This window comes from Triturus cristatus, chromosome 10 (genome assembly GCF_964204655.1).
Source record: "Triturus cristatus chromosome 10, aTriCri1.1, whole genome shotgun sequence".
Classification (NCBI taxonomy): Eukaryota; Metazoa; Chordata; class Amphibia; order Caudata; family Salamandridae; genus Triturus; species Triturus cristatus.
The window spans coordinates 1,175,812,096-1,175,884,184 of record NC_140593.1 but is presented as its reverse complement, the minus strand read 5'-3'; the positions used below and the strand labels follow the sequence as shown (position 1 = coordinate 1,175,884,184).

General features: G+C 42.7%; 2 protein-coding genes across 2 annotated transcripts; one reads left to right on the top strand and one right to left on the bottom strand.

Moving 5' to 3' along the window:
• Nucleotides 1-23,992: 23,992 nt before the first annotated feature.
• On the top strand, nt 23,993-24,916 carry LOC146796924 (olfactory receptor 1C1-like). The gene has a single exon (XM_085630264.1). It carries the CDS (start codon nt 23,993-23,995, stop codon nt 24,914-24,916), a length of 924 nt encoding a protein of 307 aa, XP_085486390.1.
• Nucleotides 24,917-33,854: 8,938 nt separating this feature from the next.
• On the bottom strand, nt 33,855-48,124 carry LOC146796923 (uncharacterized). Its single transcript, XM_085631451.1, has 3 exons — nt 47,428-48,124; nt 42,158-46,963; nt 33,855-33,882 (listed from the first exon to the last, which is right to left on the bottom strand). The coding sequence occupies exons 2-3, from the start codon at nt 46,204-46,206 to the stop codon at nt 33,855-33,857; spliced, it is 4,077 nt and encodes a 1,358-aa protein (XP_085487577.1). The 5' UTR covers nt 46,207-46,963; nt 47,428-48,124.
• Between the last annotated feature and the right edge of the window lie 23,965 nt (nt 48,125-72,089).

Here is a 72,089-nt window from a genome sequence, read left to right as displayed (position 1 = left end):
CAGGGAAGTGCCTATAGTGGCCCCCTATTGATCCCTGCTCCTTATGGCAGACACCACAGGTTGCAGGGATGAACTGCACCTCCCCTTCCTCAGTGAGAGCTTGTGTTACAGCCGGTTTACGGTCGTAACACGAGCTCCTATTTCGGAAAGGGACATCTCATTGTAATCTGTCGGTCGGGTCTTCGTTATAACCCTCAAAGTGTCTGTTTAGGTTTTTCTATGTACATTTTTATGGAACAGTTCTGCTTTATTGAGGTCCACAGCGTATAATACACAGCTTCTCTGCCTACAACCATCGGCTGGTGGCGTAACCACTGAGGGCCAGCAGTACACAGCTATATACCTGCAACCCTGAGGCCGGCAGTGATGCAGGGATCATTTTATCAGGAATTAAATAAGGAAAGTAAAACAAGTAATCAAATAAGCGCAAACCACAGAATAAAAATAATAAGACAAAGAAACCGCGCCACCCCACCCTAACTCCTCTGCACCTAAATCCCATACCAGTTGCATGCCAGATTACGCTATATCCCTTGGGAGCCCCTGCAGAGTATCCAATGCTATGAGGAGGGTTTCTGCTACCTCAGCATCTGGAGGAGGAAGCAAGAGCAAAAACTGCAGGTATTTGGGGCAGGTCACTTCCCTAAATTCTGAGGAAAGGATACAGACAAAATGTTCCATAAATCAGGGTAGGCGGCTACTCTGTTCTCAACAGTGAGGGACATGCATTCCATTGCTAAGGAAACCATAGCTTATGTAACCAGGAGACATGGTTTAGAATGCTATCAGTTCCCCAGCGCACGTGGATCACATTCATGCAGCATTTAGTGCAAAGGCGATCTGTTGCCCTGAAGCATTAGCTAAGACTTGGTCCCAGAATCTATTCAGTTTCTGGCAATGCCATAGGAGATGTAAAAGAGAACCCGTCTGCCCACAACCCCGCCAGAGTTTCTCAGAATGCCCCTTGTCCCATCTAGTAATACGTGCAAGTGTGAGGTACCAGTAAGAGGCTACTTTGTAAGCTGCCTTTGTACCAGCCATGTTTATTGCAGAGTGATGTGCTCTATAGTAGATGTCATTCCATTCTTTTAAGGAGAGAGTGCCCTAATTCCTTCTCCCAGCGTAACTGGCCTTCGGATCTAAGCGTGGAGCTGCTGACAGAAAGCAATGCATAGATTTCAGATATCGCCCTCCTTCCTAACCAGCCATTTCTCAAAAATGGTAAGTGGGCTGACGGACGCCAGCTTGTAACCTGTGGAAGACACCCAGTGCTGCAACTGCAGATAATGGAACATGTCAGACCTGGGGAGAGAGTATCCCGTTGGAGATACTTGAAGGGGATAATCCCCAAAAGGTCAAAGAGGGAGCTTACCCGCTTGCACTCCTGCTCTCGCCAGCAACTGAATTCCTCTGAGCCTCATCCAGGAGGGAAGTCGGGGTTATCGAAAATCAGCTAAATCGGGGAGGGGAACGTCCCAGCCTGAGGACAACACCATCCCAGACTTTCATGGTCGTGGCCATCACTAGTGAAGAGTACAACCCCCAGGCTCTATACTTGTGAGGCAGCCATGCCTCCCGCCATATATCCATACAAGATACTGTCAGATCCATAAAGGCACAGTGCTTTTTGGAAAGTTGGCCTATTTCGCTCAACGATATATTAAAGTTGTGAGGCTTGGAAATAATGAGCAATCAGGGGAGGCCTAGGCCTCCTTCACTTTAGACTGTGAGTGCTTCTTGTAATGGAGACATCGCAGTTTACCAAAGCAGACAAATTTGTTGATGGCAAGTTGCAGAGAGTGCAGCAGCAAGGATGAGGGCGTCAGCGGCAAGGTCTGAAAGATTGCAGAATATGCAGGAGTACAGACATTTTGACTACCGCAATGCGGCCTGACCAGGCCAACCGCAGGAGACATCATGAGGCCAACAACTTACTCGTCTGGCAGAGGAGGGGCTCATGGTTTACCACCACCAGCATCTTCAATATAGTGGTAGCAAGCTGGATGCCCAAGAATGGAATAGTTTCCATTGTCCAAACCAAAGGCAACTGTGTGCGGAGTACAGCTTTGTGTGAGGGAGAGACCAACATGTTTAGGATCTGGGACTTCTTGAGGTTGACTTTGAACTCAGAGACCTCTCCAAACTGCTGAAGCTCATCAAGCAGAAACGGCAGAGAAGTCAGGGGTCCATTACCGAGAGGACAATCTCATCCGCATACAGGCTGATGGAATGAGTATCAGTGCCGAAGCAAATGCCAGAGATCTGCCCATTATCCCAAACTCTCTGTGCCATCAGCTCCATGTAGACTGCAAACAGGACCAGCAAGAGAGGACACCGCTGACGGGTGCCACGTGCAGTGGGGACTATGGCAGAAGACGAGCCATTGATCCGATGGGGGAACTATAAATATAGCAGACCCATTTGATAAATGTGTCCCCAAAGCCAAATTGGCGGAGAGTTTCTAACAAGTATGCTCAATGGACACGGTCAAACGCTTTCTCTGCGTAAAAAAAGGAAAAGCGCCTCCCTACATGACCTCTGAATAATGTCAAGGAGGTGAATGAGCCTTTTAGTATTGTCCCCACATTGTCTTGTGGGGATAAAGCCGCCTTGGTCAGGGTCGACCAACCCAGGCATGATTTGATTCAGCCAGGTGGCCTGAATCCCCGCAAAGAGTTTGGCATTGACGTTGAGGAGGGGAATGGATCTGTTTAACCCACAGTCCCCAAGAACCTCCAATGGCTTAAGTAACACGGATATGGATGCCTTCATCATCGAATCCATCAGTGTACCCGAGTTATGGAATAAGTTAAAGAGTCAAGTCAGAAAGGGCAGAAACATCTGACAAAAGGAGTTGTAAAATGTGTCTGTGTTCCCATCCAGCCCTGATGCTTTAGTGAGTTTAAGCTGCTCAATTGCTGAGACCACCTCCTCCCTCCTTATAGGCTGATCTAGCTGAGACGGGAGTACAGTCAGCAACCAAGTCAACGGAATCCCCCCCCGCCATCAGAGGCAGCATACAGACACTGTAGAACTCTTTAAAATGTTTGAACAATTTCCTTATACATATGTACCTCCTCCCCCTGCACCGTCTGGATTGAGTTCACCAAACCAGACAGGTACTTGCTGTGGAGCTATTAGCTAGCATGCGTCTGCAGCAGTCGCTGCTCAAACAGAATTTGTGTCGGAGCTTGAGGAGGTGGTACTCTGCCCAGTCTAGGTCTAGCTTCTTCAGCAGCATCCTGTTACGCTCCAGGTCTCCCCAGACCCTGGGGCTCCAGTACACTTGTGGATCAATTCTAGCTCGGAGACCGCCTGCTACAAATGCTGGCGTTTTTCCCAACGGACCCAATTCTCCGCAGCCGATATGGCGATAAATTTGCCCCTCACTACAAGGTTCAATGCATGCCAAACTGACTCTAAGGTCGCGCCCTTGAAATCATTGATATGTAGAAAGTCCACTAGCGCTTTACACACTTTGGCAAGCGTAGTGGGGGAATGTATCAGCGAATCCCGGAGTTGCCACCAGGAAGCGCAGGGGTGGGAGTCTCCCAACTGTAAGGTCAAGGAAATCATTGCGTGGTCCAATAAGGATCAAGGCTCTATGTTTGCTTCTCTGCCCATGACTGTGGGGGACGTAAGGAAGTTGTCAATGCGAGCATAAGATTTACGTGCAGTGGAGTAGAAAGTGTAGTCCACAGCAGCAGGTTGGAGGCGGTGCCAGACATCACAGAGCCCCCCCATTCACCAGCCAGTGAAGGCCGTCAGCCTCAAAGGAGTGCTGGTTGGAGCAGTCCATAGTGGGATCCATGACCAAGCTGAAATGACTCCCTATCAGAACTGCTGGGTCCGGGGTCACAAGGACTGCTACTAATGTATTAAAAATGAAAGGTTCCTGTCGCTCATTCGGGGCATAGATATTGACCAGGGTGAAATGCAGGGAGCCCTATTGCAAGCGTACTACTAAAAGGTGTCCATTTGTTTCTGCAATTGTGGATATAAGCTTACCGGGAAATTTCTCAAAAAAGAGGATAGCAATCCTGTTCTTTTTAGAGGGGCTGAGGACCAAAGATGGTGTGAAACCTGGCGGGAGGCGTCTTTGGAGAGCAGGTAGGTCTCCTGAAGTAAGCATATATCCCCTCCCACCCTCTCCAGAAGGGACAGCACTGTTGCACACTTCACAGGGTTATTCAGACTCTTTACATTAAGGTTAATTATCTTCATTTCCCTAGGCATGGGTCACTGGGCAAGGGGTTCACATGGTGCACCTCTCCGCTGAGGTAGAAGAGGATGTACAAGCCTCATGCGCAGCTGGGGGCTACTAAAGCACGTTCGCGGGAGAACGTTGCAGGCACCTGGTGCGGAGGAGTAACAGAAATTAAAAAAAAAAAAAAAATACAAAACAATAAGAGTCAGTTAAACAAATGGTGACATCTGTCCGTCACTATGAGAGGACTGATACGGGACGTAGGCCAGTTAGGGCATAGGCAGCTGATCTAGACTCTTCCTCTTTGGGTCGCACCACGCGAATCAGAAGAAAGAAAAGGGAATGTCTGTTTGGCAGATGTGTTCACCCGACTCTGGAGCCCGGAGCCTCCTGCCCGGAAACACCACTGCAATTTCAGAGAGCCAACCGGCAACTCCGGTGAGTCAGCCAAGCTGGAGGGAACTCCTTGCTTTTCTTTAGCTATGGTGGCTACATCCGATTTGTGCTTCCCGGGGCTCCTTCCTTCCTAAGCCACCTAAGCTGCTTGTGGCCTTTGCTACTCCTCTATGCAGCCACCTCCTCCTTGAGACCAACAGCAGCGAGAGCCTCCATGAGGGGTGTTATTTGGTGCAGTTTTCCCTCGTAGTGGAAGATGAAGCAAAAGAGGTGTCCCCAGGAGTACGTTCTTCCTTTCTCTCTGAGATGCACCGTGATAGGACGAAATTCTCTGTGCTTTTGAAGGTTGATAACGGACAAGTACTGGTACAACACTGGGGTGTGGCCCTCAAACTGGACCCGGTGTGCCTCCCTGGTCTGACGAAGAATCGACTTCTTGAGTTGAAAACTGTGCACATACGTGAGGATATTCACAGGAGGAGTGCTTCCAGATCTGTGAACCTGGTCTATCTGAATGTCCGTTCTTTCGGGGGACCCCAGGATGTGGTGGAACAGGGCCCTCGATTTGAACGGCAGGACTTGTTTTCTAAGTCCTCTGCGTGGGCCTGATGCTTGAAATACTGTTCCTCCAAAATGAGGATCTCCTGCTGCATTATCTCCAGCTCCTTATCCCTCCTGGATTCACGCTCTTCTATCGCGGTCACTTTGTCTCCCACCTCCTCGAGTCTCTGACACACCACCTTCAGATCCACAGAGAGCTGGGTCTTCATAGCTTGTAGGTGCTAATGGAGGGACGAGAAGAGCGACGCCATGAAAGTATTCATGGCTGGTTGATCCATTTCCTCAGTCTCCACTTGAAGGTCTGCTTTGGGCGAAGGGGATTCAGAGGGGGCCCCAGTGGTTGCAGGAAAGGTCCACATGTCTCTTAGTGATCGGTCTTTCTTAGCTCGGATGGAAGACATGATGAGGGTCCCCCAGTCTGTGCTCCGGACCCAGGAATGCTAGCAGCCATGGATACCGGATACTGGTACCTCCAAACAATATAGGAACCTCATGCACATAGAGCTCCCCTCCAGGGCCATATCTGTAGGCAAGCAGGAGAACCAACAAGGAAGGTGCAGACACCCTGGCGGCTGCCCACTATCCAGGCAAAAGCACCAGCAGTGCGTGGATTCTACCCTGCAAGTTCAACTTCCGTGTGGCCTGCATGTTTTTTTGGTGGCGTCGCTGTCAGTCCACCTCCACTGGCTCCCACTGCCAAGGGGGCAACGCTGGCTGCTGCTTCTTCATGTGTTACTTCTACGGTGTGCTGGCCCGATAAGGAGCTTTAGCAGTTGCCCCAATCGCTGTGGGCCACAAAGGCACCAATGAAGCTGATGTGAGGGAAAAATACCCTGGGTAGGATGCCATTGGAAGGGCGATGCTGTGTGCAGAGTCTCAGTGGAGAACTGATCTACCTCACGCCAGGCAACCCTGCCCCCATGCCATTCCACATAGACGCAGAGCAAGGGCAAGCTTCTTCGGTTCAATTATGCTTAGTGGAGGCCCAGGCAGGGCCCTTTGCCACGGTGAGGGAAGCACAGAACAATTTTGTGGGGCACCTTATGCCATGTGTCTTCCAACCTTGCAATGGGCACATCACAGTTCCTTCCCAAAATGTGCGAACTCTCTAGAGCTGTGCCATGATCACCTGCAGTGTGCTGCTGTATTAACTGCCGCAGGTCGGCCTGCTCCTGCAGGAACCCATGGAGCTGGTGCAAGGACGATAAGGGTCTGCCGGTGCCATCACCGCAGATGCAGCAGCACACCACCCAAGCCAGATGTGGCCTGGGCCCCAGCGTTGGGGACTGCAGGCCCTCTCACCCTGTCGGCCCATGCCAATGCAGTGTATGCCTCACCTACGGTGGCGGGCTGTGCATCTAGCTCTGATGCTCAGTCGGGAGGGGGTTCTACCACATGTTCAATGCAGCATGCCCCTGACCAGCTGCACTAGAATGTTTTTAGGTACCCCCTGTTGTAGTAGATTTAGCCATAAAAGGTCTCTGGGAATTGAATCAAATGCAGCCTTTAAATTAATAAAGGCCACATATATGTGTATTTCCAGGCTATAGTTACCAGTCTAAACACCTGATCTATGGTGCTTGTCCGTCTTCTAAAGCCTGCTTGGCATGGAGAGAGTATATCATTTGTAGTCATCCAATCATTCAGCCTATCCAAAATCTGTTTAGCATAGACCTTTTGCAATATATCTAATAAACTGATGGGTCTATAGTTAGCGGGATCGTCCCTACTACCCTTTTTGTATATAGGGACAATCTCCGCTCCCTTCCAATATTCAGGTATGGTCTGTCCTCTTGCAATTGCATTACATAGCAAATTGATATATGGTGCCCACACCTCCGGTGCATGGTTAAAGAGATCGCCCGGAATCTTGTCATGGACAGGTGCTTTTGATGGCTTGATAGCAGCCAAGGCTAATCTGGTATCTTCTATGCTAAAGAATAGCTTAACAATCACATCTGATGACATAAGATTTTCAATACTGCAATGGTGGTCTCTCATCATAGAAGCCAGAGGAGCATATAGATTATCAAAGTGCCTATGCCATGTACCAGGATCCAAGTTGTAATCTTGGGCTAGATTTCTTGATTTACTGCCATTTGCAATAATCCGCCAGAATAAAAATTGATCACCCGATTTTGATGCTAATATCAATTCTTCCCAGCTTGCATCTTCCCAATTTCTACGAGCTGCATTCAAAACTTTATTGTATGTTTTCCTTGCTTCCCTGATACCTAATTAAGTCCTTAGCATGCAAAGCCTTCATTAGGTATTGTTTCATTGCAGCACATTCTTTGTTAAACCAGGGGTTAGTTGACCTTTTCTTATTAATGTGTTTGGGCTTTGCAGTCCCTGATTTAGTTAAATGTGGTTTTATTTTGTCTACCAGCATTAGGTGGGTCTGTGTTATGGATATAATCCCAGGTCGTGCATTTAAATAGGACGTTACCAGGTCACTAAAAATATTGTAGATACAAGTTAGTGGTTCTATCTTCCCCAATGTGGATGGCCATTTTACTGCCCTCTTATTATTGCTCACTGAAGGTTGTATAACTTCCATCCCTGATCCAGAGTGAGTCAATGGATGTATGTGGAAATATTCCTCTGTGAGATCTAAACATAAGGGGAAGTGGTCACTTTCTCTTCTGTCATCAACTTTAAAATCTTTCACATAGGCCCAGTATGCAGCACTTATCATAATATAGTCGATCCGGGATGAGGAAAGGCCTCTCGAAAAGGTGTTAGAACAACCGAGGTCAGACGAGGTTCTACCATTACATGACCTTAAACCTTTCGCTGCAGTGAGATTGAGTAGTTGTAGTGCAGAGACAGAGCATCTGGGAGCTTTTTCCGTCCTTAAAGATGGGATACCCAAGGCTATGTCGTCTTCCTCAAAAATTTCATTTAAACCTGTCAACGGTTCATAACAACAATTAAAATCACCTCCAATTATGGTAGGCCCATTTAGCGATATAGAATCTAGGGCTTCTTCCAAATACTGTAGTGTTATTGATTCTTTTGAGCTTTCTCTTGGCCTTATGTACACATTAAATAGATATAACCATGATTTGTTTGTGAATTTAAAATTTAAGCCCAGGATGTCCTCTATATCAATAGGTATAATTCCTATGGAGGCATTTATGTTGTTCATGACCCAGATTAGAAGTCCTCCGGATGGTCTTCCTCTAGTTGGTTGTTGAGCCTCTACACTAAATGTTCTATAAGCCATTTTGTGTAGAGGCTCCCTAGCCCATGTTTCTTGAAAGAGGCAAATGTCAAATGTGTCAATATACTCCTGCCAATCTGGTTCCTGGAATTTTTTTGTAAGACCAGTTATATTCCAAGACACCATCTTTACATGATTTGGGGTTGGACAAATGGGTTTGATAGTGGGACCATTGCAGCCTATTATTATATGTGTTAATTGATTAGTATGATGACTGTCACCATTAGTGCATTCAGAACCTCCATACTCCACAGTATTAATACTTTGTCTTTCCTCAGGGCATAATATCTCATGAGGTATATCCACATTGAATTGGGAAACAGTTATACTTTGGGCTTCAGATGCTGCAAAAAATGTCCCTTCCCCAGGGGGATGCTGGTTCCACACTTGACCCAGTCAATCTATGGCTTCGAGATTCCTTTGCCCCCCACAAATGTATGTGGAGCAACAGTCTGGCCGTTCCCCTCACGGCGTCTGGAGGCAACTAATGCCGATTCTAGAATTGAAAAGAGAATGAGATCTTAAGTTCATAGTTATTAAATTATCAGCAATAATTTTGGAATAGAATGTTAACCTTATATCATCTAGATCTCTCTCATTTTGCTGAATCCGTTCCACATTTTTTATATCTGATCTAATTATGGAAAGGCACTGCCGTTCCTTTCTAATCCAATGTATGACTTTGTTTGCAGAGGAATCCTTATCCTCCATGCTACCCAACTTTAATCTTGGGACATTTGTGAGGAAAACACCAACAAAAGTCCGAATCCTCCCTAATTGAGGGATGAGGAGCCTGATCGAGACCATATTTCCACTCTAGTCCCCCGGACCCCCTCCAGGAGTCCTGGGCAATTTGTGGTAATCCATTTGTGCGTGGGGTTCCTGAGCTTACATAGGTGCGTTGTACCTGATGTTGTAAAATAGGCTTATTAAGATGGTCATATCTATTAACCAAATTTCTTCCAGGAATGGATGGAGAGTGTAACTTTGGAGCTGTATTTCTACTCAAAATTGGGCTCTGATTCGTGGGATGATTTGGGGTTACTCCAGGTAATGATTTGGTCAAGTGACCCTCGATATTACTACAATGAGGTTTCTTCTCTATTTGAATATTCTCCTCCAATGCAGAAGTTAGGCCTCCCGAGTATCTTGGCAAATAGGAAGTTAAAACCTCTAGCATTTTTCTAATTGTCCTAACCTCTTATTGAACTACGTTGAGTTTTTTATGAAGATCTACCACGAGTATATGAGTATCATACGAATGTGCCTGGTTGTAATCCCCAGTCATGGCAGAATTTGTTGGACCAATTTCATCCTTCCTGCTCGTATTGTCCATATGAAGAGGCCCTGGGTTATCATCTAAAAGTGAATATCTATTCGAGCACTCTACATTAATCACCTCTCTATGGGTGATGTTGCCTGGATTCCTATCTAGCTTATCAGTGTTGTCTGGCCTAGGGGGACATGTCATATCTGTACCCAGACTTAGCTTCAGGGGTGATGTAATTAACAATTGTGACTGAGCTTTGGTGTGGGTTTGATGGACTATGACAGTTATGACAGTTGGACTAGCAAGCTTTGCTGGTACCACCTTTTCTCTCCTACCATAATAGGATGACATTTTATTTTTTCCCTTGGTACTGGTTTCTTTGCCACATGTCAGCATATTTTCAACTTCTTCTATCAGATCATCAATGGCAGCCAAAGTACAGTTGTTTGCAGAAGATTTAACAAATTTTTGCATCTTTGCTATATTTTTTTTCCCTATCATTGGCTCTGCTGCTTTCCTCTTCCCCATTATTGCCCTAAAGGTATTATACGTGATTTACAAATGTAGCTATTATAGCACCTTAGCTATGGCCAAATGCCAAGAGCCAGAGGGGTGCCGTTCCTATTAGTATGACCAAAATGGTACCCACAGTTAACACAACGGTCAATCTAATTATTTTTTTTTTTTAGTGGCCTGAGTTCAAATGTTTGCGCCTAGATACAGCGAGTACACCTCAATGATAAATCAATATATAACTTTCTTAAAAAGATGCTCAAATAAAACAGCAACAATCACTCAATCAATTATTGAGCCACATTAATGAAATGCAAGGTAAATCATGTCCCGCATGGATATGTAGGTAATCTTACCACTAAATTACCAATCAGTCTTACTTAGATGTCAAGGGGTATGGCCCAGCCCAGTCTTATCCAGTCTTTGACGGGCGCTGATGGGTCCGCCCTTGGCCCAGGCTTTGCCCGGTCGGGGCCCGGGCACGCCCGCGCACGTCCCGCGCTGCAGAGTGCGTGCGCGGTTTAAGTTGCGCGGTAATGTCGCGTCACCGCTGCGGGGCTGCTGGGAACTGTAGTGCAATGTAAAGAGATGGCCGTTCCCCTCACGGCGTGGAGCAACAGTCTAGCCGTTCCCCTCACAGCGTCTGGCGGCAACTAGACACATGTAAGCCGCTCCCCTCACGGCGCTCTCGTGACCTGCGCTGCGGAGTGCGTGCGCGGTTTAAGTTGCGCGGTAATACCGCGTCACCGCTGCAGGCTGCTGGGCTGCTGGGCTGCTGGGAACTGTAGTACAATGTAAAGAGGTGGCCGTTCCCCTCACGGCGTGGAGCAACAGTCTGGCCGTTCCCCTCACGGCGTCTGGCAGCAACTAGACACAGGTAAGCCGTTCCCCTCTCGGCGCTCTCGGGATATCGTGATAACAGAGGCGACAATACAATTGAGATCCCACTCCCACCTAGGTGACCTCCAACTGCAGGATTATTCAGAATGATTACCCATCACAGGCAACTAGATTGAAAGAAAACACTGAGTTAGTGGGTTATTTATTTCATAACTTTTCAAAGACTTAGACCAGACTACCACCATGACACAAAGACCTGTTATTAATACAATGCATTACATCTTATCTACAGGGGCATGAAAAGCAACGCAGTGTGCCTTTCCGTGGCCTCATAGATATGGGTCTGCACTGTGCACTACTGGAACGTCAAAAATAGTGAGGTTCCGGCAGCCCACTGGGATTTTAAATATTCCCCTCTACATCTAAATGTTCTGTTATCTAGGACTGAAATATACAAATTATGGAAGAGGGAACCCACACGTTTCTAATAATTATGATTGTTGAAAGAAATATGATACTGTATACAAATGCCAAATTGGGCAGCACATCTGCATACTAGTCCGGTAAGGTAAGGAGAGTGTTGTGGAGCGTTCGCCTTATGTGCAGGAGAAGAGAAGGCCTGTGGATTGTAAAACAATAATGTTATTTTAGAGTCAAGGAGAAAGACAGAATTGGACCAAGAGGCAGAGCAAATATTCATGATGACTAATGTGTGATTAAGTGAGAGCAAATTTACAATCAATCCCAGACAACTAGCTGCATGAACCTGACTGATCAATCTCCCAACTGTCATAACATTTCGCCGAGTGCATTCATCATGTGATGCTGAGAATATACAATGTTACATCGTGGTCTTCACACCGCGATACCTTTACAGCATAAGCATTACAACGCAAGTCGTTACAATGACTTGCGCTGGAGGGCGCTGGACTTAGGAATAGTATGATTTATAATTCCAACTCCAGCAACGTTACAGTAGGGAAGGTAATGTAATAGTAAATCATACTATTCCTTAGCTTAGAGCGCCATCCTGCGCAAGTCATTGTAATGACTTGCGTTGTAATGCCCGCGTTGTTAAGGTATTGCGGTGTGAAGACTGCGATATAACTGATGTTTCCTGATCCTGATGATATGACATCATCACATGTCTGTCTCCAGTTACACCCCGACCGTAACTACATTTATTCGGCCAGCACAACACTCAACATTTCCCAGGTCAACACACCTCTCTCCAGTCCACAGGGCTAAGAAGACCTCTAAGAGTCATCATCATGTTGGTTAGGTTTCCCTTTGAAGTAGATAATTTCCATCTTCTAGCTATTGTGGTAGTCAAGCCCTAAGTCCTGACTCCGAGTAACAAATCAGTCTGATTCCTGACCCAAATGAGCTTTAGAGACTTAGACCGGTAGTGTGCTGCTAGTGATGAAGAAATTGAGCAAAATAATTTTTGCATTTTGTGTAGATTTGTATTGGTTAACTAAACTGACTGGTCTGGTCTCTGAAGAACCAGAAACAAAATACAGCAAGGCGTGGACCAAATAAGTAAATATTGCTAAGTGTGAAAGTGCCAAGCACCTTCAGGCAAAATACCCCATAAGGCCCCAAACATTGCAAATCATCAACATCAAGTTTTCAAATTGGATGAACACCCTCAATGTCTGTCACCACATGAATCATCATAGTCACACTCACTCAATAATATATCACTCATTGGTGCAATAGTTAGTTACCTGTTCCAATCCAAGCACGGTGGTCCACAATTGTCGTATTGAAATTTGTATCTCCCCTTTTCCCATGAAAGCAACATAATGGCAGTCTTGTTAATTAATCTTTATAGGACAGCCCTGGTAGGGAATGGAAAAGGAAGGATAGGCACAGGACTGATGCAAGCATTGTCTCCAATGTCCTTGAAGGGAATGGGAAGGCTTCTTCACTGCACACTGGTCAAACTCATATCCGGCCATACATGCATATAATTGGTGGGGAAGGATAAGTCAGACACAAAATAATGGTTCTCTAGTTAATCCATTCTTTTTTTTGGGCAAAGCACAATCAACAAATCCCTGCTCCGAAAACTCCAGACCATCCAGAACACCGCTGCCAGACTCATCCTCAGCATCCCACGACATGAACACATCACCCAGCACCTTCGAGACCTCTACTGGCTTCCTGTCAAGAAGAGAGTAACCTTCAAGCTACTCATTTATGCCTTCAAATCCCTCCACAACATCAGTCCCAATACCTCAACGAAAGAGTCTCCTTCCACGTACCCAACAGAAACTTGCACTCCGCCGACCTCGGCCTTGCTGAAACCCCGCGCATCAGCAGAGCAGGTGGAAGAGCCTACTTCTACATTGTGGCAAGAACCTGGAATGAACTCCCGCTTAGCATCAAATGTTCCCCCGCTCTGCAGACCATCAGGAAGAGCCTCAAAACCTGGCTTTTTGGCTGATCCAGAGCTGCGCCCCCCCCCCCCAGCGCCTTGAGACACTCACGGGTGAGTAGAGCGCTTCACGAATCCCTGTTTGATTGATTGATTGTTTGAACGTAATAATCTGAAAGTTCTATGCTGGTCTTCTCAGACAGGGAAGTAGCGGTTGTCCTCAAACTCAGAGGGTTGGGCCAGAAGTTAGTCAGCTAACTCTCGTGAGTCTGACCAATCACCCTCATCATCCTCCGGTGGTATTTCAGGAAGAGTGTAATTGTGTGGTATGATGTGTTAGTTAATTTCAATCATTTTCAATCTATCCATGTTTTGAGAAGAGAGATTATTTTGTCTTTCTGTGCCAGCTGCACTGAATACATGCTCGGAGGTACCCTGGCTACTGTACATGCCAGATACTGAATTGCCTGCCTGGTAAGCTCTGGCCATTAGCACATCTTCCAATACCAATAGACAAATTGGTTTAGGTCCACTTAATCCTCTTTTGGATCACCCAGATACTCTTGGGCCATCGTCTCAATGGTCCTTGGTGCTGCCACTTGCTCGGCCTCTGTTGCCTTCGCCTCTACAGAGGTTCGGTCTGATTCTTCTATTGCTGGTGTTTTTGCTGGTGCTTGTGCTGTTGCTGGCTGCAGTAAAATAACAGCACTGACGTCTCTGGAGTATAAAGGCTGCATGCCAGAACTTCTGCCCAGGACTCTAGCTTCCAGCCTTTCCTTTTCCAGGTCTCTTGCTTGCTCTCCAATCAACAGCTTGTATAGGAAAACATCCCCTTCTGAAAAAGGAATGAAAGTGGCCAGTATTTTTTTGCACCATGGATCAAGTATTGTGGTACAGATTCATTCTTGGAGAACACAATCTCTCATCTCAGACTTGGATTAACAGCCAAGAGAAGGATTAGGCTTTCACCCAACTCATGCCTTTTTCTGTTGCTGTTCACGCCAGAGAACCTTTGCACCACTATTTTTAACTAGTCCTGTAACAGATGCAACAACAGAATAGCTTGACTCATTGTACTGTTCTCTTTGCAAACTTATTGTGTGAAAACCTCCAAAGTAAGTAGCATTTGTGTAAGGCATTTGACTAGGGTCCTTTGATCTACCTCCATGGCCATGCTTTTCCCATTTGCATGCCCTCCTCTTAGAAGTGCAAAGTCGGTGCTCGATCTGTACTCTTTAAAAACAGAGGTTGCAACATGTAGTAGGTTGAGTTCCAATGTGTTGGCAACTCTCGCATGAGGGCTACAATTGGTATTCTGTCAGCATGCTGAAGGATTTTCAACTGCTTTTTGGCTTTAAAAGAATGACTGCAGTGAGTACAGATTCTACTGCAGGATTTCTCCATGGCAAACATCACTACTGTTGCATGCTACCGAACAACCTTAAATGTTTCTTCAGCGCTGAGACCTGCAAATAGATTTTGCCTAACCCCCACAAAAGAGATATAGTGTGCAGCGTTAGACATATAATTAATTGCTTGACAACTGATCCACATGTCTGTGATCAAGTGGATAGTGTGAACAGCACTCTGCTGCAAAGCTTGTACAACCAATTGCCGCACATTATGATAGAGTGCTGGAACAACAACTCTGGCAAAATAGATCTAGCTGAGAACTTTCCCTTTCGGGCAAATGACTGCCACAAATATTAAAAATCCCCCTCATTCCTCAAAAGAAAAAGGAAGGAGGTCCAGTGCTAACATTTTAGCCAGCTTCCCATTGTACAAACATGCCATTGTGTGGTTGTGTTTGTAGAGCCCCTCCTGTCTAATAATGCCCATAATGGCAGCTTGTATTTTTTTCTTTTGTGGTGCCACTGATGCAGGTGACTTCCATAGAAAACCAGAAGGTAGTAGACTCAGTGTACTTCTCAGGTTAGTTGTTACTTTGTGCGGTGGTGTCTCCATTTGAATCTTGTGTCACCTTGAGGTTGCTGATGTGGGTGATGCCGGTGGCACACTACTGGGTACTGGGCTGCTTTGTGTAAAGTTGTCAACCTCTTCTTCCTCATCACCTCCCACCATGATCTGAACTGATTTCCCTCTCTCATCATCACCATCACCTGCAGCAATTCTTTTAAGGGGCTCCTCCCACTGCACTGTATGATGCTTTTTCATATGAGTCATTTGGTTTCAGTGCCATAGTGTGAACCAAGCTCACCTCGATGGACACTTGCATGGCTAATGGAGCACATTGCAATGCTATTCTCCTGCTTGCTATTCATGAAAGAAGTCCCAAACTGAGGAGAAGAACGTTCTTAGTGTGCCACTAGTGCCAATTCCCGAAGAAGTGGAGGTAGGTGGGTGGGCCAATAATTGCGCCTCTCTGGAGTGCAAACTTCAACTGAGGTAGTAGTAGTGCAGATCTCAGCAGGGGCCTTACAAGTATGGAAGCTGGAAGTGGTAGTGGAACCAATGCCACATTCTTCAGAGGCGTAATGTCAGTGTCCTCCGAGTCAGCTTCCATGACAATGACTGGCTTGACCCCTCCTCCCCTTCCATAATCCTAAGGCTTTCAGGAATTTCTTTTTCCCTTGTCTCTCATGGTGGGGCTTGGATTCAGCCAGGGTCCAATCCACATCAAGATCATAGAAATGGTCTTGGATAAGATGGTGAGTGCCCTTTCTTTTTCTTGCTGGAGATCTGCAAGCCGATGGTTCAAGAAGATGTATATCTTACTTAGCAGGAAGCTTAATCTCCTCTCCCTCACTTGAGGGCATATTTACAAGCCCCTTGCGCCGCCGGTAAATCACTTTTTTGATGTACCGGCAGCACATTTTGCTGCCCCATATTTACAAGGACGCTACCAGCCACCCGGAGTGGCTTCTCCAGTCCTTGTAAATACCGCCCCTTTATATACAGCATCTTGTGTCCAAGGGGCGTGCCCTGGACGTTGCTGTGGGTGTTCCCATGCAACACCCATGGAACCTAACACATTCCCATATTTTCGAGAACTTGTAAACCTGGGAATGCGTCAGAAACTGACGCCTCGCCAGGGAACTCACACAAAGAAGTTTATTTTTAATTTTTCCTTGTATTTGCCTCTCTCTATAGAAAGAGGAAAACACCTCTAAGGATTGTTTCTGTGCAGGAAGGCCCTTCCTGCACAAAAACAATCTACCCACAATGCAGGCACCCTTGCAACATGGTGCAACGGTGCCTGCGTCAGCGCATGCAAACCAATTCTGCACCAGCACAGTGGGGAGCACATGGGTCCGTCAGATTGTTGTAGATATGACACATCCCTATACTCTGTAAGTGACTCAGGGCTTCTGGCATCACGCAGAGTCACTTTGTTGTATATAAGGCCCTTGGTGTTTAATAAAGAAGGTAAGAGCAGTCACTGAAAAAATAAAGCTTTCCCAGGCTGCTGGCCCTGATACCATCCCTGATAACATCCCATTGGTCGTAATCAAATCGAACAGTGTTTGATGGGTTATAGTTTACTCATTTTGTGTTCAGTTGGATTACTTCTACTGTCCTTTACCCTCCATCATGGAAAGGGTCTATAGTAAAACCCATTTAAAAAAAAGTGAACCTTCTTCTGGATAACTCTGTTAAGGTCTCCTCCAAAATTATTTTGCTTAAGTTGGAAGACAGGGCTACTGAATCCAAGATAATTTCAATAGAGCGGGCAGATCAGGGAGGGCCATTCTACCACAAATCACTGCTTTGCGTTATGGGCCATCTTTCAGAAGGATCTGGAAATGAATCAAAGGCTGTTTTGCTGACTTCAGGGCAGCCTTTGATTTGGTGGACAGGGATATCTTATGGGGAAAACTTGCCACCTGGGAGCTCCATCACAGCCTCCTTGGTGTAATTCAATTCTTGCCCTCTGACAACTGGGCTTAGGCGGAGCTGGATAAATTGGGCCAGCTATCACAAAGAATTCTGATTAGGAATGGCCTTTTTGCAGGGGTGCTTCTTAGCACCTTTTCTCTTCAGTCTGTTTCTAGTCGAGCTTCCCACTTTTATATCTCAACAAAAGTCCTTCTCCCCCAAAGCTGGAAAACAGCACATTGATTGTCTGCATTACACAGATGATCTGGTATTGTTTTGCACTGTTTTTTTCATTTTTAGTAAATTGTCTTATACTATTTTTAAAAGAATTGTAATAAAAATGAAATGCTATGAGATACTCCGTACCAATTGTTTTAAGTATATATGCTAAATTTACTTGATACTGGTATTGTTGGACTGTACCCCAATTGGACTGCAGGGTAAACTAAACGCCCTTGCAAAATATGGTAAGCAGAAAAAGCTCCAATTTAATCTGGAGAAGACCAAGATCATGGTCTTTGGGAAAAGAGTAAAAAAGTTTAGGCACTTTATCACTGTTGATCAGTGCTAAAGTGCATATGATCTCCCTATTGTAAATTAATGAATGAATTAGTGATTCCATGATTGGTTGGTTTGGTTTACCTGTCAGACCCCAGTACAGTGCACCAGGAGTGTCAAGGGCTGGTAATCCAAATACTGCTGGTGGGCTTGCAGCACTGGTTGTGCCACCCACAGAAGGAGCCTGTAAAAGTGTGTCTAAGGCATGCCATTGCAGAGTCTGCGTGCAGTCTTGTACTGTCATGCTGACTGGGCAAGTGCACCCACTTGCCAGTCCCTAAACCTTCCCTTTTCTTTATATCAGACACCCTTATGGTAGGCCCAAGGGCAGGGTGCATTATAAGTATAAGGTGGGACATGCCCTGGTGTGTGTGGCATGTTCTAATAGTGAATTACAGCCATTTTCGTTTTTCACTATTGCACTATTGCAAGGCTACCTGTTCTCCATAGGCCAGAATGGGCAGTTTGATTATTACATCTTATAATCCTAACTGACTCAGGGAACATGGTAGAAATTCGAATTTAGTATGCCTGAACTCAGAATGAGAAAATACATCTTTTAGTGAAGTTGGTTTTAACATTCTGTGTTTGAAAATGCCACTGTTAGAAAGTAGGCATTTTCTTGTCTAACCATTCAAACCTGCCTCTGCTAGGCTGGGTATTCCTTGTCTAGGGTTTGAGTGACAGGGCTGGGGAATTCAGGAGACAGTGTAAGGCAGTCCAGTGGTGAATAGAGAGATCTGCATCTAGATGGGAGGGAGGAGTTGCACCTGGGACGTTAATAGGGCTGTGCCTTCCCTCCACAATGCTGGCTCCACCTCCTGTGGTGTGTCTGATGTCTCTGCCCTGCACTCTGAAAGGAAAAAAGGAGTCAGGTAAACAAAGTGCTCCAGGACTGATCAGAACTGGTTTGGACTAGGCAATGGCCTCTCTGCCTTCAGAGAACAAAGGAAAACTTAGTATAAATATTGGGACTCCAGAAGAAGCTGAGGAGAAACTATCCCTGAAACTGGGGGATTGGCCTGCAGTGGCTACCTTACAGCCAAAGAGAGGAGAAAGGAACTTTGTGTGTACTTTTGATCAACTTGTGTAAGGATCTCCAAGGGCTTGGAAAAGAGCTTGCCTCCTGCTGAAGTCTCAGGGACAACAGACTTCAACCCCCAGCTCCCCAGAGTTCTTTGGAAGTGCCTGCTGCTGTTTTGGGCCTTCTGAGGGACTGCGTGTTGCAAGGAGCTGGAAGCGCGACTCACGGAGAAGAAGCGTGTCGCCGTTGCAGCCGCTGCCATCGCATCACTGAACAAGGGGTGTCGCTGCTGAAGCTGTCGCATTGCACCGCATCATGAGAAGAGTCTCGCAACGAAGAAGAAGCGTGTCGCCGTCGCAGCCGCTGACGTCGCATCTCTGAACAAGGATGTCGCCGCTGTAGCTGTCGCATTGCACCGCATCAAAAAAAGCGCTTTGCATCCACTGAGAAGCATGCCGCCGTCGGAGCTGCTGCTGTTGCATCACTGAACAAGGGTGTCGCCACTGCAGCTGTCGCATCGAGCGGAAGCGTCTCGCATCGTTGGAGAAGAGTGATGCCGCCAAAGCCGCTGTCGTCACATCACTGGACAAGGGTGCCGCCGCTGCAGCTGATGCATCGAGTCGAGTCTTCTCGCAACATCGGAGAAGCGTGCCGCATCAGGAAGATTTTCATGTCTTTATTTCTTTGCACCAAACTTTCATCGCATCACCATCGTTACAACACTTTCGTTGCCCTGCGTGTCGCATCTAAAGGTACATTGAACTAAAAGTGTAGCATTTAAGATCTAAAAGAGAACTAAGCTAAAACTACCATTTTTAAGTAACAGTATTGTGGATTTTTGTCGTTTATGGTCTTGTGTTAAATCTATATAAAGAATACTTTTTTGATATAAAACCTGTGTGGTGTCCATCTGTAGTGTTGTCACTTGATTACTGTATGTGTTCACAAATGCTTTACACACTGCCTCTGAGATAAGCCTGTCTGCTCGTGCCAAGCTACCAAGGGGTTGAGCAGGGGTTATTTTAGGAGTGTACCCCCTTACCCTGACTAGAGGCAAGGGTCCCTATTTGTCACAAATGCATACCTGTGCCAACTAGGGACCCCCAAATCTAACAGTGAGCAAATGAAGTAGGGAATAGATTGTCATTTATAAGGAACCTCTATTCAGACTGTGGCACAATTACCTCCTGGTTCCCATTCTCAGGCAAACAAGTACTGAAAGAGTCTGCAGCAACGGTGATCAAGATCAATGACCTGACCTATTTGGGCAAGAAACTGTCTATCAGCTTCTCAATTTTTACTCTAGGTCTGGACATTGTCTTTCCATTTTTGATGCATCTACCACACCCTGGCTTATGGAATGAAATCTTAAGGGCTAGAGTGGGATGTAATCTAATCCATTCATGGTCGTTGTCCCCGCCTCTGAATGTAAAATGCTCTTATGCATACTTATGGACTGTGTTTTTTAACTTTCAAACCGGGTTAAGTTTTTAAGAACCTTGCTTTTTAAATATGAAACTGTCCAAAGGAGGAAAGCTGTTGAGTTGTTACCAGAAATGTGTTATTTAAATGGGGCAGTAGGAATTGTTTGGTTTTTACAGTCTGTCAAACAGAGTTTTATTGATGAACTGTAGTAGAAGGGGGATGTCAGGCTGGTTAGTTTGGGTTAAATCATCTATTTTGACTGTTTTTTAAATGTGGTTTTAGAATCTTTTATGGACAGTTGTCCACATAAACCTGTTTTTCTACCAATCTACCTCCCGTTCTGCTCCTACTTCAGGAAGAAAAATTGCTGGCTGTGGCTGCAGCTCCTGTTGTCCACTTTGCTCAGACTCCTGCAATGATTGGGTACTAGTTTGCAGCTGAGACAACTTCAATTTAGACTGACTACTTGTTGCCATGATTGCAGTTGCTGCCTTGCTGAGAGATATGGCCTTGGGCTTAGGTTGGGGTGGTCCCGACGTGAATGTGTGAATGCTGCTCCCAGCTCGCTACCCAGAGAATGGTGCAGCAGATTACTACATTTCCTGAAACAGGTGAATGGAGACATGCCAGTCGTGGTAATCTGTTTCTTCTTCCCTCCTCACTTTTTTGGCAGCACCTTTCTTTGAGGCAATCTTCAATCTCTGTCAGTTGGCAGAGGAGTCACATTTTGTGATCACGTGACTTTGTGCCAGCCTTCTTTTTCGCAGTACCGTGGGGTTATTTCTTGTGCACCTAAAAGCAAACAAACAAGAAAATCCTTTAGTGAAGTGTGGCATTTTTGCAGACTGAATTATTCATAGTGACGACATTATAATTTAGTGAGGTTATCTAAAATAATTAACAACAATTGTGTATCAACTATCAATTGCCATATACACCATAACATAATGTTTCGAATTGGGATAACAACATACATCTGTAACTGTTTGCTCTAAGTGCATCTACGGAAAGACATCTGTGGAAGGCAGTGGGTGTGGGAAAAATTGAATAATCCTTAAAAAGTGAATGCTGGTGTGCACCTATTGCAGGCAGTGGGTGCGTGGAGAATGGAATAATCCTTAAAACAATTCATTCTGATGAGCTTCTATGGCTTAAGAGAAGAAGACCTATGGCAGGCAAGGGGTAGAGGGAAAATGCAAAAAAATTAATTGCTGATGCATGCCAAGGGACTATGAGAAATCCATTGGGTGGCAAGGAGATGCAGGGAAAAATGGAAAACAATGTGAATAAAACTATAAATACTGTTCATACATACATAGATACACACATACTGTACTACAATGATCATCAAGCGCATTAAACTTATTTCAGGGAAAGGGTAAAAAAATGATAATGGCATAGACCTCTTCTATCAATGTCCCTAGACACACATGCAATGGCACAAGAACACTGACTGGCTAGACACAATGTCTGCCAGCCACATGGTCAAACAACAACAACAAGTAAGAAAGGGATGGTCAGCAAAGAATGCATGGACAACAAACAACACACAACACATGCAGGGTTATGGATGGACACAGACTATACAAAATGGCCGCTGGCAAACACACACATATACACACACACTAGCCAGACAAAGGAGGAATGGTAAACAATGAAGAAAACACTACCGTTAAATCAGCAATGACAACAACGAGAATTAAGTCAGATATGAAAATTTGCACAACAAACACCCTCCAAGGCATGATATCATATAACCCCATCAAAATACACTTTTTGAAGAAAACAAATATAAAATACAGAAAAAAAGCATTCAATCCAATGCCATTTCTGGCCTACATAATCATAAATGTTTTAAAACAACATGTACCACAGAAACAGTGGCTTCATACACTTAATGACTACTTTTGGCTGAAGGGCCTATTGCCAGACTAGGCTATATGGTAATTTAAATGAAAAATGCACATTTAACAAACATGGAGATAATGCCCTGAAATTTGCAATCTTTTTCCCTTATAAAAGAATAAAATACAAAAAAATACTTGCCTGCTACTGCAACTCCAGGCAACCCACCAAAACCACAAACAAATGTAAAAATTAAATAAGTGTACAAATAAAAAGTTTGTGCTTTCCCTCTATCAAATACCACTCTTATACAAACGTTTTTGAAGTTACTTGTTGTGATATCACAAAAACAAAGTCCTTAAGATCCAATGCAGAAGACAAAGAGAGTGAACCTTTCACTTTGAAATCCAGGAGACCAGGAGATCTACAAAGCACTGGGGGGAGCCTTCTTTACTAGAAGAGGAAGTTGCTGTCTCTGGGGCAATTCTTTCCTGTTGAAAAGTAAAATAAGAGAAATGCTTTGTGCACTAAAAACTAACTTTAACTGTCTTTTGGAGTAGAATTCTAACTCGAAAAGGTATTTTCAAGTTAATTTTACCTGCTTGGGAGTTGAAAATCTACCAGAGAAGTAGAGACTTGACCGCTTGCGATTGCTGGTGCCACAAAACAGCTCCGGAAGGCTCAGTGGTGACTGGAAGCCGAGCTAGCGGGCAGGGAGATCTCATTCATGCTCGCAAGCACGCAATGGCGTAGTCTTGTGTGTGATAATGGAGCCTCTTGCACACCAATAGAGGCTTGCACGTGCAAATGGAAAATATTTCTACCATGCACCGGACAGCAGAATCTGACAGAAACTCTGCATTACACAAGTAGTGCAGAGTTACCTGAATTTTGCGATCTGCCTAAGTGGAATTAATATTCCACCCAGGCCTAAAAAAGACTCTAGAAACCACTAAATCTTCTTTATGTGAGAATTACTATGCTGAGAGGTGTTTAAACAATTCCACATACTGCCACAAAGTATATGAAGAGAGTGAATATGCAAGCACATTTATGGGCTGGCAGACCAATGAAAAAATATCTATAAAAACCTGTACTTCACAAGATTAGCCACTTGTCTGGGTTCCCATGATGATTTACTGATTAAAAGGGCCCAATAATAATTACCTTGTTTCCACACACCCAGAATTACTGTTAGCTGGTGTTGCTGGAATTTCAGTACTTGGATCACAAGTATTTTGGCTAAAGCATGCAGAAATTGGCATTTTTGTGCTAATTCCTTAATTCTTTCCTAGCATTTCACACAAGCATTTCAGTTGCCAAAATCATTGACTCAGAGGAAACTACTCTGCTTGTCCCCAACTACCAATCGTGAGCAAGGCATTCCTCAGAGAAATATATTCACCTATTAGGAGTAAAATCGAGAGATTAAGTCAAGGCTTCTATCAAGATTATGGTCTCTCTCGCTCTTACTTTGAAAAAACAGTTCCCTACAATCTCCAATAAGGCATAGATGATCCTACAGTTTGGGTGGGGAGTAAAATCATGAAGGCATGTAGTTGATGAATGTGCTCATGTGTGTATGGAGAAAAAGTGTGAGGGAGAAATATTGAAACAGAGTATTGTGTGAAAGAGGTATTGAGTGTATATACAAAAAGATTTTTAAAAGAAGATTACAGTGACAGCAATGGCGTTACAACATCCCATGTTTTTATGAATGGAACATGCTTGCTCAACATCTGTTTTAGTGCTTAATGCAATCACAAAGGACATACAGTATACTTGCACCCTTTGTAATATCTCATAATTATGGAGAAAAATATTATATGCAATCACATTATACTTACCTGACAGCCATAACTAATAATGCTTTCTATCATTATCTTTCGTCATACAGTATGTTAGTTATGGATAAAGGCAATCAAACTACAGTGACGGAATTCATTCTTGTTGGATTTTCTGACCTTGGTGGGTATCAGAACATCCTCTTTGTACTATTTTTATTTGCATACATTACAACAGTTTTTGGAAACACTGTTATCATTGGATTGATTGTCAGCGACTCCCATCTCCACACCCCTATGTACTCTCTCCTGTGCTGCCTGTCAGTGATGGATATCTGCGTCTCCTCTACCATCATCCCCAACCTGTTAATCAATCTCCTTCATGAAACTAAGACCATTTCATTTGCAAGCTGTTTCACTCAGATGTTCTTCTTCATCTCCTTTGCTAACATGGAAAGTTTCCTCCTGGCCGTAATGGCCTACGATAGGTATGTGGCCATCTGCCACCCCCTCCATTACACCCTGATGATGAGTAGAAAGCTCTGCTTACTCCTGATGTCTGGATCATGGGTCATCGTCTGTCTGCATTCATTGCTATATTCAGTGTGGATCTCCAGCCTCACATACTGTGGGCCCAACAAGATCTATCACTTCTTCTGTGACATTATACCAGTCTACCAGCTCTCCTGCTCAGACCTCATGATTATTACGCTTGTAGGAATAGTAGAGGGGAGCTTCTTTATGTTTATACATTCAACCTGCATTGTCATCTCCTATGGTCACATCATCACCACCATAATGAAGATGCCAACTGCTGTAGCCAAGCGCAAGACCTTTTCCACCTGCTCTTCTCACCTTGTTGTTGTCACAGTTTTATATAGTTCAGCACTTTCAGTATATGTACGGCCTCCTACAGCTATGCCAGTTACCTCTGACAGGATCGTAAGTGTAATGTATATTGTGGTGCCCCCTCTGATGAACCCTTTCATCTACACTTTGAGAAATAAAGACATTAAAGGAGCCCTGAGGAAAGCACTTGTTAGGTAGATATTTAGGTAACATTGGGCCCGATTCACAGAACTAACTTAAGACAAAATCCTAAACTTACTACCATTTTCGTATTCACAGAAGGCACTTACTCATTTTGGTATTCACAGAAGACACTTACTCACTTCGGTATTCACAGAAGTTAGGAGTCCTAACTTTAGGACTCCTAAATGCCGTCTGTGAATACCGAAAGTCTTAAAATTTGGATTTTTCTCAGTTTAGGAGTCCTAAAGTTAGGACTCCTAACTTTACTACTACTAAACTGAGAAAAATCCTAATTTTAAGGCTTTCGGTATTCACAGAAGGCATTTAGGAGTCCTAAAGTTAGGAGTCCTAACTTTACTACTACTATATTGAGAAAAATCCTAATTTTAAGACTTTCGGTATTCACAGAAGGCATTTAGGAGTTCTAAAGTTAGGAGTCCTAACTATACTACTACTAAACTGAGAAAAATCCAAATTTTAAGGCTTTCGGGATTCACAGAAGGCATTTAGGAGTTCTAAAGTTAGGAGTCCTAACTTTACTACTACTAAATTGAGAAAAATCCTAATTTTAAGACTTTCGGTATTCACAGAAGGCATTTAGGAGTCCTAAAGTTAGGAGTTCTAATTATACTACTACTAAACTGAGAAAAATCCTAATTTTAAGACTTTCGGTATTCACAGAAGGCATTTAGGAGTCCTAAAGTTAGGACTCCTATCTTCTGTGAATACCGAAATGAGTAAGTGTCTTCTGTGAATACCAAAATGAGTAAGTGCCTTCTGTGAATACCAAAATGGTAGTAAGTTTAGGATTTTGTCTTAAGTTAGTTCTGTGAATCGGGCCCAAAGTGTTTAAACACAAGTCTTGTGTGGTTTTATTTTTACCAGCAAAGCCCATGGTAGAGGAAAGTAAAATTTGATTGTCAACTCTCTGGTTTTGTAAGACTAGTAGAGTGGCAGTGATGCAGGACCTATCGAACGACTTCACGTATAGAGCCCATCATGTGGTGTCCCAACTCTTCCATTTGAATGAATGTCTACCTAAACCCTTATAATGATTGAGGATGGTACAAATAAACAGGAAGACAAAAATGTTCTTCTTACGGTGTCTCTGTGATTGGAGCTGGTTAAAAATAGTTTCCAGGTAAGTTTTTGCAGTCACGCAGTCATTAATCTTGATCAAATTCATGAAATACAAGTGGCAAGGCAATGTGATTTACTCCTGCGTTGGTGGCAAAGATGGCACAAACCACTTAGTTAAGCCTAATCCACATAGGAGCAATGAGGTCTTCATGAAGATCCCTTCCTGTGAAGACACTTTGCATTTACCACCGGAAAGTACCCCTTACTTTATTGTTCCTGAGAATGTTCCACAATGAGGTCTGGAGTAACAAGAGGATGAGCTGTCGTAAATCTTTCTGTAAGGTATGGATTTGTCTGTGTCCCATAGCAGGTATGGACCTCACTCCTTAGCTAGATACTGCTGCTTTAACGTCCTCCAGGACCAATCCCTCAACTAAACTACAGAACACAATAGATACATTTAATGAATCCGTACATGGAGATTGGTTCTTTAAGATGCAGAGAATGGTGGGGTCTTGTGAATTGTGGATCATTCTATATTTGCATTATGTTTAAGAAGCATTAACAGAGATTGAAACCATGCTATCTGACACATACTCTTATTCTATCTTCTTGGACTGATTTGCACAGTTAGTCAACCTGGGAACTCTTTAGAGAGAATATAATAAAAATAGTCTGCATTTGGGTGCTAGAGATTTCAACAAGATCAAAGGATTTGTTCAGAAAAGCATATTGCAGCCCCTCAATCAAGTATCCTAAACCTTTAGTGCAGAAGTTCTTTTTGGACCTTATTCTGAGGGAGTTGTACCACAATGTTGAACTTTAAATATGGTTATGTGATAATATTGACTCCACGTTATCCACTATCACAATATTTTAACCATAAGCATTTAAAGGTAAGTATAGTTTTACCATTGTCAACTCCACATCAATGTACCTTGATGATAGAGATATATTTCATCAGATTCTACTCTGAGAATCACATAATTCCTGATTCATTGACTAGAGTTACAGGCGGAATAGAATATTACCATTTTCGAAGAAAAATGATTACTAACTTTATTTTCACCAAGACATTTCAGCTACTAAAAGTAAGGAAATGTATATGGGAAAAGGGACTGTAAAACTATACAGGAATTAGTGTAAAAAGACGAATCATAATATTTATTTCATTTCTCGCTTACATGATCCCACTACCTGGAGTTTCCAAGACCATAATTATCATATCTTTCGGGTACAGGAATACCTAAATGGGAGCAGTGCAAAAATCACAACTCAACATTGATAAATATTTAAGTGGGTGATTTCCCTGTTGAACTGCGCCCAATAACAAACATCAAGATTATCTGGACAACTTCAAATCCTTGATTACAAACACTTTGACATTTTCCAGGCAGGAATTCTGACATGGGATTGCAACTCTTTAGGAACTTTATGGAATCAGCTGTTAAAGACTCAGGGGCATATTCTCAAGAACATGTGATAACCATCGCAAAAGTTACTTAACGCCACTCTCAACATTGCAGTCCATCGTGGGAAAATAACGCTGTGTTAACTAAGTATTCACAACACGACGCTAGTCACCAGACAACGCGTCAAATGGCCGTGTTAAAAACAACGCTACGACGCAAAAATGCAAAATACAAATGCAAAAAAAGCTGCAATGAGGCCAATCGCGATACAAAAAGCTGCGAAAACCAGCGGCAGGCCTGCAAATCCCAAGCATCTTGTGGGAAACTGCACTATAAAAGCTACAGAAACAATACACCAGAAACAATCCTGCGTAGCGCAGAGGCCAACGTAAAGCCCACAAGCCCCACAGACCACCAGCAAGGAACAATGGGCTTGCGGAAGGCCAAGGAGAAGAGGGAGAGGAAGACAGGGTGCAGTCCGCAGGAAAACAAGACCAGTGTCACAGATTTGACAGAACACAACCTGCAACTGACCCACAATCAGACCACCTTGATTGCAGCCGGAGTGTCGAGGAGGCCAATGGAGGAGGCCAAAAGGAGCTGGCATGATTTGAAAACCTAAACCAGGCCCAAACCCGCTGCCAACAGGAAGGCAGCAACGGTGACTGGAGGTGGGAGTCCTGCGCTACAGGAGGAGCTGGTGGAAATGGAGGTCATCAGTGTGGAGACGGTGCAAAGAGGTGGGAGTACCGGCACAGCTCGAGAGGACCTGACACAACGACAACAGGGTGAGGAACGAACAGGGACTGCGGAACGGGGGGAGATGGGCACAACGGCACACATGCACAACGATGTGTAGCACACTGCACACCCACAATTACCCTGGGTCATGTCCCCCATTCCCGTGGCACACTGCAGTACACACACATAGCAATCACAGCACATCCCATGACAATGAGGCACAAAGTGCAACACCGACACTGCAGAAACAGGGGACACAACTGTGTCGGCCCATGCGCAGAAACAGGCCAATCACATGTGACAGAGCAGGGAACTGTGAGATGTATATGTACGGGTACCTCACATCAGTCAAATAGTACAAATGTCCACTGTCCCCCCTCGAATTGCCAGCACCGCCCAAACAGTCACAATATACATTGTCACACAGTCTGCATGTCTACAAGAACAATGCACAAATATAAATGTCAACACAATGTCAACATGCATCTCCCCTTCACATTGCAGAGGGACAAACAACAACTCCAGCCGGTCAGATTAGACAACCCAACAGTGATGCCCGAGACGACCACCACACCTTCGACACTGACGCCCTACAACAGCCCATGGACATCCCACGTAACCCACCACCGGAACCAGGACAGACAAGCTACTTAGAGGAGAAGTCAGCCCCTGCAAAAGACCACACAGCATGAAGCACCCACAAGCACGGCAGGCTCACAACACTTCACCAACCCACACATGGTACCCCAATGCCAGGTGTCAGAACGCCAAAAGGAGGTGGCAGAACAGGAGCGGCTGTGGTCCCAACCCATGGAAGGCAAACTAGATCACATACGTGGGTGTCTATTACCCTTCAGGGACCAACTACACCCCACAAAGGAGACCCACACTGCCATAGAGACACATGCAGATGCACATTCCCCGTACAGAACCACGCCCAGGGGCATGCACATATCAGTCACACACCCACGTTGGCTATGTGTATGACGGCCCATGTCCACTCCCCTACTGAAATTGAGTGGGTGACGACAAAGCTATATGTCCAAGATCTAACCCGCTGCCTGAGGTGACATGTCTTCGCCCTCTGTACACAGCACGATGTGATCTCCTAGGGCCCAGGGCGCTCATGCATACAACAAGACCACAGGGACACATGCAGAGATCATGTTGAACTGGCTACGGGCACGTACGCCTGGCCCCTTTATTGGCAGGGCCACATGTACAGTGACTCCTCTGCTGAATGGGTGTGGCGTGAGCACAGAGTGCTTGGTGCTGGCAACAACTAGAACAGTGGACACCAGTGCTTCGGAAAACACCTGCATAACAGAGTCAACTGCTGAGCAACATGGAGGGAGCCGGAGCAAGTACAGAGGTGACCCAACATATAAACAGAAGTGTTCCTGAGTTTCAGCGCGCTGAGGTTGGGGCCGCGGAGCGCGTTCATGTGAACAAAATGTCTAGGACTGTGTCACTTCTGGATATTCCAGATGCAGATGCAGTGGGGGGGCGGTGTCACACCTGCATCATCCTCCTCATCGTCGTCCCAGGTCTCCCACCCTTCCTGAGGTGACATTGCTGTGTGAGCTCTCCACAGCACATAACCAAAACAGTAATGGACAATGATTCATGGTGCACAGAGCTAGTGACACCTGCTGTGCTGAGCTGGGGATCAGGCAGAAGATGGCATCCACGATAGGTGCGGGCAACTCAGTCAGTCTGCCAGGACGACTGTTTTGACACTAGCAGTTGGCGGTTGGACTTGGCCCTGGTGATGGTGACGTGTGCCTCCTGCGGTGATGCGACGTCCAGGCCGGTCAGGACTCGATTTGATGTGTGAGCCCTGTTGGGCCTCAGTTGAGGCCGGAGGCAGCGGACAGTGCAGGGCCACACACACATGGTGTTGATGACTCCAAGGCCATCGCCTCAGAGCCCATCCAATGTCTCAGAAGAAGGTGTCCCGGACCTGACCAGCACAGAGTTAGTGGCCCCGGATGCACTGTGGCCGGCACGGGCACCCCGCCACAGGACAGTGACTTGCGGTGCAGTCAGATGGGCCACGCTAGCTGAGCGGGTCCTCATCAATGTCCGAGGTGCATGTGGCAGAGGGTTGCGGGGGACAGTGGAAGGTGTCCTCCAGGGCATGATACAGAGGGTGGAAGCTGTCTGGAAGCAGCAAATGGAGGAGTGGAATGCCACGGCATTGTTTTGGCCATGAGGACAGTATCACCGACGTGATGGCGAGGACAACCCCAAGTCCATGGACTCAGTCGCCACCAAACATCAACCAGAAAGTGTCCATGGGTCTTGGGGAACAGAGTTAGTGGCACCAGGGCTGAAAGGGGATGCAGTCTGCGTTGAGGCCTGTACAATGATATAAAGTCAGCCATAAATAAATCAAGACTGATTTCGAATAGAGTGACCTACTCGCCCGCAGCGTAGGACGGAGGCAGCTGTGAACAAGGGCCCACAGTCACTTGTCGTTGTCTTGCGATGCACAGAGATATTGTCGGTATTGTTCGATCACCTCCGTAAAGATGATCCTTTTACCCTCTGGACTGAAACGCGTCATCCTCTTACACCTCTCCTTGCGTGCAATGACATGTACTCTGCCTTTGAATGATCGATATTCAGTTCCAATTCTGTGACCTACTCGAGCGCAGCGTAGGCAAAGAGCAGTAGTCCGCATGGGCCCGCAGACTCTTGCGGATGTGATGTACCACTAAGTCCTGGTGGCACCACATCGAAGGGTGTACAGTGACATACACTCACCCATAATTAATGTGCTCTGCCATGGTGTAATAAAGACTCACTTTCAAATGTGTGACCTAATTGGCGGCAGTGTCGACCGGAGGTAGTGGTCAGCGTGGCCCAGAAGCGGTTCAGCGAACTCCTCCCGGATCTCTCACACACGACGTTGGAATGGCATTTGTATTACATTTGGCTGACAGGTAGTGGCACCAGAGCTGTGCGGGTGTTCAGTCAGTGACGATGACATGTCCTACCTGGTGCGGACTGGAATGGATTGGCGTGAGGCCTGCTGTGCCGCAGTGTAGGCCGACTGTGTAGTCATCAAGGACCCGCAGACACGTGTGGTTGGGATGCCAGGCACATACTTGGTGTCACCACATTGAAGGGAGTACAGTGAAGTAAACTCTGCATTAATGGCTTACTTGGACAATGTAAGATCAAGACTCAGTTCCAAATGTGTGTCCTACTTGTCCGCTGTGTATCCTGGTGGAGTACGACAAAGATAAAGGAGTTCCGCGGGCCTGTGAAGCAGAGGCCGGGATAGTTCGAGGATTCTGCCAAGGTCGGGGGCCTCGGGCTTGGCGCTTGCACCGGCATGTGGTAGGCCCTCTTTGACACACACCGGTGTTGGCAGGTGGGCATTGAGACCTGGGTGCGCAGGGGTGTGCAGGACTGGTTCAGGGATCAGCGTCCTGGGGTGCAGCAGGTGCACAGGATCGCTGGCAACACTGGTCATGGCGTCGGCCTTGTGGCGGGGTGAAAGGCGCTGCCCTGGCAGAGACTTTGGGCATTCTGGAAGAGGACCACGCCCACAGTTATGTGACATTTATTCACACCCCTACACTGGCCTGGCGTACACCGGGCCAGCCCACTCCGCTCACACATACGGGGGGACGTAACAAGCTATGTTTCCGCAACTGTCCCCACTGGCTGGGGTGAAATGGTTGCGTCCACTGTCCACTACACTCAAAAACACCAGCTGTGTGTCGGCATGGATAGGTGCATGGTCTACATACTGCAGTCTGGCCCACACATCCACGCCCCACTTGGCGTAGTTTACAGTCTCATTCATCGGTCACTTGCCTCCTTCGCACATGCCTGGTCCCCACCTCTTCCGACATTCTGCTATTGTGTGGCCGAGGTGCCATGACGTTGATGGCTGATGTACATGGCTGTCCCAGGTTCCCACAGTGAGGTGTTCTGTTGTGTCTGGTGGGTGTGCATGTTGTATGTGAGCTTGTGACGTGTGCATTTCCTGTGTCGTGTGTTGCATGATTGTGGAGTTGAGGTGTGCTGTGTGTGCATTTGGTATTGGCCAACGAGCAGTGCATTTCCGTAGGTGCCGTCCTGGTGGTGCCGGTTAATGATGGACTGTCGGAAGGTGTGGGAATCATGCACACTGCCTGGTTGGATGTGGCGGCGTTGGGGGGTATTCCCCCATGGTCCATTATTGCCTGCACCTTGGTGGGATACGTGCACTTTCTGTTGTGCTCATTGTGTGCAGTGTTGCCAGGGACCACTAGTGGGACATGTGGGCAGTCAATTGCCCCCTGACACGTGCGGGCAGCCAGCTGTGGCGTACACGCCTTTCTTGGTCTCAGGCTGTTCCTGCACAGTGAGTGCGAAGAATAGATGGTGGGATACCAAGCTGATGGTGTCATCCATGGCCGTTGTGAGGTAATTGGATTGGCCTGGCTGTGTGACTCCTCCGTCTCAGGCGGATGTTGGTTGGAGGGTACCAACAGGTGCAGCACGGCCATCAGCTTTTTCTGAGGTGGGATGTTGGTTGTCTGCTGTGTTGGTACTGTCAGACTGTGGGCAATGGTGGTCAGGATGAGGAGGAGGGTTGACCCTTTGAGCATGTAGTGGGCAAGGACATTCTCTGGTGTTGGGTCTGTGAGGTTGGTGCATTTTTGGAGGGTCGCTGTCTTTGTCTGCGCTGCCTTAGTGTTCGTCAGGGGGGGCGATGGGCATCTGGGGGTGTGGGTGTGGTCATGGGGGTGTTGGCAGTGGGTGTTGTGACCCTCTTGGGTGTCCGGCCCACATGTTCAGTGGCTCCATGGCATCTGTAGTTCTTCAGGTGTGGCTATGGGCTGAGCTCCCTTTTGTGGTGCAGGCTGCTGTCTGACTTTGCACCAGGTCGGAGCAGGTGTTAATTTCCTGCAGCTAACGCACCTTATCGCATGTTTCGTGGTCTTTTCACTGATCTGGCTGGTCATTGAGAATGTTGTGGAGTGGTGTTGTCGTGGATTTGTGCTCGGGAACGCCTACTCTGCATCTCATTAGCGATAGTTGCCAGGGTCAACTGTGACGATGTTTTTTGTAAATGTTATCACAGGTAAACTGGTGTTATGGGCTGTTAGCACCAGCTTGTAAATGGGGTGAGAAGTTTATCGACTTTGGCTGTGATAAAGTGCTGTTAACTCGGCGATAGCTCCTTGAGAATATGACCCTCACTCTCTTCTTCCTAGGTTGCTGCCTTTATGTAAATGACAGGTGTGCTAAGCATTAATTCAAGTCTTCAATTGGTATGTGGTCAACACCACACCAATGGCCTCGCTCTCACTAACCCTAAAATGGACTGCCACTGGGCCTTGTGAGTCTCTAAACTATTCAACGAGACATAAACCCTCAAATAGTCTTGTCATCTTAGAATGTGTACCATTCCTGCTTGAACAAGTGGCTCCCATGATGTTTACTTTTGAAAAGTAATCTCAGCCCACCCCTCCTTCTTGACAGATTACCAATTGATTGCCTCTATTTCAGTGAAAATATAACAATAAAGATTGATAAGTGTTTTAGTTTTTAAACTATGTAATGAAAAAATGAAAGCGTGCTTTAGTGACTGCAGTCTGTAGGTGAAAGAAATATGTGTTGTTAAATCTTCATTACAGGTTTATTATTCCAGTAGAAATTAAAGAATTGTGAATAATTGTAGTATACAGTGAAAAGCCCGTCTGTGGTCTAAGGGGTTACTCCGTGTGAAGAATATTTTCTCCTCTGAGAAAAGGATGAAAGAAATGTTCAATTACTCAGAGACACTGGCTTCTCTCAGGGTTGAACTGAAGTAAGTAACCAATTCTATATTTTGAAAATACCAGCGCATTTGGCATTTAAAGGAAATCAACTTTTTTTGCGTGGTCACCCCGGATTATTTGCCAATTTGTGGGGAATATTAGTCCTGGTTTTAGAACTCTGTGCTCTTTACCCTTGCTAACCAGGACTAAAATGGCTCTGCTCACCCTTTAATAATCAGTAAAGTGGTTTATCCCTGACTGAAAAATTTAACTGGCAAGTAAGGCCCTAGTATATGTTGTTGAAACTGCATTCAGGCCCTGTATGATAAATGCCACTTGTGAACTGCAGCATCTATAGTTCCATCCACTCAAGTGGATGTGCAAACATGGCTACAGGCCTACTATGTGTAGCTTGACCGCTGCAATGTAAAGTCTACAGTGGGACTTGTTAAAGTTACCTTTGTTACATATATGTAGCTCCCTTTTAAATATGAATACGTTATCCCTCTGTAGGGATTGTAGCCCAAAAGGCAGGGTGCATGGTGTTTAAAGGTGGAACCAGTAGGAAATTAATATTATCATTCCCTTCAGTGACAAGCCGCAAAAAACTATTTTTATTGTGAGGGACCTAGCTGTCTTATATAAAAAAATCAGAGCACATTAGTAATGCTGTATCTCTGGACTGGGACTAGCTAGAAAAACAATTACATCTCTCATTGTAATAGTTACTTTAAATTATTATGAATTCACTCATCTTAATAGTAACTTTGGAAAGTTGGGTATCTGTCTTGGAAGAGGGATAAAAACCTTTCCAAAGAAATCACAATACAGGTCTCCACAGTGGTTAATGCTTTTTTATCTGAACACCATACAACTAGATTTTTCAAGTATGTACACCTGTACTCTTCTTCACATATGTGCTGACAACAGGAAAGGTTTTTATCCCACTTCCAGGACAGATACCCACTATTCTCATGCACACATTCACTGCTGTTGTTATAGATATGCAAAACTCATTCACACATTCATTGTTGTTGTTAAAGATATGCAAAAGCTATGCACAGGTCTTCCTCTCTATAGATATGCACATAATTTTTGTCGGCAGACAATTAAGTGTTATAATTTTTATGTTGACCTGAGAAATGTAGTATGGGTACAGTATGTCACCTCTAAATACTATGGGGCGCAAAAGTTCCCAAGCAGCTTGTAAATCTGCCCCTATATGTGTGTGCACTGTGGGGCAGATTAATAAGAAACTGACGCATCTGTAGAAATGTGTCAGTTTCCCTGCACCAGCCTGCGAAACCCTTGCGCCACCATTGATGTACCGTATTTAGAATACGGCGCAGCATGGTGCAAGGATTGACAGATGCATCAGAAATTCTGCCGCATCTGTTGGGCCAAAGTCAATCATTGCTGGAGTCGCGCCAAAAGCATGACGCAACTCCAGCAATGCATGGGGAGGCCTATAATCATTGTACTGCGTCACTCCGTATGCCTGCTTCAAGCAGGCGTAAGGTTTTGATGCAGTGGCATGCTAGAAGTGGCGCAGTGAAATCTTGTAGATTTCACTGCGTCACTTCTACGAGGCTTTCCTGCGTTGGAATGCCCACCCTACATACATTATACCTGACGCGGGTATAATGTTGCGAGGGCTTTACAATGTGACACATCTCCCCAGATGCATTACGTTATATATTCGCCGCATTATTTACGCCACCTCTGTGTCACAAAAGTGACCCAACTGCAGCGCAAAAGTGTTGCAAAGGGGCTTGTAACTCTGCCTTTGTATTGTCCAACTGGTTGTAGTCTGTCTTCATAATGTTTTGTAACCACTTGTCTTCTTTAATGTTTTCCCTCCTTGGAAATACATTGTATCTATATCTATTATTCACTGAAAAAACCATGGGTTTCACACACGTTATAGTTAGGAATTAGCATTTAAAAAACCTTAGAAATTCACTGAAAAAACCATAGGTTTCACACACGTTATAGTTAGGAATTAGCATTTAAAAAACCTTAGAAATTCAGTGAAAAAACCATAGGTTTCACACATGTTATAGTTAGCTGGACATTTTACTCGTAAAAAACCAATGAAATTGCCCCGTTATAGTTAGTTCAGCTAACTATAACTCGCGCGCCCGCAATGCACTGCTGATGACGTCACATATTACATCACTCATGACATGGTCAGTGACATCACTCATGACATCACTGATGACATCTCAAATGACATCACTGATGACATCATCCAGTGAATGTGTGTTTTTCAGAAAAATAAATATGTTTTATATATGTGTATCTCAAGGTCGATGGAAGAATAAATGGGTATATAAGTGTCTAAATGGATGATTTGTTTTTGAAAAATTGATTGTGTTACTGACTGATTAAGTGTATCTCTCACTTTGTGTATAAGTGGCTGCATGGGTTGGTGAGTAGCTACATGGGTGTCTATATAGGTTATTAGTTGTTTTTTTGAGTATCAGTCTGAGTGTCTGTATGGTACGGTGGGGGGTATTACGTAGTGCATAGATGCATGAATGAGTGACTCACTGTTTGTATGTGTTGAAGACAGCATGTGTGCAGGACTGTATGGGTGGATGAGTGTGTGTATGGGTGTGTTAGTGAGTGAATGACTGTCTCAATAGTGTCTTCAGGAGTAACTACATATGTTTTTAACTAGTATATGTGACTATTGGTGTATATATGTGAGTATATGTGAGAGGGAGAGATTGAAAGAGTTCCTGTATGAATAAGTATGTGTTTCTATAAGTGATTGTTTAAAAGACTAAGTATGTGTAAGTTTCCGTAGAAGTAAGTATGGTGGTGTGTGTATTACTGTATATGCAAGTAAATGTATGTTTTATTCTTTATTAGCATGAGTGACTATGTGTGTGAGTAACTCTATGGATGAGTGGCATTGTGTAACAGGATGTATAGATGTATGAGTACATATGATGAGTGAGTACATGTATGAGTGACTGTATAGGACTGTTGGTGAATGAGTGGATGTGTATGTGGATCTTAGAATTACTGAAGAGGTTGTTGTAACTGGTATTGGTATGTCCATTGTTTTGAAATTTTTAGTCTCTATTTTTGAATGTGTGTATCAAAGCTTATATTAAGGTGAGAGGAGGTCTGCCACTCTATCACAAGGATGATGTCATCAGTGATGTCATTTGAGATGTCATCAGTGATGTCATGAGTGATGTCACTGACCATGTCATGAGTGATGTAATATGTGACGTCATCAGCAGTGCATTGCGGGCGCGCGAGTTATAGTTAGCTGAACTAACTATAACGGGGCAATTTCATTGGTTTTTTACGAGTAAAATGTCCAGCTAACTATAACATGTGTGAAACCTATGGTTTTTTCACTGAATTTCTAAGGTTTTTTAAATGCTAATTCCTAACTATAACGTGTGTGAAACCTATGGTTTTTTCAGTGAATTTCTAAGGTTTTTTAAATGCTAATTCCTAACTATAACGTGTGTGAAACCCATGGTTTTTTCAGTGAATTTGCAAGGTTTTTTAAATGCTAATTCCTAAATATAACGTGTGTGAAACCCATGGTTTTTTCAGTGAATTTGCAAGGTTTTTTATATGCTATTTTTTTTTTTATTCTTCATTTTTTTCAAACATATTTTTAATTTAATTTTCTTATCTTTTATAAAGACTATGCTTAAATTTTTAAAATCCTTAAATATTTTTTTTATATATATTTTTTAAAATAAACATGTAAAATTTATTTCCAGTTTTTTTTTTTTTATTATTATTTTTTTTTATAGTACGCGTACCGTAAGCTCACGGTAAGCGTACGGTTTACGCAACGCCCGTAATCTATCTACGCTGCTTGCGTATAGTTACGTACTTTGCGTAGCCGCGCGTACTGCGCGTGGGACGCGTGCGCGCTTACGCAACACGCGCACGTTACGCGGAAGTGCCGGGAAATGACTGTTATGCGCATGCGCGCAAGCGCGTGTCTTTTTTACGCGCACGCGTACTTTTTGCCGTAAGCGTACCGTAAGCGTACCGTAAGCGTACGGTAGGTCATGTGATCTTGAAACACAACTTTTGATTGGTTGAAACTACTTTCAGTTCTAGAACTCTCCTACACCACACCCATTCCCCTCATTTCTGCTTGTGATCCCTTGGGAGAAGGAGCTGGTTTGTCTTTGGGATACGATGGCAGAACAGCAGAGCTCTTCTGAGAGTGAGGCTAGCACCAGCAGCACTGTCTTGAGGCAGAGAGCGAGGAAAGTAAAGCCTTCTTACGTTTGGGAGTATTTTACTTTTCCAGAAGGCCAGCAAAAGGTGAATGCACCCTTAGTTACTTGCAAGCTGTGTAAGCGTGTACTTTCTAGAGGTAATCCTAACAGGAAGTATTCCTTTGGGAATCACACCATGAAGAGACACCTCCAGGAAGTACACAGAAGGACACATGGTCATCTTTTTGGAGGTAACTCTTCAGAAAGACGAGCCAGTACATCCACAGCAGCTCAGCCTGGACCATCATCTGCAGGGCAGACTCCTTCTTCTGCAGGTCAGGTGAGCCCTTCATCTGTGGGGGGAGAATCTCCTTTTGCTGGCCCTCTGGAAATTAACCCTCGGTTTGCGAGGGTTGAAGTACGGTGCGCCACTTGTCACGATCTAATTACTTATAGGGAGACCAGTGTTTCCCTGGTGAACAGTAAAATAGATCAGCACACTTGTCGTACCGTCTAATATTCCCAATCTTTCTTTCCTCTGTCCCTGCATGAACACAACGGTTCTTTTAAGAGCCAACCTTATCTTTCATCTTTTTTTTTCTTTTTTTTTAAAAACTTTTTTTTTTTTTTTTTACCGTACGCGTACGGTAAGCGTACCTTTTTTTTATTTTTTAAAAAAAAACACTAAAAATCATTTATCTCATTACAAAGTCCTTGAGAGACTACAATTTTTATTTTTAACTTACCATACTCACTCAAAAAAATATTTATTCATTTGTTTTTTTTAAAAATAGTTTTTAAAATGGTTGTAGTTTCCGAAAATTTTCTATATCGATCTGAAAATAAAGAAAAAAGTATTAATATTTTTTATCCATTTTATAATACAATACACATATTTACATTTTTTAAAAAATATTTTTGCCTTATTTTTGCTGTTTTCAGAATATATTGCATTTCACTATTAATTGTGAAAGCAATTGCATTCATCATTTTACAGCGGGCAAAAAAAATTAACAATCACAAAGATTGTAATAAAAAAGCCCAGAATCTCTTTTTACTTAAACTTAACATTAAAAATATCATCTAATACCAATAGTTATTTCTTTAAAATACCGTCTGATATGTTTGTTTCAGAAGTATAATCACAATATTATATCTCAAATAACTCCACAATACATCTGATTCCATTTCCTTTAGGGCAAATAGTATTTTTTTTTTTTTCCTGGAATAAATTTCCAAGGGAAAACCATTAAAATTCTAAAGTTTAATCTGTCCAGATCTCACCAATTCTCTGTAACATTTTGGTTCACGAAAATTTTTTGAATAATTTATTTAGTCCACAATAGAATTGCTTACTTTTCCACATGGCCAAATAGTAATTTTTTAAATCATTTTTGAAAAAATTTCCAATGGCAGTCCAATAGCATTCCATAAATTAAAATGTGCAGAAGTTACCGATTATCTCTAAATTATTGGTTTTTGAAAATTGCATTAAAATTTAAAAAAGTCCACATTACAATTGGTTATCTTTCCTTTAGGCCAAATGATAATTTTAAAAATCTTTTTTCTACAAAATTGCAATGGTAATCCAGTAAAATGGTAAAATTATTTTGTCCAGATCTTGCCAAATCTCTCTAAAATTTAGGTTTCAGGAAGATTAGATAGGAATTTGCTAAATCAAAAGGCAAACGTTGTTTGAAAATCAATTTGGAATCATTACACAGTGTCCAGCCTTTTTCACATTTTAGATAAACTGTGTAATGTCCAGAAGTAACAGTAGGTCCATCATGGAAAATTATTGCAACAGTTACAAAAGTTTTTCCTGAAATTGATAATTGCTGTCCTGTAAACTTCTTTATTAAAGTATCCAATTTTGATCCATCAGCTCTACATCGTTGCATCATTAAAATTACATACTGTCCGTATTCCCTTAAAATTAATGTTGAAAACATGTCAGAATTACACTCACCACATTTCATGCTATGATTAGCATCTTTAACTAATTTTGCAAAAGTGACTGTTTTACTCTCTGGCAATGTCAAATAAATAAACCTTTCATTATCAACAATAGAGCCACATATATTATAACAATTATCACAACTATGTTCCCATTTATAAGAGAGACCAAAAAAAATGTCAATGGGAACTCCTTCTTCTTCCACTACCTGAAGAAAATACATCAAAAATTCGTGTGCATCTTGCTGTTCATTTTGAGAAAACTGTGTTCGTCCTGAACATACATCTAAAAGTTTTCTAATTTCAGTAGCACTTTCTATTTGAGTTTTATCTTTACTCAGCTTTTGAAAAAGGAGACTGAGCTCTGAACAGAATCTTTTTCCCTGATTTACTATTATCTGCTCTTGCAAACTTTCCAGATAAAATGCAACATTCAGCACTACATTAGCGTAGCAGTTGACACCAGAGCTATTTTCAAAATGACATCCTACAACCTGTTCTTCATTTTCCTTATTCTTTTTGCTTGCAATTACATCACTCCTCTTTTTTTTCCTCTTCTCTACATCTTCATTACAGATATTCTCATTTCTCCTTTTACGAGAAACTACACGTTTCTCCAACACAGGATACTGACCTAAATGAGGAGCATAGCTTCTTCTTAATCTATTATACTCCTTTACACAGTTTGTATCAGCACTAACTTTTGAGTCATCAAAGTCTATCATGAATAAACCTGATAATGTTTTGACTCATGACAAAGCTACATATGCCATACCTTCTTTGAACACAGTTGAACCAATGTTCACAAATGCACAATCTACAGTCAATCCTTGAGACTTGTGGATAGTTACAGCATATGCTAGTGAAAACGGAAACTGCTTCCTACGTACATATAAGTCTTTCACAAGCATGAAACGAACTGAACAACGACAAATGTCTTTAACTTCCTCTATCTGATCAAATTTTATCTGTAAACATTCAATTCCTTCTTTTTTCTGATAATTAATAAAACCCACAACTCTTCCCATCGCTCCATTCACTAAGCCTTTCTCAACATCCAAATTTCTCCTTAAAAACACTCTACAGTTCATGCAAACATAAAGATTTTTTTCTAATCCTGCTGTTTTGGAGATGTTCTTCTCTAGTGAGTCCAATTTATTTTTCAGTTTGCCTGTTACTGTGACTGTAATTCTTCCATCCTCAATTTTGTCCACTGCTTCCAATTTCCTGATGTCTTCCTTTTCCAATTTCAAAAGCTCCTCATTAAATATTGAGCATTCACGTAGAGTTGGCATTAAGCAGATGACACTTTTGTTTTCTGCAATATTCTTGTATATTTTCTCTGCAACTATTTCTTCCTTTGGAAATAAATTATGTAGCAGCCGACTCTGTAATGCTTTTTTCCCAACATCTGTGAGTAGTCCAATCCTGATATCTTTCAGAATACTTCCATATTCTTCATCGTTTGCTTGCCTCATATTAGTTGTAAGTTCCTTGTACTCAAAGAAGGACCAAATATTTGTATTTCCAATGCTTCCCAATGACTTCTTCGTGTCTTCATGTGTCACAGTATTAAACACTGGTTGTCCTTTAACTGGAGTAAGTTGCAAAAGATCCCCAAAAACTATGACGTGTTTTCCACCAAATAACACGTCATAGTCTGTCTTCAAAATTTGCTGCATTCTTAAATGCACAAAGGCAAGCATTAAGTTTGATACCATGCTCACCTCATCAATAATGAGAACTTGCATCTTCTTCAATACTCGTGAAACTTCCAAGGATGCTTCTCCAGTTAGCTTGTTGAATTGTATTTTGTTCTCATGCTCCACTGGTAACATTAGCAAATGATGTAAGGTGATTCCTTTTATGTTATATGCTGCTAACCCAGTTGGAGCAGTAACCACACAAGACAAAGTAGAATCCGTTTTTTGCTTTAGGTAGCTTCTGATGACTTTAATTAGGAAACTTTTTCCAGTGCCAGCTTGTCCGCTTACATACATCCTGATTGGATGAAATGATGTGCATGAGCACTCTTTTTTGATATGTAGAAATCCGTGATCAATTTTGTTTCTGATCTCTTCATAAATTTGTTGCTGCTCTTGATTCAGTTGTCTTTCCAAATTTTCTAAGTCTATAAATTCTTCTTGAGCTAGATTCATAGCCGTTTCCACTTCATTCATGGCTATTGATGCTTCATTTTCAACGATTGGTTGTCCTAGGGGATCTTGACTGTGTGTTCCTGAACTTTGGCTGTCCTGAGAACTGTCTCTAGCTATTTCTGCTGCAATTGTAGTTTCCTGTTCAATTTCTTCATTTAACATTTGCAGATAAGTTGAGAATGTACTGCATTGTATGCTGTCTTTGCAAGCATTAAAAGAATCTTCATAGCTCTGGAATTCTCCCAGTAGTTCATCCTCTGTACGCCATGGTTTAAACAACTGTAAAAGAGCCAAGTAGTAAAATTCTTTCTTGTCGGTAGTGTCGCAACTCAGCTTCCGGTGATTTATCAAACTTCCTTTGGTTTGCTTCACCAAACATCCTTCTTCACCAACAACTTTATATTTTCCACTGTTGATGTCTTCTGCAGCTTTCCGTGAATAAATGTAGTTCTGCAGCACTTCATAGAGACACATGTTCTCCAGATGATGACTTCTCTTGGGATAATATGTGTCCAACATGTTTGTTTTCAATATGTCTGTACTTTCTGGGTCATTCTCGGCCAAATATTCAATTTCTCCAACAGATTTCAGTACCCGATTTCTCATTGCTGCAAGGCCTAAACTTGCCCAAATTATTCTTCTTGACTTCGAGTAGAGACTTGCAGAAGATAACCTATCTGAACATTCGTAGGATCCAATTTCTCGATGCGATAACATCTTCAAACTAAAACTGTACAGCTTCTTACTGACAGTCTTCTCGTGAGAAATCTCTTCCCACATTTCCTTCAATTCTGTTTTTTCTGATTTCGTAATGTAAGACGTTACATATCGAGCAACAGCAATGGAATTGTCAGCAACATACTGTATATCCATGTTAGCGTTCCACATGGATAAAATGACTGGGTTGTAGTCATTTATATTTTTTGATTCTTCTTTTCTTTTAAGGTTGTAGGTATTCTTAGGTGATTTTCTTGTGATAGTATGTCTCACAGCTGACATAAAACTGTTGACTCTTCCATTTGTAAGAACAGGTCTAGGAAATCCAAATCGACATTTAGTGTAGTATTTTTCTTTGCTCTTGTATTTCCGTCGACAGTATTTTCCACACCGATGACTTTGGAAACGTAGAACTTGCTCCTTTAACTTGTTCTCTTCTGTGTTTTTAGGTATAGCACATGTTGCATATTCTTCAATGTAAGATAACACTGCTTCATCAGTATCTGTTCCAAACTTTGGGGCATCCTTGATCCACAGCAGCATATGAATATGAGGAGCACCTCTTGCCTGGTACTCTTTTCTCCAAAAGAAATCCACTACTTCTCCAAGGGGTGGATTTTTTTTATTGCAGATGAAGGACATCATAGCCTCAAATCTATGATTGAAATATCTGCAAACATTAACCGGATCCAATGAGCACAGTTCTCCTGCTGTCTTGTATTCGATGTTTTCAATGTTTGAATTGGCCTCTCGTAGAAAATCCAGTAAATCATCCCAAGCGTACTCGGCGCAGCTTAGGGTAAGGAACCATGTTGGTGTTCCTAAGTTGCGTAACATGCATTTTAGTTCACCATGGCGTCGGTACCAATATTCATTTGTCCCACGCTGACAAGCCATCAGATTGATCAGTTGTGTTTCCAAATGATCATCTCGGTGCTGCACTTTCTCCATAAAATCCTTAGCAGACACATTTTGTAAATGTACTCCACTTTTTAAAATGTGATTTACTGCATAAGACAGTGCAGACAAGTCGCTTTCAAATAAAAGATGGAACAAATAAGGGATACTTTGTCGAAATCTGGGATCTTCAGCATATAGTCTTGTAGTCCGATACTCAGAAGCTGGAATCTGTTCCGGACGTTCATCGTATCGTCCTCCTTTTCCTTTAGGAAACAGCTGGGGAAAACATCGAGCTTCCAAGCTCTCCTCCCATACACTCACAGGATTTCCTTTTGCTTTCTTCATCTGAAAGAGATCAATATTGTCTCCCATAACTTCTTTCGAATGGAGAGGATGTATGCTAAAATGTTCATAAATTTCTTCTTCCTTTGACTTGTCCACTTTTTCAATTTGTCCAGTTGGTGTTTCTGTGTCTCCTTGTAAATCTTCTTCTTCTTCTTCTTCTTCTATATAAATTGATTCATACCATTTGTTATTTTTTTTCAAATACAAATTTGCTCTTTGTACTTTCCGCACATCTACCAGCTCCTGCCAAATCTTCTTATTCTTTGTAGGGACACCATTAACCAGAATAATTAATGGTTCAGTTTCCAAAGTATCTGCATCAATAGTTTCCATATTTTTTTTCAAATCCAAGGGCAAATACACCACTCTACCTTTTAAACCTCTCAGTAAATCTGAAGGAGGTAATTTACCAGTTTTGGGCTCCATACGTACTATGGTCTGGAACGGATGAACACATTGAATGAGTATAGACTCATATGTATTTAATTCAGAAAGTTCAGCAGGAATAGCATCCAATTCTAAATTATTATGTACAGCTCTGGTCGGCATTCTATTTTCCTCTAACTTGTTGTAGCAGTATTTGCAAATACGCTGATCTTCACCCAATTCAAAACAATTTTCAAGAAATATATATGTGGCAAAATCCATCCACTTATAATTATCTTCATTTTCACTCTTTCTGTAGAGATCAACATTCCTAGTTTGTTTTCTATAATGAGTTCTGCGGCAACAAATACAAGTAACATTTGGTCTTTCATTAGAGACTATTGCAAATTTTGTTATGTGATCATTAAATGTGTTACTTACAGAGGGTTCTACATTCTCTTCCACTTCTGCCTCATTTATTGTGTCCTTCTCTGCACTGTTTTGTTCAGGACCAAAGTAACAAAACTGAATTTCATCAACAACCTTCTCTACATCTGATACCGTTCCTCGGAACAGAGCCCTATTCAATTCATTTAACTTTATTGCTGGACTTTTGGCAAAATACAACCGTCTCACAAACTTTCTTATTTCAGTATGATGAACAGCCAGCATCCTAAAATGATGGAAAACACTATTGCACACTTTTCTAGATAGACAAGCAAGAGAATGACCCTGCAAACCAGTATTCTCTCTCACTCTGCATGGATCCAGACTTTGAAGCACCTTAATCTTTTGTTTTACACTTTTTTTACTATATTCTCTTAGAAACTCTCGAAATCTGTCAATAGATTCCTGACGCACAGTGCAAATACTACTACAATTCCAAGTGTACACTGGGGCTTTAGGACGTCTCCCCATTGCCTCATCTGCCATCACTTGTACCTCATCTCTTGGAACCATTATCTCCTTCTCCATTATGCAACCGTTTTTTACTTCGTATGAACGACCTCTGGTGTCAACTGCATGCAGCAAACTATTGCTTTGAAAATAGCTTTCTTCATTAAAAAAAGGTTCACTACTTGAACTATGCATCCACTTTCCTAAAAACACTTTACAAAAGTTTGTTCTGTTCACTACTCTTTTGCTTTTGCTTTGTGATTTCAGTACATTAACCATTTTATCTAATGTACGCATCCTATTCAAAATTAATATGAATAGTTTCCTTTTTAATTCTAATGCTTTTGCTGCAATGGCTTCAATTTCTTTTTTTCTCTTATAATATTTAGCCTTCTGCTTATATTTCTTTATATCCTTTATCAAATTGGACATAACTCTTCTCTGAAACATTTTTCTACGTATCTCTTTAAATGCTGTTTTTCTGTTTATGTTAAACTTTTCAATTGCAGAAGGTATATTTGCATTAACTAAATCCTCAATTTTTTGCTGTTCTGTAGGTTTTGTTACATTTTTCCGAGAACAGACATTTTGTACATTTTTGTTTGTTTTCAATATTTTGTTTAGGAATTGTCTTTTTTGCTTACCAGAAGATTTTTTCTTTTTCCCAACATCAGCATCTTCTACTAACTTTGGTCCTCCAGTTGTCCTCAAATATAGTTTTTTTTTTAGAGTTTTTTGAACTCGAGATTTTGTAGGCATCTTAAATTTTGTTCACTGTTCTTCAGCAATACCTGAAAAAAACTAAAAAAAAAATCCTTTATTGTATTTAAATATATTACTACATTTCTTTTCACAATAGTCACAAAACGAAATTTCTTTGCCATTTTCAATGCACACAAACTGCTCTTTTTTTAAAATTTATTTAAATGCACATGTCCAAGCTTTTTTTTTTTTTCAGATCACCACCGTGTGTATTCTCTGTGACTGCCTACACTCCAGCAGGGGCCACCAGCCTTAGTGATGCTGAATGTATTTGCATTACAGACTTAAACCTGAAAACCCCACTCGCTTCTAATTACTGTGCATGACTATACATGGCAAGCACATGGGTGTGTGCTAAGCCTCTGCTTCTTCCCCCAAAAATTCGCTCCTCTTTTCCATCTACTGCAACTGTGAAATCACCAGAGCAAGACGCAATAAATTTCTGCCTATAATTCTTCTATGCACACAGAGTCATGTTTTCACATTAGTGCCAAAACGAAATTTCTTTGCCAATTTGAAAGCACACTTACTGCTCTTTTTTTTTCGGGCCAAGTGAAAATCTCTTTTTACACTTTGAAATCACTTTTACAGACTGACACATTCTGAAACCTTTTTTTTAAATTTATTTAAATGCACATGTCCAAGCTGTTTTTTTTTCAGACCACCACCGTGTGTATTCTCTGTGACTGCCTACACTCCAGCAGGAGCAACCAGCCTTAGTGATGCTGAATGTATTTGCATTACAGACTTAAACCTGAAAACCCCACTCGCTTCTAATTACTGTGCATGACTATACATGGCAAGCACATGGGTGTGTGCTAAGCCTCTGCTTCTTCCCCCAAAAATTCGCTCCTCTTTTCCATCTACTGCAACTGTGAAATCACCAGAGCAAGACGCAATACATTTCTGCCTATAATTCTTCTATGCACACAGAGTCATGTTTTCACATTAGTGCCAAAACGAAATTTCTTTGCCAATTTGAAAGCACACTTACTGCTCTTTTTTTTTCGGGCCAAGTGAAAATCTCTTTTTACACTTTGAAATCACTTTTACAGACTGACACATTCTGAAACCTTTTTTTTAAATTTATTTAAATGCACATGTCCAAGCTGTTTTTTTTTCAGACCACCACCGTGTGTATTCTCTGTGACTGCCTACACTCCAGCAGGAGCAACCAGCCTTAGTGATGCTGAATGTATTTGCATTACAGACTTAAACCTGAAAACCCCACTCGCTTCTAATTACTGTGCATGACTATACATGGCAAGCACATGGGTGTGTGCTAAGCCTCTGCTTCTTCCCCCAAAAATTCGCTCCTCTTTTCCATCTACTGCAACTGTGAAATCACCAGAGCAAGACGCAATACATTTCTGCCTATAATTCTTCTATGCACACAGAGTCATGTTTTCACATAAGTGCCAAAACGAAATTTCTATGCCAATTTGAAAGCACACTTACTGCTCTTTTTTTTTTGGGCCAAGTGAAAATCTCTTTTTACACTTTGAAATCACTTTTACAGACTGACACATTCTGAAACCTTTTTTTTTAAATTTATTTAAATGCACATGTCCAAGCTGTTTTTTTTTCAGACCACCACCGTGTGTATTCTCTGTGACTGCCTACACTCCAGCAGGGGCAACCAGCCTTAGTGATGCTGAATGTATTTGCATTACAGACTTAAACCTGAAAACCCCACTCGCTTCTAATTACTGTGCATGACTATACATGGCAAGCACATGGGTGTGTGCTAAGCCTCTGCTTCTTCCCCCAAAAATTCGCTCCTCTTTTCCATCTACTGCAACTGTGAAATCACCAGAGCAAGACGCAATACATTTCTGCCTATAATTCTTCTATGCACACAGAGTCATGTTTTCACATAAGTGCCAAAACGAAATTTCTTTGCCAATTTGAAAGCACACTTACTGCTCCTTTTTTTTTCGGGCCAAGTGAAAATCTCTTTTTACACTTTGAAATCACTTTTACAGACTGACACATTCTGAAACCTTTTTTTTTAAATTTATTTAAATGCACATGTCGAAGCTGTTTTTTTTTCAGACCACCACCGTGTGTATTCTCTGTGACTGCCTACACTCCAGCAGGGGCAACCAGCCTTAGTGATGCTGAATGTATTTGCATTACAGACTTAAACCTGAAAACCCCACTCGCTTCTAATTACTGTGCATGACTATACATGGCAAGCACATGGGTGTGTGCTAAGCCTCTGCTTCTTCCCCCAAAAATTCGCTCCTCTTTTCCATCTACTGCAACTGTGAAATCACCAGAGCAAGACGCAATACATTTCTGCCTATAATTCTTCTATGCACACAGAGTCATGTTTTCACATTAGTGCCAAAACGAAATTTCTTTGCCAAATTGAAAGCACACTTACTGCTCTTTTTTTTTTGGGCCAAGTAAAAATCTCTTTTTACACTTTGAAATCACTTTTACAGACTGACACATTCTGAAACCTTTTTTTTTAAATTTATTTAAATGCACATGTCCAAGCTGTTTTTTTTTCAGACCACCACCGTGTGTATTCTCTGTGACTGCCTACACTCCAGCAGGAGCAACCAGCCTTAGTGATGCTGAATGTATTTGCATTACAGACTTAAACCTGAAAACCCCACTCGCTTCTAATTACTGTGCATGACTATACATGGCAAGCACATGGGTGTGTGCTAAGCCTCTGCTTCTTCCCCCAAAAATTCGCTCCTCTTTTCCATCTACTGCAACTGTGAAATCACCAGAGCAAGACGCAATACATTTCTGCCTATAATTCTTCTATGGACACAGAGTCATGTTTTCACATTAGTGCCAAAACGAAATTTCTTTGCCAAATTGAAAGCACACTTACTGCTCCTTTTTTTTTCGGGCCAAGTGAAAATCTCTTTTTACACTTTGAAATCACTTTTACAGACTGACACATTCTGAAACCTTTTTTTTAAATTTATTTAAATGCACATGTCCAAGCTGTTTTTTTTTCAGACCACCACCGTGTGTATTCTCTGTGACTGCCTACACTCCAGCAGGGGCAACCAGCCTTAGTGATGCTGAATGTATTTGCATTACAGACTTAAACCTGAAAACCCCACTCGCTTCTAATTACTGTGCATGACTATACATGGCAAGCACATGGGTGTGTGCTAAGCCTCTGCTTCTTCCCCCAAAAATTCGCTCCTCTTTTCCATCTACTGCAACTGTGAAATCACCAGAGCAAGACGCAATAAATTTCTGCCTATAATTCTTCTATGCACACAGAGTCATGTTTTCACATAAGTGCCAAAACGAAATTTCTTTGCCAATTTGAAAGCACACTTACTGCTCCTTTTTTTTTCGGGCCAAGTGAAAATCTCTTTTTACACTTTGAAATCACTTTTACAGACTGACACATTCTGAAACCTTTTTTTTAAATTTATTTAAATGCACATGTCCAAGCTGTTTTTTTTTCAGACCACCACCGTGTGTATTCTCTGTGACTGCCTACACTCCAGCAGGGGCAACCAGCCTTAGTGATGCTGAATGTATTTGCATTACAGACTTAAACCTGAAAACCCCACCCGCTTCTAATTACTGTGCATGACTATACATGGCAAGCACATGGGTGTGTGCTAAGCCTCTGCTTCTTCCCCCAAAAATTCGCTCCTCTTTTCCATCTACTGCAACTGTGAAATCACCAGAGCAAGACGCAATAAATTTCTGCCTATAATTCTTCTATGCACACAGAGTCATGTTTTCACATAAGTGCCAAAACGAAATTTCTTTGCCAATTTGAAAGCACACTTACTGCTCCTTTTTTTTTCGGGCCAAGTGAAAATCTCTTTTTACACTTTGAAATCACTTTTACAGACTGACACATTCTGAAACCTTTTTTTTAAATTTATTTAAATGCACATGTCCAAGCTGTTTTTTTTTCAGACCACCACCGTGTGTATTCTCTGTGACTGCCTACACTCCAGCAGGGGCAACCAGCCTTAGTGATGCTGAATGTATTTGCATTACAGACTTAAACCTGAAAACCCCACCCGCTTCTAATTACTGTGCATGACTATACATGGCAAGCACATGGGTGTGTGCTAAGCCTCTGCTTCTTCCCCCAAAAATTCGCTCCTCTTTTCCATCTACTGCAACTGTGAAATCACCAGAGCAAGACGCAATACATTTCTGCCTATAATTCTTCTATGCACACAGAGTCATGTTTTCACATAAGTGCCAAAACGAAATTTCTTTGCCAATTTGAAAGCACACTTACTGCTCTTTTTTTTTCGGGCCAAGTGAAAATCTCTTTTACAGACTGACACATTATGAATCCACCATGTGTAACTACAACAAAAACAATTCCCATTTCTATTATTCATTTCTTAAGTTACCACATACATCCCCTCTCAAACTGTAAACTCACCTTTAAATTTAGTTAGTTGTGAAAGAAATGTGTCACTCAAACAGCAGATTATCAGAGCCAGGATCTCTGTTCTGTACACCTCTCTCCTCTCAGCAGAACCAGATAATGGCAAACTTTCCCTCTATTTTTCCACACATATACATGTAAGTTTCAAATCTCAGTGCTTCCCCCTTTTTTTCAAATGTAATGACACATTTCTATTGGTTGAAAACCAACCCTTTTCCAAAAGTACCCTGCCCCCAACTTGACTTCTGCCTAGTACCCTTCCTCCAACTTGACTTCTGCCTGCTACCATAGCAACAGCTCATGGAACACTGCTGTGTGCAGTTAGGTCAGAAGTGCGACACACAATGTTTCAATTCCACAGAGCAAGAGTGCTTGACTTTTCAAACCTAACTGCAAATCCATAGTACTGTTCTTTGGTTACACATTTTTTTGTACCAATACAAAACATGCTTCTATTAATTTTCACATACAGCCTATTTTTTATTCTAGAATGGTATGAAACAGCCAATCAGTTCTTTTTGTTTTGTAAAAAATATGTATGCCTCCATTTCCAAACTGTCTTTATTTTCATATTGCCATTCTACTGAAAGACACCTCCTGAGTGCATCCAGTTCTCATTTGAAGATGTTCACAGTGTGGATTGTAGGGCACAGCTATGTCTTCTGGAGTGAAAAGTTTGCAGAGAAAACAGATATGGTGAGAGACCTTGCTTTGCCAAATGTAGACATTAAATGGATTGGTCAGAGAGGGTTAAAGTGGCACCAATTGATGCCATTGGTGAAATCCTTCATGCAAATCCAACACCCTGACCTCATAATAGTGCACTGTGGTGGCAATGACCTAGGCACTTTGACTGGGGTAGGTCTGGAAATGCTTATGAAGGACACCTTTGCACAACTGTTTACACTTTTCCCTAAAACTGCCTTTGTGTTTTCCAACATATGCCAAAGGCAAAAATGGAACTGGTCCAATCATTTCTGTCCACAGATTGACAAAGCAAGAAAGCACGTCAACAAATCTGTTTCTGCTTTCCTCCGTGACTATGGTATGGGTGCCATTTACCACAACAACTTGCGTTACGACATGCAAGACATTTATAGAGGAGATGGTGTGCACTTCAATGATGAAGGGAACAGAGTCTTCCTCTTGAACCTTAGACTCTGCATCGGTACTTACTTGTAAGTACCACTAAAAAAATGACTCCATAAACACAACAGCTCTTTTTAGAGCTCCCTAATTTCTAAACTCTTAAATCTGATTTTCATTTATTTATTTTTATTTTTTTTACCGTACGCTTACCGTGAGCTTACCGTACGCGTACCCCGTGATTTTTTTTAAAATCAATAAATGTTTTTTTTGTACTTTTCTGTCCTTCTTTGACCCCCTTACAATTGTTAGGGGGTCTGTAACTCTCCTCATTGCCCCCTTACTTTGTTTTCACTCTTTTTTTTCAGAGTGAAATACACAAAATGGCGGCCGCCGCTTCCTGGTTTCGGCCGATTCGAATGTTTACTAAGATCTAAGAGCCAATCAGAATCGCGCTCGCGCACGCCACCGTACGCTTACCGTAAGCGTACGGTAAGCGTACCGTAAGCGGGCTCAGATATATATATTGATTTAAAGGCTATTTTCTCAGAATCTACTGAACAGATTTACACCAAACCTACAAAAGGCACTTCCTTGACCTGAGGACTACCTCTCTGCCAAATTTTGAGTAATTCTGTTCAGCCGTTCGGGCTGTAGGTCGTTCTAAAGGTCCTATGGAAAAATGCATGGGAAAAACGCGTTTTGGGACCCCCCTTTTATCTCAGCCCCCGCTTGACGGATCCCCCCGAGACTTTCAGGGTAGGAGCGGAGCGTAGCGCCCCACCTATTTTGAGAAATTCGCGAGGATTCGTCGACCGGCGCCAAAGTTATTCAAAATAGAATGTTGAGGTTTTCCTATGGAAACGTGGTCCTAACTATAACTACCTACTGGCGACCGCCAGTAGGTAATACGTTATGAACTTACGTTTCCAAATTCCATTCAAGATAACTATCATGTCACGGTGCCAGCGCATACATATACGCCTTGGCTGTATCTCCTATTACGAGCTAGTGCATGTTACGGGCATATTCAAAGTAGGCCACTGTACGTTAGATCCACTCACTATGCACGCTCGACAGGCACAGAGCTTTTTTTGCTTCTATCTTGCGCGCACAGCAGTTTCGTACAGATGCCATTCTGAGCAGCGTGACGTGAACAGATGCTTGTCTTGCAAGTAGGTGGATCTTTTCCCATATGCCTGTATATGGCTCTCAAACGGATATTTATAGGCGGAAACACTCATTTCCATTTATTTCACAATTTTTCATCCTATAGAGGATCACATCGATTTGGTCTCTTTTGAATCCGTGGGGATCATACTCAAAAATAACATGGAGACATGAATTATTCCACACCACTGCGGTGATAAGCTTTGATCTCCGTTTCTTATCCCAAACAAATATTTTGGCCTATAACAAGAAACCACCCTATAACCATACTTGTATGTTTACATTGCCGACCTTTCACTCATGCAAGCTGGTGATGGAGCAATCTTGACCGCATTGAGGGCATTATACAGTCAGTATGTACCACTTTCCCCTTTGTAGAGAGAGGCCCAATCCCAGGGAGAATTTATCTAATTGTTTGTCTCACTTTATTTAGGTTGCCTCACACAAGTCATATGTCCTGAAGAAGACCCGCGTGCGAAGTTCTGAATTAACCCTCTCTGCCAAAGTCCGGTCAAAACCTCAACACCATCTAATGTTTGGCCTCAAATACATTTTATAAGTCACTTTTGGATTGTGCAACTAGACTTTATGATCACTATCTTTCAATACGGACACTGAATAGAAAAAAAGTGTCTTGTAAACAGGCTAATACACACTGGTTTATTTTCTTAAAGTTACACCAACCAGTGTATGCTTTCTTTCTACTATTCACTCTGCACATGAGCACTCTTCTATGAACCCTTTCAGAGCAACCGTCATTGAAAGGTCTTTTGTATTTACATGCATTATTGATTTATTATTAAAAAAGAAAAGATAAAGGTGATTTCTTTCCCTAAAAAAAAGTTTTGTTTTCTCTCTGGTGTATATGAAAATATTTATTTACCCTTTTCTCTCTAGTATAAGAATTAATTTGTTTAAATTGTGTAACTAGAGACTCAATAAATATCGGGTCCACAGCATTTGTTATTTAAAAAGCAGTCACAGACATGGTGGTCTGCTGACCCCAGCAGGCCACTATCCCTGTGAGTGGAGACCTGCCTCGTGAATATGATTCCATGCAACCCATTTGGGAATCGCAAAGTGTCTCAAACACTGTTGTACATCAGGTTTTCTGACTCGCTAATTTTAAGTTGCTACAAATTGCCACTTACAAATCCTGACAGTCGGACATGTGGCGCTTTTTTCCTAATATGCAAAGCTGACCAGTGACAACTGGACTTTGCTTTTGGCCTCTGCCTATTAGCCTGGGATTCTCTAAGGTCCCTCCCCTGAGGTCCTGGGTGCCTCAGAAGTGTGCTCCTGTGGTTGCTTGGGACTTTAATTACAGGCTTACACCAGGACCAATCCCCTTGTTATATACATCAATATTCCCATCCCTAGTGTATCCTTGCTTGGGGAGTGCCACAGGAAGGTGATCCCCAAGCAGGCTTCCACCACTAGACACCAGGGAGTGGGAAGCGACCTCATGGGCAAGGGCTTTTGCTCCCCCTACTATTTGTTGGCATATTCAATCTTTCTGTTCCCTGGGGGAAGATGGGGCAATAACCCCCAATCTGCACCCTGGGGGGCAGAAAGCAACTAGGCTCTAAGGATTGGTTTTTTTTAATATGTAGGGGTGGGGGCTGTCCAAAATGGGCATGTCAATGCTCCCACCCTCCAAAAAACAAAAGGGACAGTATTTCTTCCCATGCAGGGGCAGAAATCTAACTTGGAACCTGGGATTATATTTTTATGTAATTGTAGGTGTCGGGCAGCCAATAATTAGCATGCCAATGCCCCCACCCCTCCCAAAAAAAGAGCTACATTCTTTCTGGGGGCAGAAAGCCCACTAGGAACCATAGATTTTGTTAAATGAAAATGTAGGGATGGGGCTTCCCTGAATGGGCCTTGTAATGCCTGCACTCCTCCCACAATTAGGCACAGTCCTAATGCCCCCTTGGGGAGGCAGATGGAGGCAATAGCCCCTGATCTTGGGAAGGGATGAAAGTCCAATAAGCAACAGGAAGTTTTTTTTGCCAGAATGGGGTGGGGACTGCCCAGAATGGTCATGCTAATGCCCCCACCCCACTTAAAAACAAATGGACAGTCTTTCTGCCCTGTGGGTGGATATGGGGGCAATAGCTCCTGATCTGCCTGGAAGAAAGTCCAATAGGACACCAGGGACTATTTTCTAAGTAGTTCAGGGGTGCAGGACTTCGCAGAATGGGGATGCCAGTGCCCCAACATCCCCCCAGAAATATTGCCACAGCCCTTCTGCGCCCCCTGGGGGGCATAAAGCCCACTAGGCACCACAAATATGTTTATCGGCATGTCAGGGAGCAGCCCCTTAGGTCAGGGTTGCTCCTCTTTTTGTAGTTCAAACAATTTTGCCCGTTTCTGCCCTCCTTTAAGGCAGATCAGCAATATTATTTAGGCTCAGCTGCATCCCAAGGGGGACAGAAAACCATTAGACACTAGCAAAAGTTTCTGTGCTTGTGAACTGGAGTTTGGCTTATGGTCTGTGTGTTCTGGTGTTCAGCTGGCTTGGTGTGACCTGCATTTTGCTGGTGGAATGTGTGGACTTGCACTTAGCTGGCAGTGTGCGTGGACTAGCGCTTGATTGGCAGTGTGCGTGGACTATCGCTTGGCTAGTGGTCTGTGTGGATGGCACATGTCTGACGGTGTGCGTGGACTGTCACTTGGCTGGCAATGTGCGTTGATGGCACTTGGCTGGTGGTGTGCGTGAATGGTGCTTGGCTGGTGGTGTGCATGAATGGTGCTTGTGTGACAGTGTGGCTTGTGTCGATCCTCCAGCATTTTCTTATCCAGATTTTCCTGCAAACCTCAAATGTAGCAAAAAAGTCACTCTTTCCTCACATATCTGTGTGGAAAAGTTGTGGGATCACGTGCCAGCACAAAGTTCTCACCACCAAGCATTCCCCTCGGTCTCCTGATAAAAATGATATTACACTTGTGTGGGTGCTCATAGCAGAGAACCTAACAACGTATAAAACTAAAAAGTGAGGGGGAACTAAAGTGTGTCCAAAGGGGCAATCTTCTTTTCATAACTTTTTTAGGCTGACTCTGCTTTGACCCACATAAGTGAGGTGTAATTTTTATTGGGAGACTGAGGGGAACGCTGGGTGGTGTGAAATTTGTGCCTGTGTGGTGATCCCAGACTGAAGAATGTGATTTATTTAGCTAATTTGAGGTTTTCAGTGGATTCTGGGTAAGAAAACATTTGGGGTTTAACTCAAGACACACCTCCCTACATTCCCCTGGGTGTCAAGTTTTTAGAAATGTCTGGGTTTGGTGAATTTCCTAGATGGCCATTGAGCCCGCAACCAAAAACGCAGGTAACTCCCTTGCAAAACCAGGTTGTTTTGATACAGATAATTTTGATGTCTCCACAATAAATTTTGGGCCATTTCCTGTTGAAGGTCCTGGGCCTACCTGCACAGGTGAGGTACCAATTATATAGAGAGACTTGGGGTAATGCTGGGTGGGTGGAAGATTGAGCTACCTACAGATTCCAGAACTTTCCATCACAGAAATTTGAGGAAAATGTATTTTTATGCACATTCTGAGGTTTGCATGGGATTCTGGGCAACAGATCCTGGTGAAAGTCACACCAGTCAACCATCCTAGATTCCTCTGGGCGTATAGTTTTTACAAATGTACAGGGTTGCTAGTTTTCCTTAGGTGCAGGCTGAGGTAGGGCCCAAAATCCACAGCTAGGCACAAAATAACTGTCAAGGGCACTAGGACTACCCACACAAGTAAGGTCTCATTTGTATTGAGAGACTTAGGGGAACACAGAATATTAGAACAAGTGTTAATACTATTTGTCTGTCTAAGCATTTCTGCCTTCCAAATGTAAGAGAGTGTGTAAAAATGAAGTAATTTTGAAAAATACACCTCTAATTCACATGCTAATATGGGTACCCACAAATTCAGAAATGCACAAATAACCACTGCTTCTGAACTCCAAATCTTGTTCCTATTTCATAAACAGATAGGTTTCCTTGATACTTGTGTTTTACTCTTTATATTTTACCAAATGAATTACTGTAGACCAGAACACAATGAAAACCCATTGCAAGGTGCAGCTCAGTCATTGGTTTTGGGTACCTCGGGTTCTTGGTGAACCTACAAGCCCAAATATCCCTGCAATCAGAAAGGTCCCGCAGACGTAACAGTATATTTCTTTTAAACATCTACCATAGATAAAAGAAGTCACTGGTGAAAATATAGGCACAAATGGCTGTTTTCTTTCAGCTCAATTTCAATATTTTTTTTATTTCAACTGTTACTTTCTATAGGAAAACCTTGAAGGATCTATACAATTGACCCCTTACTGAATGCAAATATTTGTCTAACTTTCATGTATAGCTTTCTGGGATCCATTATTGGTTTCACACCCATTTCTACCACTAACTGGATGGAGGATGAAAGCACAAAAATAGGAAACATAAGCTATGACCCAGTAAAATGCTAATACAAACTGCAGAAAATTTAGCTTTTCTGACAAAAGTTTGCCTGTTCCTGAAAGTTAAGAAGATGGAGATTTTAGCACCACAAATCCTTTGTTGATGCCATTTAGAGGGAAAAAATCTGACACTTTCTTCTGCTGCAAATTTTTCAATTTTTGCCCAAAAACCAACATTTTGATTTATTTTGGCTAGTAATTTTTCGGTCCTGTCCAGAGGAATCCAAAAACCCTGGGTACCTTTAAAATCATCGGAATGTTGGAAAAAAAGGACGCACATTTGGTGTAGATACCTTATGTGGATAGAAAGTAATGGGGCCCCAAGCAGGAACTGCCCAAACAGCCAAAAAAAGGCATGGCACAAGGGGAAAAGCCTGGCAGGGAAAGGGTTAAACCTGTCTGTTCTTTGCCATAACTACCAGGGGGTTGAGCACATGTTAATTTGGTGATTTTGAACATCCGCCCTGCAAGAGTTTTGATTATTTTTTCAGGTGGGCAGTGCCCTACCCCCAACACATTAATAGTCCATTTTCTGAGAGTGTTCAAAAGACGTTTTCAAGAGTATGCCTGGAAAAGTGTGACTGAGTCATTCCATTTAAATATCAACTTTAGAATATTGTCAGCCCATAATATCATGGGGGAAATGTTGTGACTACTAAATATCGTGGACAAAAATATCAAAGGTAAGCATTTCATTTTTATGTTATTGTGAAAGGTAGTGTATTTTTTGTTGTTTTTTAAATTAGTGTGACATTTTTGTTGGGGATGTTTGCTTTATTGGGAGATTTGATGGCTACAGTGTTTTTCAGATACTATATATACTGGCACATGCATCAACGTAGGCTTTTGCGATTCCTTAATTGCGATTATTAAGGAATCGCAATTAAGGAATTGCAAAAGCCTATGCATGTAGGAATCGCTAAAAAGATAGGGATTCCTACACATTCCTTAATTGCGACTCGCAAATTGCGAGTCGCAATTAAGGAATGCCGTCCCATTCATTCCTATGGGCCTTCAGGCCCATAGGAATGAATTGGAGATTGCATGAGCAATTTGCGAGTACCAGTAGGTCCTCGCAAATTGCTCATGCAATTTTAAGGGTGCAAGGGTGTCAAAATGACACCCTACTGCACCCCTGAAATTGATCTGTGCACATATGTTGCACACACACATGCCTTCAGGGCATGTGTGTGCGCAACATGAAACTTTGAAAAATGCACAAAAGTGCATTTTTCAAAGTTTTTGCAAATTACCATGAAGTTCAACTTCATGGTAATTTGCTCCCCCTATTAGCGAAATCGCAATTTTTTTTACTTTATTGCATTGCATTTAAGGAATCTCAATTTGGGATTCCTTAAATGCAATCGCAATTTAAGCAATCGCAATTTGGAGATTCCTTAAATAGCGATTTTTGCATTTGGGATGATGCATCCCAAATGCAAAAATACCGGTTGCAAAGGGGCAGATTCTGAGAATCTGCCCGTTTGCGACCGATTTTTCCTTTGATGCATGTGCCTGATTTATTTTAATTTAAATTTTAAAAATATCTATTTATATGTTTGCATAGTTATTTTTTTTATAAATATATAATATATTTACATTTTCTATATGTGTGGTGATCTAGGGAATTTATTGGTCAATGCTTAAAATACAACATATAAACTAATATTGATTTATTAAATTAAGAAATATGAAATTTTATAGATGGCAAGTATTTGTTCGATGTTTCATTAAGTTAAAATATAAAACTTATAACATACAAGGTTTTTTTTAGAAAGATGTTTATAGGTTGTGGGTTGTTTTAGAGATTAAATAGAAAGTGTTTTTTTTAAAGTATATTCATTATTTTAATTGTTTTATATTTTCAAATGAATAATAGTTGGCTCCATTTTTTATTACTTTGCTCATATTATAAATTTACATTTAGTTGTGTTTATTATATATATGGGGAATTACACAGCCCTTGGTTGAGCAGATGTTTTAAAAAATATATTATACATTTTAACTGAAATATTTTAATAAACTTGATTACTTTATTTAACTTACTGAATTCTTGTATTATTTGTTGAATTTCGATTTTTGTTTGATTTTCAGTAGGGGTTGTGGGTTTTGGGAAACGGGTGTGTAATGTTTGTTTAACAAATATTCAATGTTAGTATTGATTATTTTGAAAATAGTTTTTTATTATTAAGTAGATTCTTTCTAAGGTTTGTGTGATTTTTTTGAATGACCAAGATCATTTTAAAAATGGTTTATTTAATGTTTTAATCATTTCTTTTATAATTCTGGTATATCTGTATTTTTTTTTATTGTACATTTGTTTTTAACCCCTTCAGCGCGGCGCGGATTTCCGCGCCACGCTGAAGGTTCCGTGCGCAGGCGGGGCCGTGACGGAGCGGTTCCGTCATGCGCACAGCGCGACCGTCGCACATGACGGAACCGCTCTGTCACAAGCACGGAAAGGGTTAAGGTTTAAGATATTTAATTGACATGTAGGTTCATTACATTGTTTTTATTTACATTTCTAAAGTGAATTTAATGGATACTTACATTATTTGGATGTAGTGAACCTGACTCCCCATCAGTATATGCAATTTCCCCTGTATTTGTTAGAATGCTATCCCTTTCCTCCACTACCAGACTCCCCTGCCCCTTTCACCCACTCTTGCCGGTCCCTGCTTGATCCCTTTGAGACGGTATTTCCATCTTTCTCTTCCTCCTTCTTTCTTTTTAATTTATTTCTACCTCTCTTGCTCGAAGTTAATAGCTGATGAGGAAAACAAGTGCCAGTACCCATAAATGATTGCTGGGGGGCCCCCACTTGCCACCACCGGCTCAAATTATGCACTGCTGGTATCCGTTCTGAACTCGTTGTTCAGCTATATTATTTGGCTTTGTCACACTTTACCTATTAGACTTATCCCCAAATGAAAGTCAAATCTGAAAATCCATTGTGTGCACCATCTCCTCCGTTCAGCCCTAAAACATAAAAAAATGTACTCCAAGATTTTTGATTTGCTGATCTTCTCACTTCAGACCCACTGCTGACCCTGCTCCTCCTGCTAAATACCATCCAGTGTGAAAGTTTACATTCTTCGCTAGATATTGGAACTCCTATTTTTAAGCTCACTACTCAGCTTCCTTATTGCAGGCTTCTCAATCTTCCCCAGTCAGATGCCCTTGCCCATTGTTCAACTTCAACTTCTTGTCGGATCACAATCATCTATCATCCATTCACATTCAGTTTTATATATCTGCCACATTTGTCACACTTGATCATCTTCTCTACATCCTTGTCATCATAGCCTGACACACAAAGGATTTCCCTAAGCCTATGAGAAAGATAATTCTGCATGGCATGGGCCTCTAAGGTGCCCCCTTTTACCTCTCTTCCAGGTAGGATCCTGCAAGACTCAGTCCTGGGAGCATTTCAAATCTGCCCATATATAACTTTCTTTGGTGACATTATTTTTAAATCTAGTTCACTATTTTATATAGTGTATGTGCGTCAAACCTTTATATGTATTTTAAATATATGCAGTGAACAAGGAACAGAACAAATGAGAGAAGGAGGGGGAAATCAATAGAAGGCAATGAGAAGCCTGGCTTGGAATGATGAAAGAAAGTGTGGAAGAGGAGGAGAGGACAGCAAAATTGAAGAAAGAGTAGAGTGGGGTAAGGATATACACGAGGGGAGTGAGAGGAACAGTACAGTAGATAGATGGAGATCATAAAGGAGGAAGAAAGAGATTAGAGAGGAGGGGAGAAGGTGAGTATTTGGAAGGAGCAGGTAGAGTAAGAGCAAAGAGAGAAGGAGGAGGGGAGAGCAATAGAGAATTGTAATAAGACCGAATAAGAGTAGGGATCAAGTTTGGGATTTTACAGACTGAAGGGAGAAGGAAGCACATGGAAATAAAGGAACTAGAGAGACGTGAAGAGATGGAGATTGGCAGGAAGGAATGGGACAGATGTCAGGAAGTGAGTCTGAGGAATGGGAAGAGAGAGTGTAAAATAGTAGAAAAAGGGGAGATGAGGTGGAAAGGGTAATGGAAAGGTGGCTTAAAAGAAAAGTAAGAGTGAAATGGGATGGGTGAAGGGGTAGGAGAGCAATAGGGGGCAATTAGATGGGGGATGGTAAAGGGTGGAACATGGCGATGAGGGCAAGGAGGACAATGGAAAGGAATGTGAATGATTAGGGAAAGTGATGGGTAGGGAACAGGGAAAGAGAGAGAAGAGGGGGAGGGAATGGGAGGAAGAGAGCAGGGAGGTAAAAGGTGAGGAAGAGAAGGGAGTGAATGGAGAAGAGGGGAGTACAGTGCTAAAGAAGGGAGGAAAAGGGAGGGAGGGAAAGAGGGAGAAACAAGAGAGAGAAAGAGAGAGAGGTATGAGAGGACGTTGGGTCAAATAAAGGTGGGGGTCGAAATGGGTTGCAATTTAGTGGTAGGTAGATGGGGAAGGTGTGTACACAAGTAGCTAAACTGTAAGATAGAATTAAGAGGCAAGGGAATATGAGGACATCAATAATATGTTACACTGTAGAGTAGCTGAAATATTGGAAAGCTCTATTCAGTGGCTGAAGACTCAAAAAAGATCAATGGTTTTGTAATGAAAAGCTTCAGCTAGACCAGGGGTCTCCAACCTTTTCTATAGTGAGAGCTACTTCTGCTCAAGGAAAGTCTTCCCGAGCTACTAGCAAATTTTATACCTGTAAAATAGTAACTACACTATGACCACCCAAAGCAAGATTTTCAGTAGTTACCACCCAAGTATATCAAGTGCGGCTACCAGCAGAAATGCTGGGAAAAAGGTCTTCAATATTAAATGCCTCCCCTTGACTTATGAAGTAACATTCAAATCTTGACATGCCCAGTGGCACAAAGGACATAAGCACAGCAGTACGGATCCCCAGCTCAGCTTGAATTATCATTCACCAGTTTCTGAAAATGCAAATTTTTCTAACTAATACTACTTTCCACTGTGGGCAAACAAACTCAATTTTCCAGAAGAAACCCTATTTTTGAAAAATAAAACTGCCTTTAAGTTTTTGAGAAAGGCACAGTCTCAAAACATCAGCTTGTCATTATCACCATGTACTTCTATGTACAAATGCCTCATATGGACAGACTACTTTGAATTCCCAGGTATTACAGTCATATGCCATGGATGCTCACCATTGGCATAGGAAACAATGGTCCTAGACTTCTTTAAAGCTACAATTCAGTTATGAAAAACATTCATTAGTCAAAGGGCATCCGGTACATATAGAATTAGCAGTGTATCATTAATGTACCACCGTTTTCTTTACATTTCATGATTTTCTGATGACGCACAGAGAACATTCATCTGTGAAAAGGCAGGGCTGGGATGATATCAGGTACAGGCCCACTGGGGGAGTGTTGACGTTTCGACCCTGGTGCAATGAGGGTAATTTATATCCTCTGTAGGTGGGTCTTCCTCAGGACGGGAGAGGGGAGGCAACCTAGGGTGAGGTACAGTCAGGATACACCCCCTGAGGAAGACCCGCCTGCAGAGGATATAAATTACCCTCACTGCACCAGGGTCGAAACGTCAACACTCTCCCCTAGTGGGCCTGTACCTGATATCATCCCAGCCTGCCTTTTCACTGATGAATGTTCTCTGCTCATCATCAGAAAATCATGAAATGAATATTTGTAAATCCATAAGGTGCCACTATGAACCACGACCAGTTTTACTAAGGATACCAGAATGTGTAATTGATTGGTTATTGAATTTGCCTTTTGGATTCCCCTCCTTTATATCTGTCCTACTTCACAAGCACTTTCCTTATTCACACTCCCCTTGGAGCAACCTCTTTCTCTATTTGGAGCATTGAATATGGTGATCTGTAATAAAAGTAACTAAATAATAAACAGTCACTATTGGAGAGATATTTTGTGCCTTTGTGTCTTTTGAGGATATACTTGTTTGCATTGTGAAAAAAATGGTGGTACATTAATGATACAATGCGAATTCTATATGTACCAGATGCCCTTTGACTAATGAATGTTTTTCATAACTGAATTGTAGCTTTAAAGAAGTCCAGGACCGTTCGTTACCTAGGTCCATGCCCAGGTCCATGGACAATTGTGGGTTACCCCTTTATATCATAATGGATGCTCCCCTTAGCACCACGTATGGCTGAATTATGCTAGTAATGCCCACCATTATACTAGGGCCACAGTTGTGCCAAGGCTGGGAACCAGAAGGATCAGGGATAAGACCACATATCAGTCATGACCATTAATATGCCAGGAATTGGTACATGTAGGCCAGTCATGCCCAGAGTAGGTCTATGATGGCTGCCAGCATACCCCAACTAGACCAGAGATAATAAAATAGTCAAGGATGACCATAATTATGCCATTGGTACTATTATGTCAGGAATGGACACAATTATGCCAAATATAACACTCTTATGATGGTGCTAGCATATATATTTGGTGCTTCTTGGCACCAGCCATAGTTTCAGGAAGCAATAGTGTTTATTATGGGCACACACATAAATGTTGATGAGTCTCTTAATTTTCTCTGGTCTGGATTATACCCTGTTCTCCTCAGGTCTTGAGCTGATCATGCATCTAACTGACACATTTTTACTCTGACTCCTGCAGTCCCGCACGTTGGTGGGTCAGCACTGATTACAGCTCAGGCTACTGCTGCCATACTTTTTTGATGGTGCACTGTTCACACACATGTTGTGACTGATAAAGGAGGGACTGCAACATGGTCAATCTCCTTGAGGCTTAATTATATTGAGATTGGATACAGACTGTCATGTAGCAGGTCCTATAAGTTGGCACAGTGTGTGTTTGAGTGTTAGTATGAGTTACTGTGATAAGTTTGGCTGGCTGTCACTCTTAGGGTCTTGAGATGATCTGTGCTGCCTTCTTTAATAGGCACCCACTCTGAAATTGATACTGGGCTTGACTTCACGTCAGAGAGCTACTTTGAAGGAACTGGCGAGCTACCAGTAGCTCCCGAGCTAATCGTTGGAGACCCCTGCATTAACACAACAACATGTTCTTTGATGTTTGATGTCCTTTGAACGAGAACATCAAAGGGGCGCCGCGAAAGTGATCGCGGGCGAAAGTGAAAGTGATCGCGGACGAGGTTTGCCAGCCTCTGCTCCTAAGCGCGCGCCCGCGTACATGCACTTTAGCTCTAGGCTGGCCATGGTAGCATTTTTTGAGCCCTAACTAAAAGTCTCGCCAGTCCAGCGCATGCGCTGGGTCAGGCGAGACCTGGGTTGATCTGTGCATTATTTCATGTCCCAGCCAAAACATGTTAAATAAAGATATCTGGAAGATACTAATTATTCTGCCATCTGTGTCTCCTCTGCACACAGGAGGCTCCTGTAATGAGCAGTGGAGCTCCAAAGGCCCTAACATGCTGCTTAAATAACCCAGTATCCTGCAGCTAGAGGGATTTGCTCACGACAGTGCCCAAATCCACGATCCATGCAAGCAACGCATCTCAGAGCAAGCAGGAGAAGAGTGTGCCAGTGCGGAAATCTCGCAGTAATCTCTCTTTGGAAAATATAGTAAATGTGGTACAATTAACTTCAATTACCAGTACCTTTTTTCCATGCCAGTATCTTATCTCCAGGTGATGAATCTTGGCCACCGTATTTTGACCAAAAGAGCTCCTTCAGGCAAGTAATCAAATGCATATAAATATTTTAGTCAATAATGGGCACTTGTGAGTAGTTTTAAAGGGTTTTATATTCCAATTCAATTTTAAGATTCATATATCAATCAGGTTACAGAATAGATAATGGAAAAATAAAGTTGGTGCAGAGAAATCAGAATGTGCGTGCAGCACGTTCCATAATGGAAAGAATCCTTATTCTAAGAAATGGGTGCTAAATCAATAATGAATAATTGCAGAATCTCCAATAAAGAGAAATAAAGCATGGAGTGAGTATGCCTTGGCAAAGCTAGTTAGTCAAAGCATAAATCTTATGGAATACAGCCTGCATCGAAATCTGCCAACGTCTGAGATTGTTCTGCTCTCCATCAAAAGCTGCTCTCTCGTCCTCTGCATCTGTTCTCTATGAATCACTTCTGATCTGCTCCCTTCAATTCTGCCTCTAAGTCTGCCCTCTCCTCCTCTGCATGTTTCAGTCTCTCTGTCTGAAACTCATAAAATAGGCTCACGTTTATAAATTTGTAAAAATGTTGCTAAAAGTATGATGCATGTTCTCAATATCAGCAAATGAAATTCAGCATTTTCCAAAAGCACATCTCCTCCCCCTCTGCTCTCCACACGTCATCAGGTGCTAACTTTGTTCTTACAGCAGAATTTGACTGTCATTTAAAATGACTTCATCTCCTAACCTTCACTTAAAGAAATGTTTGATGAGAGACACATTCTTCTTCTTTTAGGAAGGTCAAGTTGGAGCTCTCTGATTTCTATTTTCTATACATTATGGGGTCGATTCCGATCCTGTAATTTTTTTTTCCCCTACGACTCGTATCCGTATTTTTTTCCGTACGAATAGTACAAGTCATGTCCAACCCGTGAAGTATGATTCGTACGGCAAAAATATATACGGTTCGGGCCGATCCGTACGAATCGTATCGGGAAACGTTGTACGATACGGACCCGGACACTTTTCCGTCCGAATCGTAAAAATACAGTCTGGGCATACAAGTACGATCCGGACCGGCTTTCCGATGTACGATTCGTACGGAAAACGTCCCGTACACGGGAAATTGCTTTTCCCGCTACGAAGCGAAGTTTGTACGACTCGTATCCCGGGAAAAGCTGTTCCCGGGGTGCGAGTTGTACAGGCATACACCCCCATGCGTTGTGTATGTATGTACCGTATCCCCAGTGCGAATGTACGCACCGTACCCCCAGTGTGAATGTATGGTGCGTACCCCCAGCACGTATGTACGCACCGTACCCCCCGTGCGAATGTATGGTGCGTACCCCCTGTACATTCGCACTGGGGGTACGCACCGTACATTCGCACTGGGGGTACGGTGCGTACATATGCGCTGGGGGTACGGTGCGTACATACACAATGCATGGGGGTGTATGCCTGTACGACTCGTACCCCTGGGCCTTTTACGGCTGTTATTGGCTCCCGTAAAAAAAGAGCCGTATGGAGTGACGTAGGGACGAATCGTACTTGCTGGGCCGTAAAACGCTGCTTAAATACGTATGGACGTTGCATACAGGCTGTTCCGGATCAGACTCGTAGTTTTTTTTTACCCGTACGGTCTTTTGTACGATTCATACAGAAATAGGCTTTCTGTACGAATCGTGCTTCCTAGGTTGTACGGACAGTTTACCCTGTACGAGTCGTACGGAGAAAACGCTCCATACGACGATTCGTACGGCCTTTTTCCAGGATTGGAATCGGCCCCTAAATGTTGTGTCAATACAAACTATATGCCACTACTACTGCACACATGTTTAAACATGTTTGTAAGTTAAAACCACATTTTATAGTGAGGAAAAAATATAAACTAGTCACAGCAAGATCATACTATAAATTAATTGTGCAAAGTGAAAGCTTCTGATTTAAAGCCTGTGAATATCGATGCACAATGTTTTCATTTGCAGCACCAACTATCTGGGTGTCACGTTTTGGAATGCATTTTATGTTTGAAACCCAAGCCAGGTTTGTCATTAATAGTGCTTAATTCTGTGGGAAAGTTTCACGCTGTCTTGTGTGAGAGGAATGTATGTGGGTCAAGGCATGGGATTACTGGTGTAGGATCATAACAACCGGTTTTCTGTTTTAGTTATATAGATTTGATATATTTGTCTTTATGTACGCTGCTGTAACTGTTCCAAACATTTCTGATGCTTGTACATTATAGAGCAAGCCATACTTTGTTCAGGTTCAGACATGCAGCTCTCACAGAAGCCAGTTTTTTTGCCATCGACCATGTGACAGATTTGCTATTTTTTGCACAACGCAGCACAGTAACAAATGTTGCTGCATTGCATTATGCAAGGAAAGTAGCACATGGGCATATGTAATAAAAACTTCCTGCTACTGCTCTCACCCCCTTTGCTGGTGCACATACAGGCTGCCGAGAGTAACACAGAACATTTACACCGTCGCACAAAGGTTTGTGTGTAATGTCAAAATGTAAAACGTTCCCCTCATTGGATGTGTGTTGTTCAGTGCATCACTTATGTAATGTGTAGAATGTTTGGAGAAATAAAAACATTTCTCCAAGTTTGCATCTGCTTTGAGAAGGCATTACATTTTGTTGCAGTCCTAGTCTAACTGTTTTAGTAATCAGGCTTTGCGTCAAATCAATGGGTGCTTACGTTGTAAAGCTCAAGTTCCACCAACTTAAGGCCCCCTTGATGCACAGTGGTGCAAATGAGCACATAGTGCTATTTGTCATGCAAAAGAGCACCTTTCTGCTGCTAGGCACATATTGCACTGGAAATGAAATACTCTGGCATACCATTGTGGCTGGTGTTACTTGAACATTCAAGGGTGAATTCCTGTGTGCACATTGATGGTTTCGGAAGCGCAACAGTTCTGATCAATTTCATGCAGAAGACTTGACAGCAGATGCAACCCCAACTGAACGACTGTTGCTACTTCTGGAGGCGAGATATGTGGTACGGCGGTGTTACTCAGGCAATAGTAGGGTTGGATGCCTTTTATCTGTGTTGCCTACAGGATGTGTATGTATGAGCTTCCACCAAATTCAAGGTAAAGAACAAAGCAATGGCACTCTGAGCACTTTTGTTGGTGTCACGAAGAACACAAAGGTTTAGTATCAGTGTAGGTGTTGACTGCCTGGCTCAGAATAATTGTATTGTATTCTAGTGTTTGAATATCTGTCCAGGAAAGAGGTGAAAGAGCAGATAGTATAGTTTAAGAGTATCTGATTACAGAATGCAAAAATCCCTTTGGTATGGTAGCTGTAGATATATTGGTCTTGCCACCACAGCACAAGCGATGGAGAACCTCTTCGCACATGGAAGTAGATATGAATTTTCATAGAGAGTGAAAAAGCCAATCGGAATGTTCAAAATGTGGTGTTATGTGCTAAAAATATTCCCCTCCTTACTAAACTCATGAAATTATTGAAGCAGGAACATGAAACAGATGGGTAAATCTGACATGTTTCCCCAACACCGCCAGAATAGTGCTTGTAGCATTTATGAAAAAATTGAAAGTTAACAGCTATTTTTATACCACTGATGGAGTATTTTCTGCTCCATCGTTCATAATTTTTAGCTTGGCAGTTTATATTTAGTAACTCCCTTTCTATAATATATTAGCCACTATTAATGCCCTCACCAGAAGCAGCAATGCTCATTTGATGTAAGACGATTAAACTTAGATTTACAATAATGTCTTAAGGAATAGCTACCAGTAACAACTAAGGGGCCGATTCCGATTTCTTGCAGAAACTTTCTGCCTGACACCGTCTAGGATTCAGAATGACCAACTTGCGGTGAGCGGTTCCGCCCGACCTATTACAATGTGACCAAACACTATTCGGTCGGAGTCCCATTGATTCCTACGGGAGCCCGCGTTCCGCCCAACAGAATGTGTGGAAATGAGGTGTGTGCGAAACACTCTGCACCCTGTAACGGGCCCCCCACAGTGCCTGCCACACAGTGCAGAGATTTACAAGGTGGTCCCTTAGGTAACCCCTCAGCCCCCAACCGTAGGCTGAGGGAAAACAACATCGAGTCGGCGATTCTGCGAGCGCAAATTAAGTGCTTGTATTTATTTATTTCTTTACTCTCAACTTCCCATCGTATGTCACACTCCACTACCACCCCAACCAGCCCTGCCCCCGGCAGGCCGCCCCACAGCCAGTGTGAGCCGTCACTGGTATAACAAACGATCACCCATTCTCACACTGACTGCTGCTTTCCGTGATTGATTGGTGGTGGCACATCGAAGAATGCAGATCATCCATTGCTTCAATGTAAATCAAAAAATTCTTAAGCTTATATTTGGGTGGGAATGTTCCTCTAGGCTAGGAAGAAAGAATAGATAGTCTGGGGCCAGGCCCAGGGTTGGAGGTAGAGACGGGCACACATTTGTTTGTAATATTTTTTCTAGTGAATGTCTGGCTAGAGGGATGGGTTAGGGCAATTCGGGACTTCTTCACTGCACACAGTTTCAACTCCAATCCAGCAATAAAATGTGTCTAAGTGTAAGACGGTGGGTATGGACACACACACAAATACTAAAGTAAATAATGTTCCTTAGCTATATCTTTTTTGGGGGGGCTTCAAAGAAAGAAAGAACGTAAAGCATAGTTGTCAGGGAAGTGGAGCTTGCCCTCAAACTCTGGTGATTAACCCAAATGTAGGTCACCTAACACACTACTTCCATGACCTGAGTTGCCGTCATCACCTTACAGCTGTGCTACTTCAGGCATGGTGTAATCCGGTGGTATAAAGTAAGGGTGGGCGTAGTTAGCGAAGTAGCACTTCGCGAAGCTACGCAAAGTGCAGTTCGCACTACACGAGCTTCGCGTAGCACTTCGCGAACTGCGTAGTAACATGTTCGCACTGTGCAAGATGTTGTTTTCAATGATTGCACAGTGCGGACAAGCAAACGGCACTGTGCAATCATTGAAAATGGCATCTTGCACAGTGTGAGCTGTAGTTTTCTGCTGCTCGAGGAGATTTTTACTCGAGCGGCAGCTTTCTCATCGCGAACTGGTAGTTTCTCATCGCGAGCGGTCGCGAGCATACGCGACCACTCGCAATGAGAAACCTGACCTCCTCGCATTGGGAATCTTGCCGGGAGGTTTATTTTCCTTGTTCGCGATCGCCAACTTGATGTTGCTGATGGCGAACAAGGAAAAATCTCGCCGGGATGTCATTTTGCTTGCTCGCGGTCGCCAACTTGACGTTGAGAACCGCGAGCAAGCAAAAAATGACCGCAGCACTACGCAAGACTACGCTACGTGTGTTTGCACTGTGCTACGTGCAATTCGCGTAGTGCGAAGTAGCGCGAACTTCGCAAACTTCGCGAGCGTAGCGTAGTGCTTTGCCCAGGCCTAGTATAAAGTGCTGGTTCATTTTGATGATGGTTAAGCTCTCCACGTTTTGGGGTGAGAGACTGGTCCTTCTCACTGTCAATACGACACCAGCAGCACTGAAAACTCACTCAGCAGAGACGCTTGCTACCTTACAAAGCAGAAAGTTTATCGCCAGTCTGCTGAGTACTGGCCATTGTCTCCTTTTCCCATACCAATATAGCAATGGATTTTGATCAAAGTAGACATCTGTTGGGTCATCCAGATAGGCCTGGACTATCTGCTCAATGGTCATGGGTGCTCCGCTTTGCTCTGCCTCTTTTGCCTCTTTTGCCTTTGCCTCAGCACTGGACCTAAGTCCTGCCTGTAGAAACCATTCCTGTGCCCATTATGGGGCTGATGCTCCCGTTCTTGTTGATGTTGTTCTTGGTGGTTTTGACTGCATTGAGCCAACCGCACTACCCTCATGCTCTGAAATTGAACTTGAAGGCTGCCCTGCAGTACTTGTGGTGTCCTGAAGGAGTGCGCCTCTAATTCCCGGCTGTTCATTTTCTAGCTGACTGCCTTGCACAGCTATCCATGCTTTGTAGTTCGCAACATCCTCATCTGAAAAAGGAATGAAAGTATCTAGTAATGATTTGTACCATGGATCAAGAATTTTGGCACAAATGTAATGGTTGGATGACACAATGCCTCTTTGCACCCTTGTATTTTCAGATAAGCGAAGGATTAAGCTCTCCACCTACTCATATGCTTCTTTTTTTCCTCCACACCTGCGCACATTGCAGACACCTCCTTTAGCTGTTCCTGCAGCATGTGCAACGATGGGATAGCTTGGCCCATGGTACAATCCTCCTTGCTGACTTTACATGTCAACATCTGTAAAGGAAGCAGCCTCTCAGTCAGGCATATATCTTGGTCACATTAGTCCATCTCAATGATCATGCCTTTCACAGTTGCATCTCCTCTTTGCATGACTTATTCATTGATTGGTCTGTACTTCTCAAACAGACGTTCAAGCATGTAATAAGTCAAGTTCCAGCGTGTTGGCACCTCCTGGATGAGTGTTTTAACTGACATTCTATTATCACCTTGAATGATCCTCAACTACTCCCGGGCTTTAAAAGAATAGCTGAAATGTGTGCAGATTCTTCTGCAGGTGGTCAGTAAGTTGCTGATTCAGTCTTCTTTTTTCAGAAGGTCTTGAACAATGATGTTAATGCAGTCACCAAATACAGGACCCTGAAATAGCCACCATCAGCCATGACCTTAACTATATTACTGCCGTTGTCTGTGGCAACAAAACCAATGTTAAGCCCTCTTGGTCGCAGCCATTTAAAGACCTTAGTGTCAAAGTCTTCCAAAATGTTGGCAGCAGTATGGGATTTCTCCATGGCGAACATGGCTACTGTAGCATGCTTCCGAGCGCCATTAAAAATGTCAGCAATGTCAACACCTGGAGATATCTTTTCTCTAACCCCCACAAAAGAGATCCAGTGTGCAGTGATGCACATGTAATCAGAGGTTTGGCAACTGGTCCACATGTCTGTCGTCAGGTGGATAGTGTGAACAGCACTCTGCTGCAAAGCTTCTCAAAGCAATTCCAGCATGTTGTGATGTTGTGCTGGAACAGCAACTCTGACCAGCTGGGAACATTCCATTTATGGCAGATGGCTGCCACAAATTCTAGAAAACCCACCCTTTCCATAAAATAAAAAAGGGAGGAGTTCCAGCACTAACA

Bases quoted from the DNA above. Each gene is read 5' to 3' on its own strand.
- LOC146796924 (XM_085630264.1), top strand. From the start codon at position 23,993: ATGGATAAAGGCAATCAAACTACAGTGACGGAATTCATTCTTGTTGGA.
- LOC146796923 (XM_085631451.1), bottom strand. From the start codon at position 46,206: ATGCCTACAAAATCTCGAGTTCAAAAAACTCTAAAAAAAAAACTATAT. The intron at 33,883-42,157 runs GCAACAAATTTA...TCCTTTTCTCAG, and splicing joins AGACAACTGAATCAAGAGCA to AGGAGAAAATATTCTTCACA.